The 72,089-nt window shown below is 40.2% G+C and overlaps 3 protein-coding genes across 3 annotated transcripts in view; 1 reads left to right on the top strand and 2 right to left on the bottom strand.

Annotated features, from left to right (window-relative positions):
- onecutl (one cut domain, family member, like) overlaps nt 1–7,054 on the top strand; it is a 14,021-nt gene extending 6,967 nt beyond the window's left edge. Inside the window, exon 2 of the mRNA XM_088328154.1 lies at nt 6,504–7,054. Within this exon, the coding sequence (XP_088184280.1) occupies nt 6,504–6,814 (311 nt within the window). The 3' untranslated portion in view covers nt 6,815–7,054. The remainder of the gene's footprint in view (nt 1–6,503) is intronic.
- Nucleotides 7,055–19,830: 12,776 nt separating this feature from the next.
- LOC148373088 (cathepsin S-like) lies at nt 19,831–34,810 on the bottom strand. Its single transcript, XM_088327590.1, has 8 exons — nt 34,612–34,810; nt 31,056–31,177; nt 30,862–30,984; nt 28,133–28,285; nt 26,956–27,180; nt 22,256–22,421; nt 22,085–22,187; nt 19,831–20,144 (listed from the first exon to the last, which is right to left on the bottom strand). Exons 1-8 carry the CDS (start codon nt 34,622–34,624, stop codon nt 20,048–20,050), a joined length of 1,002 nt encoding a protein of 333 aa, XP_088183716.1. The 5' UTR covers nt 34,625–34,810; the 3' UTR covers nt 19,831–20,047.
- A 109-nt stretch (nt 34,811–34,919) lies between these two features.
- On the bottom strand, nt 34,920–64,420 carry ctsk (cathepsin K). The gene is made up of 8 exons (XM_088327591.1): nt 64,287–64,420; nt 61,924–62,050; nt 53,132–53,254; nt 52,914–53,066; nt 45,162–45,380; nt 42,075–42,240; nt 36,193–36,301; nt 34,920–36,112 (listed from the first exon to the last, which is right to left on the bottom strand). The coding sequence occupies exons 2-8, from the start codon at nt 62,047–62,049 to the stop codon at nt 36,013–36,015; spliced, it is 996 nt and encodes a 331-aa protein (XP_088183717.1). The 5' UTR covers nt 62,050; nt 64,287–64,420; the 3' UTR covers nt 34,920–36,012.
- Nucleotides 64,421–72,089: the final 7,669 nt, after the last annotated feature.

The raw sequence follows: 72,089 nt of genomic DNA, 5'->3' as shown, positions 1-72,089 counted from the left end.
GACAGAAAGAAAGAAAGAGATAGAGAAAGAAAGACAGAAGTAAAGAGAGAGAGTAAGGGAGAAAGAAAGAAAGAGAGTAAGGGAGAAAGAAAGAAAGAAAGAAAGAAAGAAAGAAAGAAAGAAAAAAGAGAGAAAGAAAGAAAGAAAGAAAGAAAAAAGAAAGAAAGAAACAAAGAAAAAAGAAAGAAAGAAAGAAAGAAAGAAAAAAGAAAGAAAAAGAAAGAAAATAGTAAGGCAGAAAGAAAGACAGAAAGAAATAAAGAAAAAAAGACAGAAAGAAAGAAAGACAGAAAGAAAAAGTAAGAAAGAAAAAGAAAGAAAAAAAAGAAAGAAAAAGAAAGAAAGAAAAAGAAAGAAAGAATGGAAGAAAAAGAGAATAAAGAACACAAGAAAGAGAGAAGGAAAAGAGCAATTAAGAAAGAAAAACAGAGAGAAAAGTAGGAAGTATAGTTTATTAACTTAGTTGACCACACACAAAAAAATCCTTTTACTAGGAAATCACAATGACCCAACTCTGGTCAGCTATTTTCCAAACAGGTCAGCGGGCACGCTCCCTGGCATTCATCATTTCATTTCATGTTATTTCATTTGATCCAACTCTTTTGGAGTCAGGCACCTTGGACAGCTCAGCAATTGGCGGAGGGTCCTGAGTGTGCTGCGTGTGTGTGAAATGAATGATCCTGCTGAGAGAGAGAGGGGCCAGTTCTCTTTTTTCTGTAACTAACGGAAAACCATTACATTTCATTCGTATCCTGATTTGTCACGGTTGGCGCCCAATTGGCCCCGCCCTTTTGGCGTCAGCTGCGGCTCGTTGACGGATTGGCTTCCCTCCTATTTAAGCTCAGTGCTCTCACTCACCCTTTGTCAGTCCATCAAGGAACCTCTGCACCCAAAAGACGTGGGTATTGACTCGGTCTTGTTTCCTGTTGATATTTCCTATAAGGTGTTGTTCCCGTTTATTTTGTCCTGTTTAATATCGGTTTCCAGTTTCGTTCCATCTAGTTTGTCTTGTTTAATTTCGATATCCCGTTTTGATATCAATCCTGTCTCGTCGTCTTCCTGCTTGTGTTTCCTGGCCGGTATCGTTCCCGTCTATTTTGTCCTGTTTGATATCGATCTCCAGTGTCTGGTATCGTTCCCGTCTATGTTGTCCTGTTTGATATCGATCTCCAGTGTCTGGTATCGTTCCCGTCTATGTTGTCCTGTTTGATATCGATCTCCAGTGTCTGGTAGCGTTCCTGTCTAGTTTGTCTTGTTTAATTTCGATATCCTGTTTTGATATCAATCCCGTCTCGTCGGTTTCCTGCTTGTGTTTAATGGCCGGTATCGTTCCCGTCTATGTTGTCCTGTTTGATATCGATCTTCAGTGTCTGGTAGCGTTCCTGTCTAGTTTGTCTTGTTTAATTTCGATATCCTGTTTTGATATCAATCCCGTCTCGTCGGTTTCCTGCTTGTGTTTAATGGCCGGTATCGTTCCCGTCTATGTTGTCCTGTTTGATATCGATCTTCAGTGTCTGGTAGCGTTCCTGTCTAGTTTGTCTTGTTTAATTTCGATATCCTGTTTTGATATCAATCCTGTCTCGTCGGTTTCCTGCTTGTGTTCCCTGGCCGGTATCGTTCCCGTCTATTTTGTCCTGTTTGATATCGATCTTCAGTGTCTGGTAGCGTTCCTGTCTAGTTTGTCTTGTTTAATTTCGATATCCTGTTTTGATATCAATCCTGTCTCGTCGGTTTCCTGCTTGTGTTTCCTGCTTGTGTTTCCTGGCTGGTATCGTTCCCGTCTATTTTGTCCTGTTTGATATCGATCTCCAGTGTCTGGTATCGTTTCCGTCTATTCTTGGCTATGTTGCTACTTTTAAAGAAAGTGTCAAGTGGTTCTTTGAGGAAGGTCTTTGATGGTTCTTGGATTATCTTCTGTTTGGGACTTTCTCTATTTTTGAGTGTTGGACATTTCAAGACGTTCTTGGAGTTGTGAGTGGTTCTGTGAAGAAGTTGTTCTATAATTCTTCCAATTTTTGGAGAGAACCTTCAAGTAGGTCTTTGTGGTTTGAGAGGTTCGTTGAGGAAATGTTTCTGTCCGTCTTTGAGGAATACTTCAGGTTTGTCTATTAATAGATCCGCCGTGGTTATTGGAGGAATAGTTTCAGTAGTTGAGAAATGTTTTGAGTGTTTCTTTGTGGTTCTACTATTACTAATTACCCATGTTGGCCATGTAATTATAGTTCTTCACTACTTCTTCGGAATAGTAACCAAGTTAGTAACAGAATTACTCTATAGTCGAAGTAACTAGTTACCAGGGAAAGTAACAATTTCCCAAATAACAATCAGCAGTTACCAAAATAAAGTGAGTCCAATAAACGAAATCCAATCATCACCACCTGTTACAACTGGTCAAATAGACATTGGCAACTGTCTTTGGGATATTTTCTTTATAACAAAAGTTGATTGTAAAACAATATGAAGTAGAATGAATGACAGTCTCAAGTCCATCAGATCATCGAATCATCAAAATGTCAAGACGGGAATGGAAAAACGGGTTGGTAGCCGGGACAGGAGAGCAAAAACGTGGTCAGGGTCGGAAGTGAGTCGTAAGTCAGGAAAGGAGAGGAGACGTGGTCGGGATCAAAAACGGGTCGAAGCCGGGGGAAAGACAGGAGCAAAAACAGGTGGGAGTCAGGGTCAGAAAAAGGCTTGCTTAGTGTTAACTGAGGTTCGCAGACAGACTGACAAAAGGGGACAGACAGGAGTGGGTATAAATAGGGACCCTCACCACCTGTTACAACTGGTCAAATAGACATTGGCAACTGTCTTTGGAATATTTTCTTTATGACAAAAGTTGATCGTAAAACAATATGAAGAAGAATGAATCACAGTCTCAAGTGCATCAGATCATCGAATCATCAAAATGTCAAGACCGGATCAGAGACAGGACCCACTTGCGCTAAGTTTCTCACAAGTTTTATTGGAAAAAAGAGAAAGGGTTGCGCCCACGATCCAGGGATTGCTGGACGCGGGAAGCAGATTGCTCTGAACGTGGGAGTCGATCTTCCGTGGCGAGCAATGGCGGTGTCGGGAACGGAAAAACGGGTTGGTAGCCGGGACTGGAGAGCAAAAACGTGGTCGGGGTCAGAAGCGAGTCGTGAGCCAGGAAAGGAGAGGAGACGTGGTCGGGGATCAAAAACAGGTTGAAGCCAGGGGACAGGCAGGAGCAAAAACAGGTGGGAGTCAGTGTTTCACGATACAGAACTGTATTTAATCACATTTTCTTAGTGGAAGTACAATGTTGGCAACAAGATTCACTAGATATAATTGGAAATGATTTGAATGCAACACAAACTTTTTCTTCTTTTTCCCTGTTTATTTTCTATTTTTTCTTGATTCCTTTAAAAAAATCTCATTGTGTTTATTTTTACCAAGCTGTTACTTTTTTCTTTTTGTTCTCCGTTTACTTTTTTCCTTTGTTTCTTTCTTTTCTTTTTTTTCTGGCTTTTTTTCTGAATTTCTCCTTTTTTCTCTTCCTTTTGTTTATTTTTTCTCAGCTATTCACTACTTTTTCATTTTGGTATTTTTTTCTTTTTTTGTTCTACTCCCCCTTCTTTAAAGTCATTTTATGCACAATTTTACATCATATTTGGTCTTGTAGGGATGAAAGAAGCAAAAACAACCTGAAGAGCCGTTTAGGACCCAAAAGAGCCGGTTACTTTTAGTGAGCCGAGCCGAAGAAGCCGGTTCTCGAAAAACTCTACTGACTTGACTCAACTTGGTTCTACTTTGACCTTGACATCCAAATACCGCATTTAGGACACAGCGTCAGGGGAACCCTTGTATTTTGACCTTCATGCACTGTAACTTTGACTTCTTAATATGATTTTTGTGAGCTGGCTAGATTTTTTTGTGCATTGAGAATCTTAGCTAAGAGGGAACATTGGATACATTCTCTAATTCCCCTTCTTTTATATTTAAAAAGATTTACCCTGGTAATAGCATCATTATAACACTTTGCTCACTATGTTATTGACGTGATTCGGCAATTTAAAATCTCAGAGGAAAAAGACAAAGAAGGAGGAGTATTCGGGGTCACGCTAGATTTTCGGGGTTGAGGGAATAGAAGCCGATCGATCGGGAGCGCTTCATTTATGTAACGTGGCGCTTGAAGGTCACATTGGGCCGATATCTGCAACCCAATCGGATGAGGCGTCTACTGACATTCCTTAGAGACTGAAATGAGAATTTTCAAACCCTCAGCCCGGGGCCGATTGTGGCGCCAAGAATAATAGTTTGAGGCTCACACTGTTATGATTTGGTGATGGACCCAAACGCAGGAAGCAGTTGCTCAATAACAGATGGCATTTAATAACACAAGCAAATAAATGGTCAAAAACAACAATGACACAAACAGGTCCAAAAACAAAAAACAAACCTCACAAATCTGTCACGATTACCGACGTGAATCACCTCGGACTCTGATTGGCTCCCTGTCTCTATTTAAACCCACTCCTATCTGTTCCCCTTGGTCAGTCCGTCAGCGAACCTCAGTTAACACCAGGCAAGCTTTCTCGACCCTGACTTCCACCTGTCCCGTTTTTGCTCCCATCTGTCTCCGGCTACGACCTGTTTTGCTCCCGACCACGTCTGCTTTCCTGTCCCGACTTACGACCCATTTCTGACCCGACCACGTTTTTGCTCTCCTGTCTCGGCTACGACCTGTTTTGCTCCCGACCACATCTGCTTTCCCGTCACGACTTACGACCCGTTTTTGATCCCGACCACGTCTGCTCTCCCGCCCCAGAAACAAAAAACAAACCTCATAAATCAGATTGACGCAGTGAAAGACATTCCCTAGAGACTGAAGTTAAAATCTTTTAAACTATTTACCAGGGCTCCCTGTCCCTATTTAAACCCACTCCTATCTGTTCCCCTTTGTCAGTCCGTCAGCGAACCTCAGTTAACATTAGGCAAGCTTTCTTGACCCTGACTTCCACCTGTCCCGTTTTTGCTCCCATCTGTCTCCAGCTACGACCTGTTTCGCTCCCGACAACATCTGCTTTCCCGCCCCGACTTACGTCCCGTTTTTGATCCCGACCACGTCTGCTCTCCCGCCCCAGCTTACGACCCATTTCTGACCCGACCACGTTTTTGCTCTCCTGTCTCCGGCTATGACCTGTTTTGCTCCCGACAACGTCTGCTTTCCCGTCCCGACTTACAATCGTTTTTGATCCCGACCACGTCTGCTCTCCTGCGCCAGCTTACGACCCATTTCTGACCCGACCACATTTTTGCTCTCCTGTCTCTGGCTACGACCTGTTTTGCTCCCGACCACGCCTCCCGTCCCGACTTACGACCCGTTTCTGACCCGACCACGTTTTTGCTCTCCTGTCTCGGCTACGGAAGATCCACTTCCGTGTTCGGATCACAAACATGACTACAAGAGCGACTTGCTTCCTGCGCCTAGCAAATGCTGTACAAACAATGGTCAAAAACAACAATAAAGCAGTCAGAAACCAAAAAAAAACAAACCTCATAAATCAGGACGGCACTGGATAAGATATTCCTTAGAGACTGAAATTAAAATACTTTAAACTTTCTACCCGGAGCCGATTGTGGCCCCTAGAATAATAGGTTGAGGTCGACACAGATGTTGATCCCGTCCGTCCCGTCCTGTCTTGCTCGTGTGTCCTGTATCGGGTAAAATTAAGCATGTGTGAAAACGTCACGCGTTTGGGTCCTCCGCTGTTCGGGTTCTGACAGAAGGTCTCATTTTATCTCAGATGTACTCATGTAATAAACCACATCTGGCTCCCGAGTCGTAGTACTTGACCACTGATCTACATTAATAAAGTAGCAGAGTAATGTAATCACCAAGTGGCACGGTTGCCATGGCGCCCAATTGGCCCCGCCCATGGACACCAGCTGAAATTCGATGACAGATTGCTCCCTGTCACTACTTAAACGCTGTCTTGTGAGTCACCTTTTGTCAGGGCGTCTGCGAAACTCTGTTGTGATACGTCAAGCCCTGTGAATCCCCGTTTTTGCCCGTGTTTTGCTCCTGTTTTGTTCTCGCCTCGATCCGTCTGATTTTGACCACTTCCTCGTTCCGATCAATCTACTTCCCCGGATCGAGTGTAAGCTCATTCCTCTTCTCCCCCATAAACTGTGAGTAACGTTACGCGATTGGGTTCTGCTTCCTGTTTTCTGCTGCCTGTATTCTGTTCTGGTGGAACAAAAGTAGCGATACAAAATGTTATAAATGATGCGTTACCGTATTCAAGGAACGCGTTCCTTTAGCCAGAAACGATCATACAGACATATTAAGGACGGACACACCGATATCTATTATTGCTATTCCCAACACAACTCGCTGATGTGGCACTCTGGGGCCGCCCGTTTGTGCAGAGATCAGCGTTTCCTCTCCGGGCAAATCCACTTTTCCCGGCACTTAATCCATTTGTCCTCGTTATCCCGTCTGGCTTTTTCTTTGAATTTGTCTCCTTTCCTCCCGGCAGCCTGCAAGAGGAAGGAGCAGGAGCAGAGCAAGCTAGAGCGTAACCAAGGACCCAAGCGCACCCGGCTGGTCTTCACCGACCTGCAACGGCGCACCCTGGTGGCCATCTTCCGCGAGAACCACAGGCCCACCAAAGATCTGCAGGTGACCATCTCGCAGCAGTTGGGCTTGGAGCTCTCCACCGTCAGCAACTTCTTCATGAACGCTCGACGCCGAAACCTCAACAAGTGGAGCGACGAGGGACGCCCGTCCTCCACAGGGTCCTCGGGGTCCAGCGTTTCGTCCTCGGCCGTGTCCTGCGGCACGGCGTGAGGGACGCCGCGGGACGCCGCGAGCCCACTTTTAAAACCAAAGCGTAGGGGAGGGGGGGCAGGTGGTTCAGTTTCGAACAGTGGTACCTCGATATGCAATTTCAAAAGACGTGCTTCTGAAATTTGTTCTGAAACGGTGACGAGCAGTCAGGGGAGGCAGGGAAATCTGTGCCTCACCTGTCAAAATAAAGCAAAATCAGGGGACTCCAACGTCTTACTTGGTAGCCCCCTTGGGAGAGCTGAGAAGCCCATGGACAGGGTCCCAAACTAGCACACCAGGTTATTGTGATTTTCTGGGAAATTGGACTTGATCAGTTTCTTTAAATACACAATCAATTTTTCCAAAATCAAAACAAAATTTGCTTCTAATTGACATTAAATATGAAAATCACTCGTGAACTTACTTTTGATAATTACAACCTGGTAACACCATAATAGTAACGTATTAATGACATACATGGAACCCAGGTTGCGGCCCAGAGATTGCCAACACTTAACCACTAGACCACTCGTGATACAGATGACATCTGAAAAGGCATTGCATTTTATCTCATGATCACACTATTTTTACAGTGCTGGTTACTCATGTCAGAGAATGACGAAAACTGAAAATGATCGTGAAAGTGTCAAGAACCAGAAAAGTATTAGGACCCAAATGCGTGACATTCTCAGATTCAGGTTCAGATTCGGATATATTTTATTGTCATTCTTGTACACATGTATACAGAACGAAATGTCAAAACATCGCACCCGCAGTTTCCTTAAATATACAGATATAAATATGTAGTATTGAGTTGGAGTATTGAAGAGGGATTTTATGTTCAACAGTGCAAAAAAAATCAAAAAATGGAAGAGTGAAACACGCAAGTGGGGGGTCATATAATGTACAAAAACAAAATATGGATGTGCAATGGTAGGTAAACAATTATAGCAATGAGTACTGTACAGTAGTGCAAAGAGTGCAAGAGGAGCAGCTGAACAAGCCTTTTATTTTACGGGAAATGGGGAGTCATGCACGATAGGAAGACAAAAGCCGACGAGATCGATAACAATTGCCCGAGTTGATATCGGACAGATGGAGTCGATACCGGACAGGACCGGACGACAGGATAGATAATGAAACAGGATAGCGAAAATAAACAAGACAAACTAGACGGGAACGAAAACTAGAGAGAATAATAAACAGGACAGAAATAGAGGGGAACACAAATTGAAACCTCTATTGAACAGGACAAAAATAAACGGGAACTATATCGGACAGGGAATACCAACAGGAAAACAGGACCGAGTCAAAACCCACGGGGCAGAGGTTTGTTGACAGACTGACAAAGGAAAAATGAGCGCACTGAGCTTAAATAGACAGCTGCAGATGGGGCCAGACGGGTGGGGCCAATTGGGCGCCATGGCAACCGTGACAGAAAGATATAAAAGCACAACGAGGGAAACAACTCAGATGATGAACTGGACTTTGCGTTTATTTATATCTTTCAGGATGAAATTTCGTTTTTTCTCAAATTTCTAACATTCAATTCTGGCACCATAATGATAATAAGATAATTCCTTTTCATAAGCCATCTGTTTCACTGTTCCAGCGCTCTCACTGCCGCAACCTGGGTTCTATTCCCATTGCATGCCATGTTTTGTGATATATTTTAGTGAGTTTTTTCAAATGATCACAACACAAATGCAGTACTTCTCTAAAATCTGAAGTAGTAACACACGACATATTTAAATACTGTGTGCATTTGCGATATAATCATTTTGCGGTATATAAGTACGAAAAATATGGGAAATTGAGCAAGGTTCAGAGTCGAGGTACCACTGCACTCTGGTTTCCGTCTTTCCCTCTATTCCCTGCCCCCGACCGCCATTTTTTTTCTTCATTTTCTCCCACCTTTCCTCGAGAATCATGGGAGCGAGGAAGACAGGGAGTTATTTTTGTTTGTTGTTGCTTTTTCGAAGCCTGCGTTTCCATGGCGACGGCTCCTAGGACCGGCTAGCCCGGAATCACCGGGAGGCCACGGTAGCGTCTTCGATTCGCAGCTGTCAATCATTTCCGTAACAGGGGACCCCCCCGTGCCCCCCCTTCATAAAATCCTTGGCTTTGACTCAATCACGAAGATTGCAAACAAAGGGCGTTCAAGGTTTTTCTTTCGGGGTCCTGACACTTCTTCTCACGAGGTTCTTCTCTTTTACCGTATTTACCGCACTATAAGGCCCACCGGACTACAAGGTGCAATGAATTTCAACTGCGGAAGGTTCTCAAAATAAAAAAGTACTATCATGGTGCATTGATTGCTCGGTCCAAATTAGACGCAACAGTAATTAAACCTGGGCTGCGGCAAGGCAAGGAGCAGATCCGATCCACTAGACAACCGGTCTGACTTCAGGAACCATCCTCTCACCCTAATGTCAAGCTGCGACTCCAGTGTATTCAGTGAAAGGATTATCCAGTTGAAAGCAAATATAGTAGACTAGATTCACATTTTTGAAAAAAAAACAAAAAACGAAATGCCCAGAAGAACTAAAATGGCTTCAAAAATCGTAAATACTCGCACGGAAGCCTACATTGCGTATCAGAAACTCTATCAAACTGCGACAAAATAAACTCGAAAATAAACAGGACAAACTAGACGGGAACGAAAACTGGAGAGAATAATAAACAGGACACCATAATAATAAGGTGTTTGTCGATGGACTGACAAAGGAAGAATGAGAGCACTGAGCTTAAGTAGACAAAAAGCCAATCTGTTAATGAGCCGCATCTAGCGCCACACGGGCGGGGCCAATCGGGCACCATGGCAACCGTGACACACACGGGCGGGGCCAAATGGGCACCACGGCAACCGTGACACGCACGGGCGCAGCCAATTGGGCGCCATTGCCACCATGATATTATGAGGCATAAAATATTACACACTGTTCCTTTAAAGCTGTCCGTGGTGCAGGATGCAATATTCTGAACCGAATGAAGAAAAAGGCGTTGTGGGAAGTAATTCCGTCGTCCTTGAAAAACATCAAATCATGGCGTTTTCAACGTTTGTCACGTACGACGCTTAGTTTTATTTAAGAAAACAAGAAATCAGATTTTAGACCAATATTCAATCACTTTCTGTTTTCTCGATTATTTAAGAATTTTTACTGGTACTGTGACTAAAAATAGTGTGATAATGAGACAAGACATCAATGGCCCGAATGACCTAATGGTTAGGAGTCACAAGTAAACAATGCTTTCCATTTTTTCAGAAGGTGAATTTCTGGGCAATTTGGGGTTTGCGGGTGCGCCTCTGTGCGGGAAATACGGTATTTTTATTTCTTCTTTACCGAAAGAATGTGATTCTTTCCGATGTTTTTTGGTTTTTGTACAGATGTCAAGCACACGTCGGCGGTTTTTATCCGCCAGGTCTTTGACCCCGCCCCCTTTTGGGCCAACCGCTCCCCTATTTATCTTTGTCTATTTATTGTTTTTGTTTTTTTTAATTTATTGGCTCATTTATTGAAGCCGACCCCGACGTACGTGTTTATTTATGATGTCCGTGTTTTTTCTCTGATGGGCACTTTTAGCTGTAGACTCCCATCGTGATACCAAAGATGAACTTTGCTTCCCTGAATGTACGGCCGGAGACCCCCGTCCCCGTTCCGAGCCGCCGTTTCTGAAAACCCCGCCCCTTCCTGTGTGTGCTCAGCTCTTATAGGCCAAAGCTTTTTGAATGTCGTGATATGAAAAATGAATATTGAGAATATTGATGATGACAATAATAGTGAGATGGGGGGGAGGGGGAGCACGGCTGTCCCGGGACCCTCCCCTTCACCTTCGATGTGTAACTCGGGGGGGGGTCCTGCATGCTTGGGATACCCCCCGGGCTCCGTCCCTTGCCCACTTTTCACCTCACTCGTGTCCCAACCTGGTCGGTTTTCATCCCGTTTGCTGCCCTCTGGAGTCTCAGTTCCAAAGATAGTTCTAGGGGTTTTTTGGGGTTACTTTTGTTGTTTTTGATGTTTCAAAAACTAATTTCAGATTGATACAACAAAAAACCTTTTACAAAGGCAAAAACAGCCAAAAGGTTTATAAAACCCGACTTTTCTCTGGATGAAGCTCCTCAAGATTGTTGGACTTAGGTTCCTTGTCACCAAATTTCTACAAGATGGAGTCAAACCGTCAATTTTATTGATCGGACAAACAATCAATAGGTGAATAGAAGAAGAGTAGAATAATAACAATAAGCTCAATTTTATGGTCTAAATTGTAATATCTACATTTTCTTTCCAATTTCCCGGATCTGGAGGAACAACTTTATCATTTAAGTAATAGAATTTAGGGAATGCGATCACAATTTTAAAGTTCCTGGAAAGGTTGTCGTACTTAACACTGTTTTTGTTCTTTAGTCTTCAACGTAAGTTATTTTATTTTGAAAACAGATATTCTAAAAGCTATTGATTTTTGGGACAGAATGAACTAATCGTTTCACTAATTCGAGCCAGTGATGCGATGTAATTTCTGCCCAGTGCTCTGAATATCAATTTGGGGCTAAAACTGACTTTCCCCAAAAATATATATATATATTTTTCTGATTTAATTGAAATCTAATTTGAGCATTTATTTGACATCCATATACTAGTATTTTCAACTATTAGTTATTCATACAGCACAGTAGTTTACCTTTAATTGGGGAAAAACATATTGATACAAACATGGGCCCTAAGTGTTCTTTCAATACTAGTTCCACTCACTAGTAACTCAAAGTAACCTGTAATTGGTCACTTCTACCAAAAACACACATGTATAGTTTAGTGCACATTCATCTTTAGGAGAGAAGACATCAATAGATTTTGAACTGTCAAGGAGAACAGGGAAAGAGCCCGAATTTCAAATAAGAAATTCCGACCTGTTCTAAGAGCTCTCCCATGAGCTCTCTCATTATAATAAATCGCATAGGTTTTGTGTGGACACCAAAGAACAGCAACATGATTTCCCAACAGTGCATAATAGTCAAAACTACAAAAACCGGTGAGCAATAATGGTCGAAATAACAAACCGGCATCCTAGGAAATCTCGTTTGCAGGTGTTCATCATTAAAACCAGAATAAACTCACCAAAACCAAACTTCATGAGTGTGTACAGTACTTCGACCTTACCAGGAGCTTTAAAATTCAACTCCAGAGTTTTAAATGAGAGGAACTATGTACCGTATTTTCCGCACTATAAGGCGCACCGGGTTATAGGGCGCACCCCAAAAAAATAGTTTTTGGTCCTATTTTTGACATACATAAGACGCACCGGATTATAAGGCGCTACAATGGGAACGTGGACAAAACAGTCAGATGGTTCAGTCCAACTTCTTACCCCCTTAAAATTCCCAAAGCTCGCAAAGACGCAAATACGTGTCGAGAACACGTGCGGATGCGGTGTCCGTACGATGTCACTCAAATGCATCGTTCCATCATTCGGAAGGTTAAAGTCTTGGGATTCAAGAAATGCCAACCATTCGTCATTCCTTAGTTTCTATTTACTTTTTCGCTCGCAACATTACCGTATATATGACAATAAACACTTGGAATTGAGTTGAATTTAAAAATAGACACTCCATTCCATCCATTATCTGCACAGAAACATCGAGTTCAGTCTGAAACAAGATACAGGGATACTATATATAGCCAGAGTAGCTCACCGAAGTCGTTGTGTTCATAATAATGTGCAGCCGTGGTCCTCTTGTATCCGTGAGTTTAGTGAATCCAGGAGAATAAAATACTTACAAATACAAAATGGTAAAAAAATGCTTTCTGTATGCCGTCAACCACGTGCTATACACATTCATCTTTTTCGGCCAATTGCAGGCTTTGTTATGCCGTCCAAGCCAATGCCAGCCTGTAAATGCTAAAAAGGATCCGCCCCCTTGACCTCCGAATAACTTTAGCCAATAGTGATCGATTCAAATGATGATTGACACGTTGGTTAGCCAATGAAACGCCGGTAAATAAATCCCAGCATACACCGCAGACTATTTGGCATTCGGGGGAAAATCTAGTCGGCGGCGGCAAGATAGTTGCAAGACTTTGCGAATTAATTTTGTTCCATAGATAAGGCGCACTGTATTATAAGGCGCATGGTCAGCTTTTGAAAAAAAATAAAGGCTTTTAGGTGCGCCTTATAGTGCGGAAAATACGGTAAACGGGGTCGGGGTCACACAAAAAGAAGTCAACAAATAGCACTGGAAAACGTTGGTTAGTAAGGCAACAGGAACAGATCGGACTAACAGTTAGGGAGTCTTTCCGATTTCCTCAATCGTCACGGAATAAAAGCTCAGAAGGTTGCGATAGCTTTGCCAGAATACCAAAGATTGCGTCCATTTCCTAGCCCGAGGGCCTTTGTCGGTGGGGGGGGGGGGGGGGGGGGGGGCGAAATGGGTGATATTGGGGGAGGGAGGTCTTGTAGGTGGTCATTGGAGCAGTTATTTTAAACCTTTTTGGGGCCGATCACATTTATTTTCCCGTGGGACGCCACCAGTCGGCGCTGTTGCATCACTGCTAAAGGATAATCCAAATGAAGGATAGCTGCTGCTAGACCGCACAGGCACATCAATTGGATAATACCCCCCGGCACAGTCCGACAATTATTAACTGTGCCTCGGCACTGGTTTAAGGTTTAAGTCTCATCGAGACCCACCTGACTCCCCCTGGTGGCTGGAGGATGCAAGATAAATTCAGGGTCATAAAGCAAAAAAAACAAAAAAAAAATGAAGCAAACAACCAAAGATTGAAGACGTCGGCTGCTGCTAATGCATGAAGTATTGACAGAGTAGCAAGAGTATGGGTGAATGAATGCTGAAGAGCAGATGATGCGACAAAGATTTCCAAGATTTCTTATTACTATTTCAGTTTTTCGGGATGTCCTCAATTGAACTCATTCACTAATTGGAGCCAGTGATGCGATGTAATTTCTGCCCAGTGCTCTGAATATCAAGTGAAGAAATTCAATAAAGGCTCAATTTTATTGTCTAAATTGTAATATCTACATTTTCTTTCCAATTTCCCAGATCTGGAGGAACAATTTTATCATTTAATTAATAGAATTTAGGGAATCACAATTTAAAGTTCCTGGAAAGGTTGTCGTACTTAACACTGTTTTTGTTCTTTAGTCTTCAACGTGAGTTATTTTATTTTGAAAACAGATATTCTAAAAGCTATTAATTTTTGGGACAGAATGAACTAATCATTTCACTAATTCAAGCCAGTGATGCCATGTAATTTCTGCCCAGTGCTCTGAATATCAAGTGAAGAAATTCAATAAAGGGATGGTAAATTGCGTGAGTAACTATAACCAAAAGCCTCTTCATCTAATTTGTGAATGGATGAACGAGATTCCCACAATCCCTTCGGGGAAGATGGAGATCTTGGTAGAATCAGCGGGGAAATGTCCAGTACAGAAAAGTAACACATTGTTCTGTGATTAGGACACTCAATTGTGGACTGTTTCTGATTTTTACATCCAGTAGTAGGAATACGTGGTCTCTTTTCTATCCCTTTGTCATGTGTGCAAGGAATGGAAAAGCTTAAAGACCCAGTGTGTAATATTTGACAACTACATGGCACTTTTGCGAGGAAAAACCTGTCAGGAACCGGAACAGGATCAGGACCCAAATGCGTGACATTTCTCACACAAGCCTTATATATTACAGGAAATGGGGAGTCATGCACGTTAGACAGCAGTCTGGGGTGGAATGATAGGAAGCCAGAGGCTGACTAGATCGTTACCAATTTCCCGAGTAGATATCGGACAGATGGCGTCGATACTGGACAGGACGGGACAGACAGGATTGATATCGAAATTAAACAGGGGATGGTGTAATAATAGTCTCTCTTTGTGATTAAGGGTGTCACAAATAAAAATGAAATGAACTTGACTTGACAAACTAGACAGGAAACTGGAAACCAATATTAAACGATAAGAAAGACAGAATTGATATCAAAAGAGGGTATCGAAATTAAACAGGACAAACTAGACGGGAACAAAACTGGAAACCGATATGAAACAACGGGACAGACAGGATTGATATCAAAACAGGATATCGAAATTAAACAGGACAAACTAGACGGGAACGAAACTGGAAACAGATATTAAACAGGACAAAATAAACAGCACCCTACCGGACAGGAAACACCAACAGGAAAACAGGACCGAGTCAAAACCCACATCACAGAGGTTCATTGACGGACTGACCAAAGGAGATTGAGAGCACTGAGCTTAAGTAGAAGGAAAACCAATCTGTCAACAAGCCGCAGCTGGCACCACACGGGCGGGGCCAATTGGGCACCAAGGCAACTGTGACAAAACCAGTGCTAAATGAGCACAGCGAAGCAGCTAGATCCCAGACAAACATAGCATTCCACTATGTAAAAAAAATTCCCGCCTTCAATGTTTTTTACTAAAATAAACATTAGTAAGATAGTTAATGTAGTTTTGCCTCATATTCAAATCAAGATTTTTTGTACCATTCGGAGGCACTAAATATTAGACACTGTCCCTTTAAGATCAGGCGACTTATAAAACAATCAAATCCGGCTTGTGAGTCTTGTTTAAATTCATATTCAGTGCCGCGCTAAGTGATTGAGATTTCCAAGTGTCTTAAATTCAAGTCAAAATGTGTTACTTTTCTGTAATAGACATTTCCCCGCTGATTTAAAATACGAAATGGACGTGAAGGAGTTAATTTTTATCGCTGTAAAGCCGATACGGCTTGAACAAAAACAAAGTTGAATTTCTTCCTTAAATTTCCGCAAAAGGTTTTTATTCTGGTGTGCTGTTGTCCAGAATTTGTAGCTTTAATAATCCCTTTAGCACAGATTTTTTATTTGTTATAAGCAATGGATAATTAACAACTTTGTGTTGTGCATTATCTCTTCAGCATTCAAATTGTAATCTGCAAAAATTGCAGCAGTACTAACTTTAATAATCCCTTTAGCACAGATTTTTTATTTGTTATAAGCAATGGATAATTAACAACTTTGTGTTGTGCATTATCTCTTCAGCATTCAAATTGTAATCTGCAAAAATTGCAGCAGTACTAACTTTAATAATCCCTTTAGCACAGATTTTTTATTTGTTATAAGCAATGGATAATTAACAACTTTGTGTTGTGCATTATCTCTTCAGCATTCAAATCTTAATCTGCAAAAATAGCAGCAGTATTAACTTTAATAATCATTTTAGCACAGATTTTTTATTTGTTATAGGCAATGGATAATTTACAACTTTGTGTTGTGCATTATCTCTTCAGCATTCAAATTGTAATCTGCAAAAATTGCAGCAGTATTAACTTTAATAATCCCTTTAGCACATATTTTTTATTTGTTATAGGCAATGGATAATGAACAACTTTGTGTTGTGCATTATCTCTTCAGCATTCAAATTGTAATCTGCAAAAATTGCAGCAGTATTAACTTTAATAATCCCTTTAGCACAGATTTTTTATTTGTTATAGGCAATGGATAATTACCGACTTTGTGTTGTGCATTATCTCTTCAGCATTCAAATTGTAATCTGCAAAAATTGCAGCAGTATTAACGGTAGTTTCAACCAGAAAGTATTATTGGACACACCCGTGCTCAGTTCAAGCCCCCTATTGGGGCTCTCTGGTGGTAGGAGGTACGTCAGACCCTGGAACTGAGACTTTTTCTTTTGACTGTGTCCGTCAAACATGTCCCGAACCTTCCACTTCCTTTCGTGTACATGAAAACTCGACCATCTACCTCAAATGTGTGAGATGATATCCCGTAACCAAAGAATTCCATTTTGTCAGGGTGTCCGTTTGTCCGTCTCATCTGTCTCTTCCATGTCGAGCCTTTACGCCCCAAAATAATAGCTGGAATCAATCTATTAGCAGGCGTCCGGGCGGGCCTGCGTCCAGCCCAAGCTTCCGTCCCTTTCATATGTATCCTGCGTGTAAATAAATCCCTCGTTCAGACCAAAAATCAAAAAGGAAGGAGGTGACAATCCAAGCAAGGAGGTTCTTGCTGTAATCAACGTCGCCTGCTTCTCGTCCCCCTCCCCGAAAAAGGACAAAATCCCGGGACTTTCCCCTTCCCCAGTCATCCCGGAACCAAAGTAGGAGACAGAAGCTATTTTTCCACGTTTGTAAGAAGAAGCCAACCTCGCTCCCTCGTTCCCGGCCCGAAGGAGAAGCTTCGACGGGGGATAATGGCGCCGCCGGGAAGAAAAAAATAAATAAAAAATACGCGAATATTTGACTGAGCGCGTTTACCGGGCGAGCGAGGCGGGGATTTTTTTTGATTTTCCCGTTTTTGTTTTTTCTTTTCTAACAGCAACTCAAGAGAATCCCTTTGAATACCTCATGTGAAACTTGTTTGTTGTGATGTTGCACTCAAAAAAGTAGAAAAAATAAAAACACTCATTTGTAACCCAACACACGTTTTCTTTCAGTTCTTTCACAAGTGGAAAACTCGCGGCCCGGAGGCCGATTGCGGCCCGCCTCGTGATTTCATGCGGCCTTCTGGAGCTTAAAATGTCTGAGCTTGGACTAAAAACTACATTTCCCAAAATGCATTTGGGCTACGATATCTAGGAAGTCACCACGCACCCCTTATATCCATATCAATGAGTGGGATTGAAAAATAAACGATCCGAGAACATACATCATTGATCCATTCCTGGATAGTGCTCTTTCTAGACTTGTTCATATCTTGAGCTAACTTTCCCAATAGGAAATAACTGAAAAGCAATTAATTCGTTCCTTGTCGCCACCACACGCCACTATATCATCATCAATGAGTAGAATTGAAAAATAAACGATCCGAGAACATACATCATTGATCCATTCCTGGATAGTGCTCTTTCTAGACTTGTTCATATCTTGAGCTAATTTTCCCAATAGGAATTAACTGAAAACCATTTAATTCGTTCCTCAGCGTCAATGAAATAAAACAATTTCCTCCATTCGGAACCGAGTGTAGCTGAAATTAGAAACGACCGTTTCTGAGCTACAGTGATTTTGCCAAAGAACAGAAATATTTTTTTATTTGCAATGAGCAGATGCTTAATTTCAAAATATTATTCGAAACCCTAACTTTAGCTATGAATCCTTATTTGAAAAGCTTCCTTTAAAATCTTTGCTTTTGTTACAAACCTAAATCTTGATTTGAAACCCTTATCAGAACCTAGTTTGGAAGCCATGTCTAGAATTCTTCTCACAAATCCGAACACTTTTTTGAAGCCATACAAAAGAAGTTCGGGAGCCTTATTTCAAACCCTAACATTGGTTTGAAACCCTCAGAAACTTAACATTTCAAACCCCTTTCATTACTGTAAAATCCAAATTATAAACCAAAACTTTGGTTTGAAACCCTAATCAAAACACCTAAACCGGCTTCAGAACCTGTGTTTAGGGGCCCAAATTCAAACCCCAACTGAATTTTGAAACCCAAACTTTTATTTGAAACCCCAATTAAAAAACTCCAGTTCAAGTTTGAGCTTTTATTAAAAACCCAAACCTTTGTTTGAAACCCTGATAAAGAAAAACAACTATTTTAGAATACATGTTTGGAATTCTGATTACAAACCCTAACCCTACTTTGAAGCCATACAAAGAACAATAAAAACCTTATTTGCGATCCTCATTTCAAACCCTAACTTTAATTTGAAACCCTAGGAAACTTTAGACCTACTTTATCTGCTTAACTTCAAACTCCGTACATTGCTGCAAACTCCAAATTTGAAACCAAAACCTTTATTTTAAAAAGAAACTTTGTTTGAAGCCCAATTTCAAACCCAAACCTTTTTGTGAAACCCAAACTGAAATCACGGAGTTTGAATTCAAAACCTAAATTGTCCGAGTCTAGGGCTATTGTTTTGGACCCGAACCTTAAATTGAAGCCTTGTTTAGAACTCTTACCAGGTTTAAAACCCTAATAAGAGGCCTTGAATCTAATTAAGAAGCCTTATTTTAAACCCTAACTTTATTTTGAAACTAAAACATTAGTTTGAAACCTAAATAAGAAACTTTAACCCTATATATATCCTTATATTAGAGACGGAAACATTGGTTTAAAACCCAAACTTTATTGTGAAATACAAACTTTAATCACAAAGTTTACTTTGAAACCTTAATCAGAAACTTTTGTCTGGTGTTTTTGTTTTGGACCCAAACCTTAGTCTAAACCCTCATCCGAACCCATTTTGAAGCTGTGTTTGAACCCAAAATCTAGATTAAAACCGTAGTAAGAAACCTTAATTGTAAATTGGAAGCCTGATTTTAAACCCCGACTTTTTGTTAAAAATCAAAATTCAGTTGAAACCTATATTAGAAACTCTTGTCAGAGTCTAGGGCTTTTGTTTTGGACCTGAACCTTAATTTGAAGCTTTGGAACTCTTACCTAGTTTAAAACCCTAATAAGAGGCCTTGAAGCTAAATTGGAAGCCTTATTTCAAACCCCGACTTTTTGTTAAAAAATCAAACTTCAGTTGAAACCTAAAGTAGAAACTCTAATCCTAGTTACCATTGGTAACACAACATTTGTTAGAAACCCCAATAAAAAAAGCTAAACCAGGAAAGATTGTTTTGAAACTCGTATTAGAAACCCTAAAATTTAGTTTGAAGCCTTAAAAGAAACCTTAAACTTACATTGGCAGCCTTATTTCAAACCATAATTTTATTGTCAAAGCCAAACTCGAAACTCAAATTATAGCTTAAAACCTTAACCTTAGTTAGAAACCTTAATAAAAAAAAATAAACCGCGTTTTGAAACTATGTTTGGGACTCTTATTACAGACCTTTAAAACCCTAATGGAAAAACTTTAAAAATATTTGAGAGCCTTATTTCAAACCCCAACCTTATTGTGAAATTCAAACTTTGAAACTCAAACTTTTGTTTGAAACCCAAAAGTCACTTAGAAATCATATTAGAAACCCTAAACCAAGTTTGAAACCCTAATCAGTCAAAGTTCCGAACTTTTAGTCAAATCAGTCTTGGGTTCTGAGCCCTGGGTACAAACATGTACACTAGTTTTAGAGATCAACTCTATTTTGAAACCTTAATTATAACCTAATACTGAGAACAAACCTTCATCTAAATTTGAAACCCCACTCCCGTCTGACGCCCTTGATTTAAAGTGCATATTTCGAAACCGTAATGTCACTTAAAACCTTAATCCTGATTTGAGATCATAATTTTGTAAAAAAACAATAAATCTCAAATAAAAATTCTAATTTGTTCTGCTGGCCTACATGACAGGATAGCAAGCGAACTTGGCGATGCCACACTGGTTTTTGCCGCGTGCCATCCGGATGTAGCCATTCTCCCCGAACGAAGCACCCCAGCTGCAAGAGACAGAAAAGCAGTTACCAAGACTGGCCACACGAGGACGCCATGACACCCAATTTATCAGCAACTTGTACTTTGTTTTCTGTTCTACTTCGTTGCTTTAGTGCATCAAGAGTTGAAATAAGATTCTGCGATCCGTTATCCCTGATCACATATTGTTAGGAGTGGGCACTGAAAATTAACTGCGTTCGTGTGGCTGTGATCCGTTACCCCCATCCCATATTGCTGAGAGCTGGTAATGGACAAAGGCACTTTTGTCGTAAGGTGTGCTGTTCCGGCCCGCATAAAATGACATGCGCAATTGTGGGCACACTCCATTATCCCCAGTTGACTATTGCCGAGAGCAGGAGCCACCAGAGAACAATTTTTGTCAAGCGTGTCGGCCCTTTTTTCCATTACTGTATTTCTGTCTAGAATTAACTGCACCAATCCTTTATCCCAAATCCCATATTGCTGCAAACTGGGACCAGAATAAGGCAGTTTTGTCAGGAAGCGTAGATTCTGGCCTACCTAAAATGAAATGCACCGTTGCCTCTAGATCCATTACGCCCTGTTGGCTTTTGCTGAGAGGAGGGACTGGGAGAGCGCACATCTTTTTGGTTTGGACTGCTGAAACGGGCCATTGTGGCCCGCCTACAAAAAAACTGAGCTGTGATGACTGCAATCCATTATCATTAGTTGACTAGTTCTGAAAGCGGGGCAGAGAGAGCACATTTTTTTTCATGTGTGGTGGCTCTTTTTTCATTCTTCCAGCCTAAAATTAATAGCACTTGAGCAGCAGTGTTCCGTTATCCCTGGTCAACGATTGCTGTGAGCAGGGGCCAGATGAGGAAATTTTTCAGGAGGTGGTCCGCTGAAGCGTGCCATTGTGGCCTGGATAAAATGAAGCTAACTGTTTTGGCTGTGATCCATTATCGCCTGTTGACAAGTCCCGTGAGAGCCAATTTGTGTCATGCGTTGTGGCTCTTTTTTTTCATTCTTCCAGACAAAAGATGAACAGAACTTGAGCAGCCATGATCCATTATCCCTGGTAAAGGATTGCTGCGAGCAGGGGCCATCACAGGACATTTTTTTAGGGGGTTGGTCCGCTGAGCGTGCCATTGTGGCCTGGATTTAATGAAGCTAACTGTTTTGGCTGTGATCCATTATCGCCTGTTGACAAGTCCCGTGAGAGCCAATTTGTGTCATGCGTAGTGGCTCATTTTTTCATTCTTCCAGACAAAAAATGAACAGCACTTGAGCAGTCGTGATCCATTATCCCTGGTCAATGAGTGCTGCGAGCAGAGGCTGGAAGAGGCAAATTTTTGGGGGGTTCGTCTGCTGATGCATGACTTGTGGCCTCCCTATAATGAAGGTAACTGTTTTGGCTGTGATCCATCATCCACTGTTGACTAGTGCAGTCGGAGCAAATTTTTGTCATGCGTAGAGGCTCTTTTTTATTCCTTCACACAAAAATGAACAGCACTTGATCAGCCGCGATCCATTATCCCTGGTCAACGATTACAGCGAGCAGGGGCCAGCAGAGCACATATTTTAAGGGTGTGGTCCGCTGAAGCTCGTCATTGTGGCCTGCCTGGAATGAAGCTAACTGTTTTGGCTGCGATCCATTATTCCCCGTTGACTGATGCAAAAGAGCACTTCTTTGCCATGTGTAGTGCCTTTTTTTCATTTTCCCAGACAAAGATGAAGAGCACTTACGCAGCTGTGATCCATTATCCCCAGTCGACTATAGATATGAGTGGGGGCCTTCACTATGCAGATTTTTGTATAATGCAAGGACTTCTGGTCCCCAGTAAACAATGGATTTTGGTATTACAATTATTATTGTATTACAAAGCTGTAAAATGTTGACATCATAAAAAAATATATTTTTAATGTATATTATGGGATAGAGCACACACCTATTAAGATCATCTAGGCAAAATGAAGCTCTTACCTGTTCTTGACCATCCAGAATGGTTTTCCATCCAGAGTCCCGTAGCCCACCGCCAAAACTGCATGATTCACTTTCTGAGAGCACTTTGGGTCATCGTAAACTCCTGGAAATAGCCATTGAAGTATTCAGACTGAAACGACTTTTTACAATAAGTTGTAGTTTTTTCCCCACCGCTGCTGTAAAAGGCAAAGTCAGGCCTGGAAGCGTCGACGGCGACCGACACGGGTCCGATGGTGGCGAGCGCTCGCCGCAGAGCGCCCTCGTCGTCTCTGGGCAGGACCGTGTAGCTGGAGCAGTTAGCGGCCCGTAGGGCGGCGCTGTAGCGGCACTCGCCCCACTGACAACAACAAAGAAGTCGTATGATGAGAAACTATATGCAACGTTTTCTTTTCATTTATTGTATTTTTGAACTATAACTCTTTTTCATAGTTTGGTTGGCGGTGAGGCTTATATGTAAAATGATTAACACATTATTATATCATTGAGTTTTGCATTTTTATTACTAGTACTGTATATCACTTCTCGTGTTATTTCCAGATTAAACCACAAGAGGGAGCTCTAGGCCTGTGTTGATCATTTCAACCTTGTGTCTTGATTACCGATGTGATGCACCTGTACCCGTTCCTTTGGCGCCAACTGCCTCGGACTCTGATTGGCTCCCTGTCAATATTTGAACCCACATCTATCTGTCACCTGTTGTCAGTCTGTCTGCGAACCTCAGTGTACCCTAGGTAAGGTTTTCTGCCCCTGACTCCCACCTGTTTTTGCTGTTTGTTTCTCGGCTTCCACCCGTTTTTTGATCCTGACCACGTCGACTCTCCTCTCTCCTGAATTCCGATCCCGACCACGTTTTTTGCTCTCCTGTCCCGGCTACTGATCCGTTTTTATGTTCCCGACACCGCCATCGCTCGCCAAATACTACTACAATACCACCAAAATCCAACTACAAAAATACTACAAAATTAAACAGTAATACTACAGCATTACTTCATAATTATAACTACAAAAATGTCACAATTGCCATGGCGCCCAATTGGCCCAGCCCATGTGGCGCCAGCATTAGCTTGTTGACGGATTGGCTCCCTGTCAGTATTTAAACTCAGTCCCGTTAGTCCCCTTTGTTTGTCTGTCTACGAATCTCTGTTTTTACACGGCAAGCTCTTTTTTGCCTGTCCCGGTTTTTGCTCCTGTTTGTCTCCCGGTAAGATCTGTTTTGATCTCAACCACGTCTGCTCTCCCATCACGAATTACGACCTTTTTTGATCTCGACCACGTCTGTTCTCCCGTCCCCAAATAACGATCGTTCTTTTATCTCGACCACGTCTTCTCTCCTCTCCTGGCTTCCGACTCGTTTCCGATCCTGGCCACGTTTTTGCTCTCCTGTCCCGGCTACTGACCCGTTTTTCTGTTCCCGACACCGCCAACGCTCAACAAATACTACCAAAATACCACCAAAATACAACTACAAAAATAAACAGTAATACTACAGCATTACTTCATAATTATAACTACAGAAAGACTACAAAAATGTCACGGTTGCCATTGCGCCCAATTGGCCCTGCCCATGTGAAGCCAGCAGCAGCTTGTTGACGGATTGGTTCCCTGTCAGTATTTTAACTCACTCCTGTTAGTACCCTTTTGTCGGTCCGTCTACGAATCTGTTTTTACACCGCAAGCTCTTTTTCACCTGTCCCGTTTTTTGCTCCTGTTTGTCTCCGGCTACGATCTGTTTTGATCACAACCACGTCTGCTCTCCCGTCCCCGAATAACGATTGTTTTTGATCTTGACCACGTCGACTCTCCTCTCCTGGCTTTCGACTCGTTTCCGATCCTGACCGCGTTTTTTGCTCTCCTGTCCTGGCCGGCTACTGACCCGTTTTTCTGTTCCTGACACCGCCATCGCTCGCCACAGAAGTCCCACTTGCGCGTTTAGGGCGACCTGCTTCCTGCGACCAGCGATCACCGGACCGTGGTTGCAACTGTTTATTATTCTCCCCAGTTTTCGTTCCTGTCTAGTTTGTCCTGTTTGTTTTCGATATTCTGGTTCATTATCTATCCTATCTGTCCTGTCCTGTCCGGTATAGACCCCATCTGTCCGATATCAACTCGGGCAATTGGAATCGATCTCGTCGGTCTCTGACTTCCTGTCTTTCCACGCCACGCCGACGTATTTGACTCCCCATTTCCCGTAAGATAAAAGGCTTGTGTGAGAACGTCACGCGTTTGGGTCCTGATCCTGTTCTGGTTAATGACAGTTTTATCCAGAGGTGGGTAGAGTAGCCAAAATTTTACTCAGATAAGAGTACTTTTACTTCAGAATAACATGACTCAAATAGAAATAAAAGTAGTCATCCAAATTCTTACTTGAGTAAACGTAAAAAACTGCTTGGTGTAACTTTACTGAGTAACTGTAGTCGTAGTTATTGATTTTTTTTTTAAACAAACAATCAGATCATCAAATTATCAAACTCCATCCAATCAACAAAAAATCATTGTAAATGCAAGGGCTTTAATAAAAAATAAAATAAAAATATTATAAATAAATAAATTATTGCCCTGCGATTTTCTGGCAAGCAGTTGAGGGTGTCCCCTGCCCATTGCCTGAAGATAGCTGGGATGGGCTCCAGCACCCCCGTGACCCTACTGAGAATAAGCGGTGCAGATAATGGATGGATGGATGGATGTATAAATGATGCACATATAGCACCAAGTAGTAGCATATATATATATATATATATATGTATAGACGCTCCCCTACTTACGATCATTCGATTCACGACAAACGGTAGATACGAAAAAATTTTTGGGGGATGTCGAAAAATATCCGGACATTGCTGTAAGTCAGATTTTGTATTGTGTGCACCTTTTTCCGAGTACAGGACATTACTGTAGTGCTTCTTTCCGCCACTACCGGCGTGTGGCGCTGTGAGAGGTCCCCCAGCCTCCACACCAAAGAAGAAATCCTCTTTGTACTTCCTAGTTTGTGTGTAGACATACTACAGTATGCTTACTGTATCGTTGACGTTTTTATTGTTTAATATCTCGTGTATCCATTCATTATGGTTGGTGTAAAGTGTAAAGAAGAGGTGAGCCGTTACTTTTTAAATACAAGTGGAATAAGAAAAATCGATGCGGTTGAGAAAATGTTCAGATCGCTTTTTTTGGGCCACTTTTTACCACGAAGGAGGACCTCTTGAAACGCATCTTCCAAAAGTAAGTTAAACTCAACTTTATTCTTTAATTCATTTATTTATTTCGTACAAAACGTCACACGGGGGCAGATTTATTTTCCCTAATAATTTAACTAAGTGTACTCCATCGAAAACAGCCGTATTCTTGTCATTGGAGTCTCTGGGAAGCCCTCTCCTGAAGGCCTTTAGCTCTCTCATCTTATTTGCCATCTCCTCCTTGCACAATGGCGTGCCGACTCCTCCCATGGGCGCGCCAACGAAGCCCCCTGGGCTCCACCATCTCGGAAAAAAGTCGGGGTTTGAAATAAGACAGATTACTAATACAAGCCTTAAACATACTTATACATATTGAAAGATTTTATACATTGGACTATAAAGGATTTTATACAATTGAATACAAATTTCATTTAATATTAATATTCACTGACTGGGCTGTGATGCGAGGTCAGGGCACCCTGGTGGAAAATGTTGTTTACAGGAACGGTGGGAACGGGACGTACGGTTGATAAAATAATCAGCACATCAAGACGCTGGTGACGCAGAAAGGCCCTGATGACATAGGAACGCTCGGTGTTGTTTTGAGTAACCCAGACATCGGGACTCTTCTACGAGTTGGTGAAGCCCAGGGGGCTTCCTTGGCGCGCCCATGGGAGGAGTCGACACGCCATGCGGGGAGAAGATGGCCAAATAATAACATTTTTCTAACGGTAAGATTTAGACCGGTGGAATGAGTGCGCCGAGGTAGACTGCATTCTCTTAGTTTACGTTCGAATTGTACATATGACAAAGGTTTTTTTCCTATAATGAGGAAGACGCCCTTGATGGCGACAGTTATAAGCAGAAAGATGAAGCCGGTTTACCGTGAATTTCTCAATTGCGGTACGGCTTTTTTTAACAGCTACGCTTCATGCGTAACGAGCGTGTTACGAGTAGCGTGGTGGTACCTTTCACAGGCATGGTTTGGGATGAAAGTTATTTTATTATTATTAAAACTTTGAAAACTCTCTCGGTGTACCGTCTTTCTTTGTAAATATGTGTAACCGTGTATAATATGTATTTGCAACTGTATATTTTTGTCATGTATTTATTTTAGAGACTTATTGTGATATGTTTTCTACCGTCGAATCAAAAAGAAGGGGCGGAGCAAACGCGGGCTGACGGGAAGTGGGGTGAAGCTGAGTTAAATCTGTTTGTTGTTGCAGCGGACAATAGTGGATATTTATTTTTCCCACCCTTAACTTTGGAAATATACATTTTTTTCATTGGATTACTTTTAACGGGACCCGGACTCTGCAGGTCTGCATCAAACCTTAAGTACCGGTATCATTTTCCGCTCATGTTCCCGACAGCATTGATTGCATTGTGTACTATATTTGTAATCATGATCACGGCACCTAAAGTCAGAGTCGGGATAAAATTGTGACTGTGTTACATGTTTCAAAATGGGCTCATGCGGCCTATATAGAGGTGCGGCTTGTGTAAGGACAAAACCAGTAAAGCCCGTTAAATGTGGTGCGTGCGGCTTATAATCAGGTGCGCTCGATAGTCCGTATTTTACGGTGGTCGCAGCAACCTAACGGGTCAGCTCAAGTCTAATATTCAATATCTGAGAGGCCTAAAAACGATTTCTAATGAGCTAAAGCATCTCGCTAAAAGCTAACGGTTTCAAAACGGACTTACCTTTCCGGTGTACGGGTACGATTCCTCGGAGTCGATGCCGCCGTTATCGATGACGTATCTGAAGGCGCTGTGGATGAAACCCCCGTTGCAGCCGCGGTTGCCGTACTTGAGCGAGCAGTCCATCAGATTTTGCGGGCTCAGGTCCACCAAGCGGCCCGTGGTCCTGGCCAGCTGGCCCTCCAGGGCCCCTGCCGCGCTGAACGCCCAGCAGGAACCACAGGACCCCTGCAAATACCCCAAAGACACACTTAGCACCAATGTTCCCTCTAAGCTGCGCGCGTGCGCAATCGCGCACTGCCCAGAGCTTTTCCACGCACAAGAAAATCTAGCCAGCTCACAAAAATCAGGGCTCAAAATTGCTAATTAAGAAGCCAAAGTTTGCATGAAGGTAAAAACACACGGGTTCCCCTGACGCTGTGTTCTAAATGCAGTATTTTGAAGTCAATGTCGAAGTAGAACGAAGTTGAGCAAAGTCAATAGAGTTTTTCGAGAACCGGCTTTTTCGGCTCGGCTCACTAAAAAGAACCGACTCTTTTGGGTCCCCAACGGCTCTTCAGGTTGTTTTTGCTGCTTTAATCCCTACACGAGCAAATATGATGTCAAATTATGCACAAAATGACATCAAGGAAGGGGGAATAGAACAAAAAAGAAAAAAATACCAAAATGAAAAAGTAGTGTAAAGCTGAGAAAAAAGAAACAAAAGGAAGAGAAAAGAGAAAGAAAAATTCAGAAAAAAGCCAGAAAAAAAGAAAGAAACGAAGGAAAAAAGTAAATAGAGAACAAAAAGAAAAAAATAACAGCTCGGAAAAAATAAACACAATAAGATTTTTTAAAGGAATAAAAAATTATATAAAAAGTTTGTCTCATCTCATCTCTCATCTCATTAGCTGCACCGCTTATCCTCAGTAGGGTCGCGGGGGTGCTGGAGCCCATCCCAGCAATCATCGGGCAGTGGGCAGGGGACACCCTGAACCGGTTGCCAACCAATCGCAGGGCACACAGGGACAGACAACTCCCCTCGCTCATTCACACCTAGTGACAATTTGGACCGGCCAATCCACCTGAAATGCATGTTTTTGAAATGTGGGAGGAAACCGGAGTGCCCGGAGGAAACCCACGCAAGCACGGGGAGAACATGCAAATTTGTCATAGAATATTTCTGGCGCCGCTTTTTCACCTGCATTTTGACGCTAGTGACGTAACCGCGCTCCCGCCAGTCCACCGACTCGGGAAGGTCAGCAATTTGGCCGCGTGGCGAATCTGAGGGCGTGTCCTGCAGCTCGGTGGGAGGAGTCAAGTTGGCAAAAGACTGGCGGATCTCCTCCGTTGTCTACAAAAAACAGAAATACTGTGTAGAGATATTCTCTAACTGAAAAAAAACCCTCCTTGCAACAGAAACTTCGCCCCCATTTGAATAGAATAGAATAAAATATACCTTTATTGTCATTGTTACAACATGGGATATATTGAGACAACGAAATTGGACGTGGCACTCCAGTTCCACATTTTACTGTGAGCATAAGGAGAACAAAGATAAAGGAACAAAGGAGATGTTTGTGCTGTCCTTGTTGCATAGGCTTTGTTTTCCTCCAGAGGGGGGGGTGTATGAGGGGGTGAGGGACAGACAGAGATGGCCGGATCCAACTAGATGTTTGGTTTTACTGTACACCCGGTCCAATGTTTCCCCCTGGTTGCTAAGTCCATGTATTGAATGAATTTGGGAAGTACAGTTCTTAAGCATGCCCGATTAAAGTCGCCGGCGACGATAAAAGCTCCGTCGGGGTGTGCAAGATGCTTTTTATTGATAGCAGCGGGCAGGAGATTTAGCGCTATGCTAACGTTAGCATCCGGTGGAACGTAAACAGCAACCGCAATGACCACAGTTAGCTCTTTCGGTAGATTGAAGGGTCTACGCGATACTGCTAGAAACTCTATATCAGGTGAGCGGTGTGTGTGAGAGCAAAAAACGTGGTCGGGGTTCGAAACGAGTCGAAAGCCAGGATTGGAGAGTAGACGTGGTCAGGATCAAAACACTGGTCGAAGGCGGGAAACAGACGGTAGCAAAAGCAGGTGGGAGCCAGGGTCGAGAAAGCTTGCCTAAAGTACACTGAGGTTCACAGACGGACTGACAACAGGGGACAGATAGACGTGGGTTTAAATAGTGACAGGGAGACAATCAGAGTCCGAGGTAGTTGGTGCCAAAATTCAAATTTTTGATCGATTTTCCTATTCCTAATATAATTGTACTTTTACAACATTTTTGTATAGAAATTTATTTTGAAAAGATTTGAGAATATTGATATGAATGCGGCCCGACCTCATTGAGACCCTAGCTCTAGTGGCCCCCAAAATTCCCAAATTTTTGATTGACCAACTTTGAGACACAATTCTTTCAGCATATTTTTTAGTTTCCTCCCACTTCCAGTACATTTAGTGCTGCTTAGTATTGAAGGATTTTATACATTTGATTATAAAGGATTTTATACGATTGAATACAAGTTACATTTATTGAGTTTAATGCAAGATATTCACTGACTGGGCTTTAGTTCAATGGCAGGTCACGCTGTTCCAAATGCAGAATATTTTGACTAGGGAATTTTGATAACAGGATTCTGACGGAGGACAGCAGGCGTTGTTTTGAGAACAAGGCCCTGATGACGTAGAAATGCTCGGTGTTGTTTTTGAGTTTTCACGACATCGCGGCACTCTTTTCCGAGATGGTGGAGCCCAGGGGGCTTCGTTGGCGGGCCCATGGGAGGAGTCGGCACGCCATTGTGCAAGGAGAAGATGGCCAATAAGAAGAGAGAGCTAAAGGACTTCAGGAGAGAGCTTCCCAGAGACTCCAACGACACTAATTCGGCCGTTTTTAGTTAAATTGATAATGAAAAAAATTGAAAAAAAAAAAGTACAATTTGAAATGATCAAAAAACGTATAAAATATGAGGAAACCGTACATGGAAACAGACAGTTGCGAAACAAAACAACAAAAACTAGATAGGAATCCATTAAATAATTTTATGATTTACAGGGGCTTGAATACAAATTTCACCACAATTGGTAAAAATGTTGTCGTACTTTTTTAAAAATGGCAGGAAAAAATAAGAAATTTGAGCTATTATTTCCTATGGTTGTGTAAATAGCTGCCTGCTTTTGAAAATAGAACCCATGCTAACCATCTGAACCATATGTGTTAAACTTAAGGCCCCGTGGGGCAGATGTGGCCCGCCACATCATCTTGTGTGGCCTGTGTTACAGCTCTGAGAGAAGCACAAGACACAAAATAAGCTGCATATAGTCAAACGATGACTGGCTGTTTTAGATATGTCCACAGGATGTCGCCAAAGCCAGGTGCCACTTGCAAAGCACCCACCCTAGCTGTATTTTCTGACTGGCATTAATCAACCAGAGACCATTGAGGAAACCCACCCCGGTGTTATTTGTGTCAGGACCAGAACGGAAACAGGACCCAATTGCGTTACGTTTCTCACAAGTATTATTAAAGGAAAGAGGAAGGGCTGCGCCCACGATCTGGAGTTCCCTAGGCGATCCGAACACGGAAGTAGATCTTCGATGGAGGTGTCAAGGACCGAAAAACAGGTCAATAGCCGGTCAGGGGATCAAAAACGTGGTCGGGGTCAGAAACCGGTCGTAATTCAAGACGAGAGAGCAGATGTGGTCAGGATGAAAAACGGGTCGTAAATCGGGACAGGAGAGCAGACATGGTCGAGATCAAAAACGGGTCGTAGCTGGAGACAGACGGGAGCAAAAACGGGACAGGTGGGAGTCAGCGACTTCAAATAAAAAAAATACAAATAAAAAACAGATAGACCTTCAAGTCGTTAAATCAATCCTTAGTCTTATTCTCAATTTTCAGTCTGCATGAGCGGGAAAACCCAAGATCCTGACCAGATCTCCAAGGACGTTCATGCTGAGCTGGTAACTGTGGAGCCCCATGGAGGCTTCCAAGTTGTGCAGCGCGATGAGCATCAGGTTCTTCTCCCACAATCCCCGGCGATGAACATCTTCCAGCTGATTGGCCGAAAATAAGAATTGTGGATTAAAAGTCCCATTGTCATAAAACCATAAAACCATATCCTAACCTGGCTGTGGTACGTCTTTCCGTGCGTCTTCTTCCACAGCGTCCAGTGCGGATCCAGGTTGACCTCCAACATGGCCGCCGCCGGCAACACGAGCAGCATGACCAGCAGGAGACTCAAATTTGCTGAAATTCGGGGTTCGTACACAATTTCACCGCCAAATTTAAGCACCTTTCAAGCACTTTCAAGGCCATTTTTTTATTTTCAAAGGGAACCTATCAGGTTTTTATTTTCCGTTGACTTTCATAACTGAAATTAAGTCGCTATCTGGCTGTTAACACTGTCAAGAACCAGAATAGGAAGAGGACCCAGATGCGTAACGTTTCTCACACAAGCTTTATTTTTCGGGAAATGGGGTAGTCATGTACGCTAAAACAAACGCCAGTGATTCGGCGATTGCTGGGCGGGAGAGGTAAGGCAGCAGTCTGGCGTGGAACGTCAGGAAGCCAGAAGCCGACGAAATCAATACCAGTTACACGGACGGATTGGGTCGATACCGGACAGGACGGGACAGACAGGATTGATATCAGACACTGGAGACTGGAGTTTGGTAGCAAGAAGGAAGAGATAGACGGGAACGATACGAGACACTGGAGATCAATATCAAACAGGACAAAAAAGACGGGAACGATACCAGACACTGGATATTGATATCAAACAAACTGGAGATCGATATTAAAAAATCGCCGGGCAAAAAAGACGGGAACGACAGGAAACACAAGCAGGAAACCAGACATAGTCAAAACACACGTCTTGCGAGTGCAGAGGTTTGTAGACGGACTGACAAAGGGTGAGTGAGAGCACTGAGCTTAAATAGGAGGGAAGCCAATGAGTCAACGAGCCGCAGCTGGCGCCAAATGAGCAGGGCCAATTGGCAACCGTGACAAACACATACTTTGTGCTATTCTGAGCTATATCTATTGTTGATCAACGATCTTTTTGTGTCAATGGGCTGCTATAAACTGACATGAATTCTGCCATTCTGCTTTAACAATGCAGCTTGGCTACAGCACAGGGAAAGGGATCCATAGCAAGGTTTTTGCCTTTTGGGGTACCCGTAGCAGCATATGGCGGACAATTATATAAGCTCCCTCCAGGTGGGGCTCAAGTTACGTAAAATAAAAGCAAATGTCTTCACCTTCAAGAAAATCCACGTATATGTGAAAGTTCATGTATTTCTGCTTATGATTCAAATCAATATTGTTTTTCTATTTTATGAATATTTTTTTATTTTAAAATAGGAGATGCTAAATAATACACACTGTGCTTTTAAATACCGTCTTTTCACCAGAATTGGATCACAATAATCCTCATTCAGTAGCGGCTTTAAAGTGTTTTTAATTTAATATTTGTTGTGTATTTGTTTTTTGGGGTCCTTGGACCTTCAGTTCTAAATATTATGAACGTAACATTTTAAGTCCGCTGTTATCAAACCTACACTGAAACGACCCAACCTTGATCCAGAAAGCTTATGTAATTATAGACCTGTGTCAAACCAACCGGTTCTTTCTGAAGTACTTGAAAAATTGGTGGCACAGCAGCTGAATGATTTTATATCCGAAAACAATCTTTTTGAATCCATGCAATCAGGATTCAGGGCTAACCACTCTACTGAGACAGCTCTGATTAAGGTAACCAACTGGTAATGGACTCTGGCACTTCATCACTTTTGCTGCTGCTGGACCTTAGTGCTGCTTTTGACACAGTGGACCATGATATCTTACTAGAACGGTTGGAAAAATGGATTGGTCTCTCAGGAACCGTCCTCTCATGGTTCCGATCCTACCTTTCAGATAGGGCGCACTGTGTTAAATATGGCGTAATGACATCTGAGCCCTTGAGTGTTAACTGTGGTGTTCCACAGGGTTCAGTACTTGGCCCCCTTCTTTTAAGCATTTACATGCTTCCATGAGGTGATATCAATCGCAAGTATAATATCAGTTTTCATTGCTACGCAGATGACACTCAACTCTATCTTCCGTTGGAGGGATCTGCCACAATAAATTGTGGAAATTTGGAGGCCTGCCTCACTCAGATAAAAGAGTGGACGTCACTAAATTTCTTGCGTCTTAACTCTGAAAAGACTGAAATGTTAGTTATTGGTCCACCTAAATGCCGTGACTAATTCTCAAAAATTGCTGTGAACATTGACAAATGTCACATCACACAGAGTAACTCAGTTAAAAATTTAGGTGTCCTATTTGACCCCGATCTGTCCTTTCAAACACACGTGAAGAAAATTCCTAGAACCGCTTTCTTCCATCTTCGCAACATTGCTAAAATTCGTTCTATACTGTCTCAGTCGGATGCGTATATTATAATTCACACTTTGTTACCTCCCGTCTCGATCACTGTAATGCACTACTCTCCGGTCTCCCGAAGTCCAGAATCAAGAGTCTTCAGCTGGTACAAAAAGCTGCAGCGAGGCTTTTAACTAGGACAAGAAAGTCCGATCACATTACGCCGATTTTGGCTAACCTGCATTGGCTCCCTGTTAGCCTAAGATGTGATTTCAAGGTTCTCTTGGTATTATACAAAATCATACATGGACTTACTCCCTCGTATCTTTCAGATTTAATTTCCCCCTATGTTCCGGTCCCGAGCCTTCGCTCTGAAAATGCTGGTCTACTCGTGATCCCAAGAGCCAAGAAGAAATCAGGATGTTCGAAAGCGTTCTCCATTCGGGCCCCGGTGCTGTGGAATGCTCTTCCCCCTGAGATCTGACCTGCAACCTCAGTGGAAATGTTTAAATCTAAGCTTAAAACACACTTCTACTCTATAGCATATGAATAACCTATACTTTTTGTTGACAATATTGCAGTATTATTTGTTATTGCAACATTCATTTTAGCCTGGTCATCCTGAAAGGGGGATTACCACATGTGCGGTCCCTTCTCAAGGTTTCTTCAATTTCCTCATGTTCAGGTTTTAGAGTTTTTCCTTGCCCTCATGTTGGTTTCAGATCAGGGGATGGTGTCATAATAGTCATAAATAATAGTCTATGCAATAACCTGAGCAGCCCTTTGAGACTCTTTGTGATTAAGGGCTATACAAATAAAAATGACTTGACTTTTAGTTTCGTTATGTACACTGCAGCATTAAATGTCATTTAAATATCAACAGGATGCTTAGTTCTGAATACTGAAGAAGGCAGGATTTCAAAATAGTAGTTCCTTGGAAGGTTTTATTACAGAATCTATTCTGTCTATAAATAAATGAATGGACAATAACTGTGGCAATTCACTTATGCAAATGCTGATGTGCTTTACCATAATTCGTCTAGAAAAAGGGCAGTCTATAAGTTGATTCAAATGGAGATTGTTTATCATAGAGTTTTAAAAATGCTCGGGTTGAATAGAGGGGTGTTGAGCACCCCTCCAAAACGAGATGGTTACGCCCATGATCGAATCACTTAAAAACTCTTACAAAAACTTTACAAATTGTTTAAATTTTATGTGACCTAAATCCATAAAAAACACATTTTAAAGTGACGCGCTATGCCATTTAGAGCAAAATGATGAAAAATAACGAATACTTTGTGAAAGTTGGTGCGACTTGCCTGAATGAAGCATCTCAAAGGCCGAAGAGGAAGCTAAGATTTCTCGAAGTTCCTCTTCGACTAACTGAATATATTCAGCTTCCAATAAAAAAGGTTTTCAGGTATTTCAGCAAAGAATAATGCGTCAAAAAGAGGAAGAAGAAGAGAAAAAAACCGTTTTGTGGGTTATTTCCTCTTTTACTAGAGTTAAAAAGAAGTCAACAGCGATGGCTAGCGGCTCATATATTCACTGCACTTCTCTTCCGGTCTATGACGTCACGAAAACCACTTTTCACACTTTATTAATTTCATATTGTACAAAACATCACTTTCTCAACACCTTCATAACAATAGTGATCACAAGAATAATGTCCACAATGACAAGGGAAGAAATGTTATTGATTTTTAAATCAAAACAGATCCGTAACATGTACTGTATGTGCCGGTAAACACAATAAACAGATTTGCTTAAAGAGACAGTGTGTGTGTTATCTAGACTTCATTAAAATCATAGTGATTCGAATAATAGGCAAAAATAAACAAACCATCAAATAATTGAAATGATATTTGCATTTATTTTACATAACAGGAGTCTCACATAAAGGAACTGGCGTCATTATCCGCCATTTTGCTGCTACGGGTACCCACAAACCTCAAAAAGGCTGAGGCGAAAAATGAAAAGTAATATGTTGGTTGCTTGGAATGTCTGTAGTTTGTATTCTCCCTTGTGTTTTTGTTTTTGTTTTTGGTTGCACTACACAATACAGCGACCTCTAGTGGGCCAGTAAGACACACAGTCCCTTTAAACAACAATATTGTGGGTATCATTATTTATGTGATTGTTTATGTGACAACTTTCAGCGTTTTTTTTCTTTAATTTTAAAACAAATTGTGATTTTTGACAAATTATAGGTCAAAGTAGAGACTAAAATATGATACATTTGAGTTTTCTCATTTTTAAATACGAATTACTGTTTTTTTTTTTTTTTAACAATACAATCTTTTCTGCTTTTATTTTGTTATCCAATGTTTTCATTTATAAATAAAATGATAAATAAAATGCTATGTTTTGGTCACTTTGAGTCTCCGTAGTTTGTATTCTTCGTTGTGGTTTTTAACACTCGTTTTTGGTTGAGGTAATCAAGTGAAACACACTGTTCCTTTAAAATAATCAAAATGAGCTGAACTTAATGCTTGTTCATTTAAGAATTTCTCTCTTCTATCATAAAACACCATACAGTGACATCTCGTGGTCAAATAATACACACTGTCCCTTTACCCGTTACGCCAGGAACCATATCACCGACACTTGCATAAATATAATTTAGTCCCTTCTTGATTTCCGTAGGTCTGCGTCGCCCAGCGACACCGTAAAGATTTCAGAGATGCGAGAGACTGGTTGCCGTGGAGACGGCCGGGCGCTCACGCCATCGGGTAGCTAGCCAAGTTAGCGATGCCGCACAGGTTTCCACGGTTACGCGCCAGCTTGATGTAGCCTCTGTTGCCCCAGCTCTCGCCCCAGCTGTTCAGAAAAAACAGATTTTTTTTTTAATAATTCTTCATGGAATACAGTTCTATGGCGATATGGTGATGAGATCGGACCTGTTCTTGATGAGCCAGTACTTTTTGCCCCTAGCCGTCACGCCGTAGCCCACCGCTAGCACAGCGTGGTTGACATCGTCCGGGTTGCAGTTGGGGTCGTAGTAAATACCTGGGAAGGACATGAGATACCGTGTTTGGGAGGCAGGGTCAATGCTCCCTCTAAGCTGCACATTCTCAGCCCTCAAGAAAATTGAGCCAGCTCACAAAAATCAGGGCTCGAAATTGCTAATTAAGAAGCCAATTAAGTCAAAGTTACAGTGCATGAAGATAAAAATACACGGGTTCCCCTGACGTTGTGTTCTAAATGCGGTATTTTGAAGTCAATGTCGAAGTAGAACGAAGTTGAGTAAAGTCAATAGAGTTTTTCGAGAACCGGCTTCTTCGGCTCGGCTCACTAAAGAGAACCGGCTCTTTCGAGTCCCAAACGGCTCTTTGGGTTGTTTTTGCTTCTTTCATCCCTACACGACCAAATATTATGTAAAATTGTGCACAAAATGACTTAAAGGAAGGGGGAATAGAACAAAAAGAAAAAAATAGCAAAATGAAAAAGTAGTGAAAAGCTGAGAAAAAATAAACAAAAGGAAGAGAAAAAAGAAGGAGAAATTCAGAAAAAAAGCCAGAAAAAAAGAAAAGAAAGAAAAAAGGAAAAAAGTGAATAGAGAACAAAACGAAATAAAGTAACAGCTAGGAAAAAATAAACACAATGAGATTTTTTTAAAGTAATCAAAAAAATATAGAAAAAAAACAGGGAAAAAGAAGAAAAAGTTTGTGTTGCATTCAAATCATTTCCAATGATACCAAGTCAATCTTGTTGCCAACATTGTACTTCCAGTAAAAAAATGTGATTAAATACAGTTGTGTATCGTGCAACCGACTCAATAAGCCCCCAAAAATGTTAGTATCATGCAACAAAAGATACCAGGAAAAAAAAGAAATGGAAATGAATGAATGAATGAATGAAAATTTTTATTTCGAACATAAAAATAAAAACAGGACAAAAACAATGAGTCAACAACGAAATAATGTCCCACAAAATGTTCGAAAAGGGGTAGTCAGAAGCAGATGCTTATTTTTCCTACCCCTTTATCTTCCCTATTAAATACATTTTATAGATAGCTCCCTCTTGTGTACAATACAACAAAATCTCATGGATATACTTATTACATAGGTCAGATATCAATAATTATAAGTTACAATAATCACATATTTTATACACTAATCTTCGCAATACCCATCCCTCAACGTCATAATGCGCATAATGTCACTGCGGCACCAGTGATAATATCAATAAAAATAAACACAATATTTATAACAGTTCTGATGTGATAATAGCACAATAACAACAAGTTAGCCATGGTTTGAAGTGCAGTATTTCCAGTCTCCCTCATATCCCATTTTCTTCATCTCTGTATTTCGCCAGTAATGTTTTTTTGAACACATGGATATTTGGACATTGTTTGATTTCATTTTGCAAATTATTCCAAAGTCTGACTCCACACACAGACACACACATACTTCTCCTGGTGGTTCTCACCTTTGGGATTTTGAATTCACCACAGCCCCTCAAGTTATAATTTCCCTCTTTCCGAGTGAATAATCTTTGTATGTTTTCTGGCACTATGTTTTTGTTGACCTTAAATAACAGTTGTGAAGTGAAAAATTTTATTAAATCATCCAATTTCAATAAATTGGACTGCATGAATAAAATATTGGTATGATCCCGATATCCTACCCTGTGTATGGTTCTTATTGCACGTTTTTGAAGGATAAAAAGGGGCTGTAGTGAACTTTTGTAATTATTGCCCCAGACTTCTGCACCATAGGTTAAATATGGCAGAACTAGAGAACAATATAATAAATACAATGCATTATAATGTAAAAGAACTTTGGTTTTATTAATTATTGAAATGCTTTTAGATACCTTTGTTTGTATGTGTCTGATGTGTGTTTTCCAACTTAATTTATTGTCTATTATGACCCCTAAAAACTTAATTTCTGATACAATGTCTATCGTGACACCATCCATTTTTACTTCTAAATCTTGATTTGCCTTACGATTACCAAAGAATATTACTTTGGTTTTATTTAAATTTAAAGATAATTTATTTATATCCATCCATACTTTTAGGTTAATTAGTTCACGATTAATACAGGTTACCAAATCCATATAGTTATCATTTGAATAGAAAATGTTAGTGTCATCTGCAAATACTCAAAAATCTTGCGAAAGAATTGTAAAAACAAATGACGTTTGAAGGCCGTACAACCTTTGCAATAGTATACGAGTCAATTCATTCAAAAGAGAAAAATAATTTTGCATTGCCGGAAACTCGGCAAAATGTAACTTGATGTCGAGATTTGGACATGTTTGATAATGATTTAGTTGCCACACTTGGGATTGCCATGGCTCACTGTTGTTTCAAGCGCTGCTCACCGACTTTGTGTGAACACTCAGACCCGCGGAAAATTACAGGGAACATTGCCGAGGTAAGGTCTTTAGCCCAAGCCTGTGTTAACCCGACCTGGATTGGGGCCTAAAATGTCAATCATAACGTAGGGGACAGGCTTCTCTCTCGCTGACTTTTATATAAAAAAACATGATTGTAAATGTCTGTTCTTCACGTCTGGTTCAAAAATGTTGACCCGAGGAAATACCTGAACCAAGCGTAGAACAGTTTTTAATTTAGAACTCATTGATAAAACTGCAAAAGGTTTGGAGGAAAGACCTCCAGAGGAAAGACCAGTACCAAGCGTAGAACAGTTTTAATCTAGAACTCATTTGTAAAACCACATAAGGTTTAGAGGAAAGACCTCCAGAGGAAAGACCTGAACTAACTGTAGAACAGTTGTTTATTTAGAACTCATTGATAAAACTACATAGGGTTTAGAGGAAAGACCTCCAGGGGAATGACCTGAACCAAGCGTAGAACAGTAGCTAATCTAGGCCTCATCGATAAAACTGCATAAGGTTTGGAGGAAAGACCTCCAGGGGAAAGACCTGAACCATACGTAGAACAGTTAATCTAGAACTCATTGATTAAAACGACATAAGGTTTAGAGAAAAGACCTCAAGAGGAATGACCTGGACCAAGCGTAGAACAGCTGTTTGTCTAGACTCATCAATAAAGTTGAATAAGGTCTGGAGGAAAGACCTCGAGAGGAATGACTTGAACAATGCATAGGACAGTTGTTATCCTAGAACAGGGGTGGCCAACCCGGTCCTCAAAAGCCGCATGTCCTGCATGTTTTGGAGGTTTCTCAGGTGATGCAAATTTTAAGATTGTTTGCAAGCTGTGCGGGAGCTTGATAATGACCCAGGTGATTGGGATCACCTGTATTTGAACAGAGAAACTCCATAAACATGCAGGACATGCGGCTCTTGAGGACCGGGTTGGCCACCCCTGTCCTAGAACTCATCGATAAAACTGCATAAAGTTTGGAGGAAAGACTTGAGAGGAAAGACCATAACCAAGCGTAGAACAGTAGCTAATCTAGAACGCTTTAATTAGAATACATAAGGTTTGGGGGAAAGACCTCGAGAGGAATGACCTGAACCATGCGTAGAACAGTTGTTTATCCAAAACTCATTGATAAAACCATATAAGGTTTGGAGGAAAGACTTGAGAGGAAAGACCAGAACCAAGCGTAGAACCAGCTCGGTAGCCTAGATGGTAGGGCGCCCGCTCCAGGACTGGGAGGTCGCTGGTTCAAGCCTCGGCCGAGTCATACCCAAGACTTACAACATTGGTACATGCGTAGAATAGCTATTTATTTAGAACTCATCAATAAAACTGCAAAAGGTTTGGAGGAAAACCTCCAGAAGAAAGACCAGAACCAAGCGTAGACAGTTGTTTATCTAGAACTCATCAATAAAATTGCAAAATGTTTAGATGAAAGACCTCCAGAGGAATGATCAGAACCAAGCATAAGAACAGTTGTTTATCTAGAACTCATTGATTAAACCACATAAGGTTTGGAGGAAATACCTCCAGAAGAAGGGCCAGAACCAAGCGTAGAACAGTTGTTTATCTAGAACTCATCAATACAAAACTCAATTCCAATGAAGTTGGGAAAGTGTGTTAATTGCAAATAAAAATTGATCCAAGTAAATTGCAAATTCTTTTCAACCCATATTTAAATGAATGCACAGCAAAGACAACATATTTATTGTCTTCACTCATAAACTTTATTGTTTTGGGAGAAAATCATCAACTCTGTAATTTGATGACAGCAACACGTGCCAAAATAGTTGGGACAGGTGTCAATAACTACTCAGAAAGTGGATGAATGGAAATCAACCAACTATTTGCAGGTGAACAGATGAATTAGCAACAGGTGAGAGTTGTTACTGGGTATAAAAAAGGGAGACCCGAACAAGCTAAGTCATTCACATGCAAGGATGGGGCGAGGTTCACCTCTTTGTGAACAACTGCGTGAGCAAATTGTTGAACAGTTTAAAAACAACATTCCTCAAAGTACAATTGCAAGGAATTTAGGGATATCATCATCTACAGTCCATAATATTGTGAAAAGGTTCAGGGAATCTGGAGAAATCACTGTGCGTAAACGGCATGGCCGTAAACCATTATTGAATGCCCGTGACCTCCGAGCCCTCAAGCGGTACTGCATTAAGAACCGACATCAATGTGTAAAGGACATCACCACATGGGCTCAGGAACACTTTGGAAAACCACTGTCAGTCAATACAGTTCGACGCTATATCCGTAAGTGTGGGTTAAAACTTTATGTTGCAAAGCGTAAGCCATTCATCAACAACATCCAGAAACGCCGCAGGGTTCTCTGGGCCCGAGCCCATCTAAAATGGACTGATACAAAGTGGAAAAGTGTTCTGTGGTCTGATGAGTCAGTTTTCCAAATTGTGTTTGGAAATTGTGGACGTCGTGTCCTCCGGTCCAAAGAAGAACAGAACCACCCAGACTGTTATGCACGCAAAGTGCAAAAGCCAGCATCTGTGATGGTATGGGGGTGCATGAGTGGCCAAGGAATGGGTAACCTGCACATCTGTGAAGGCACCATTAATGCAGAAAAGTACATTCAGGTTTTGGAACAAAGTATGTTGCCATCCAAACAGAATCTTTACCATGGGCGCCCTTGCTTCTTCCAGCAGGATAATGCCAAGCCACACACTGCACGTCTCACGACAGCGTGGCTTCGTAGTAAGAGGGTGCGGGTGCTTGACTGGCCTGCCTGCAGTCCTGACCTGTCTCCCATTGAAAATGTGTGGCGCATTATAAAGCGCAGAATAAGACAAAGGAGACCCCGGACTGTTGAACAGCTGAAGCTGTACATAAAGCAAGAATGGGAAAGGATTCCACTATCAACGATTCAACAACTAGTCTCCTCACTTCCTAAACGTTTATTGAGTGTTATTAAAAGGAAAGGTGATGTAACACAATGGTGAAGAAGCCCCTTTCCCAACTACTTTGGCACTTGTTGCAATTATAAAATTCTAAGTTTATCATTATTTGCTTATGGAAATAAAGTTTATGAGTTTGAACATGGATAATCTTGTCTTTGTGGTGTATTCATTTAAATATGGGTTAGAAAAGGTTTGCAAGTCATTCTATTCTAATTTTACTGACATTTTAAACTTTTTCCCAACTTCAATGGAATTGACTTTTGTAAAACTGCAAAAGGTTTGGAGGAAAGACCATGAGAGGAAAGACCAGTACCAAGCATAGAACAGTTGTTTATCTAGAACACATCATAAAACTGCAAAAGGTTTGGAGGAAAGACCTCCAGAGGAATGACCAGAACCAAGCATAGTACAGTTGTTTATCTAGAACTCATTGATAAAACCACATAAGGTTTGGAGGAAATACCTCCAGAAGACCTGAACCAAGCATTTTTTTTTCACTAACCTCTCATGTAGAACTGAAAAGTCCCCAGGGAGGCGTCAATGCCCACCGAGACGGGTCCCACTTTGTAGAGCGCCACCGCCAGGGCTTGTTCGTCACCTTCAGGGATCTCCTTGAAACTGCGACATTGGGCGGCTGTTCCGGAGGAGTTGAAGCGGCACATTTGCGCCTGCGGGGGGCGCCAGAGAGAAACAGATCATTTCAAACTAGGGTCACCAACAGCGTGCTGGTGGACCAGTTCTGAAAACAATTAACCAGTTGTGAGTCATTGTAATTTCCCAGGAAACGTATGTTATAGTCATGACTAAGCCTATTTCAACCTTATTTAAAATACTTTACATGGTCAGAACATAGTAATTACCACATGGAGATATTCTCCCTACGCATATACGAAATAGGATAAAATACTCAAATCAGGTGGTCAGTTTGAATGTGCATATTTGGTTGTGTGTCACCTGTAGCGGATGGTAGGCAACATATAGGGAAAGGGGTGTGACTTACACAGGAATAACACGGCAATGGAAAATTGGTCATGCTAATGCACAGAAATTTAAAATATAAGTGTGATGAAGTTTATTATTTTTATTTATAAGAAAAAGAGAAAAAGAGGAAACGTTTTGGACAGTACCCAGAGTAGATCTTTGAGTGGTTTGAAGACAAAATGGATATGGGGTTTCTCGGCTAAGTGTTCGTATGCAAACTTGCAATATTGCACCAGAAAATATGAACATTTTAGGGGGTCTTTTACTATGCAAGTATATAGCGTAATTTGTAATTAGTCACTTTTGTAGTAAAACTCTACTTTTGGACCTTAGTAATATGGAGGGGAACTGAGTTACTTTTTAAAAAAATGAAGTTACTAGTAACTGTAGCTAATTGCTATTTTTTGGTAACATGCCCAACATAGTAATTATAAGTTGTTAATTTAATCAGATAGATAGATAGATAGATAGATAGATAGATAGATAGATAGATAGATAGATAGATAGATAGATTATGGCGGCAGTGGCTCAGGAGGTAGAGCGCTCGTCTTGGGATCAAAAGATCTCCGTTCGAATTTCGGCTCCTCCGTGTTTCATATCGAAGTGTCCTTGGGTAAGACACTGAACCCCTAATACCCCCAATAAGCAGGTTAGCGCCTTACATGGCTGCACGGCTGCTATTGGGAAATGTGAAGCACAATGTAAAGCGCTTTGGGAAGTCTTGACTTGAAAAGCGCTATATAAATGCAGATCATTTCATTTTGGGGCGGCAGTAGCTCAGGAGGTAGAGCGCTCGTCTTGGGATCAAGGGATCCCAGTTCGAATCCCGGCTCGTCCGTGTTACATGTGGAAGTGTCCTTGGGTAAGACACTGAACCCCTAATACCCCCAATAAGCAGGTTAGCGCCTTACATGGCTGCAAGGCCGCTATTGGGAAATGTGGAGCACATTGCAAAGCGCTTTGGGAAGATAGATAGATAGATAGATAGATAGATAGATAGATAGATAGATAGATAGATAGATAGATAGATAGATAGATAGATAGATAGATAGATAGATAGATAGATAGATAGATAGATAGATAGATAGATAGATAGATAGATAGATAGATAGATAGATAGATAGATAGATAGATAGATAGATAGATAGATAGATAGATAGATAGACAGACAGACTGATAGATGTTTAGGTAGATAGATGTTTAGGTAGATAGATAAATAGATAAATGGATAGATGTCTAGATGTCTAGATAGATAGATGTCTAGATAGATGTCTAGATAGATGTCTAGGTAGATAGATTAATGGATAGATGTCTAGATGTCTAGATAGATGTCTGGATAGATAGATAGATGTCTAGGTAGATGGATAGATGTCTAGATAGATGTCTAGATAGATGTCTAGATAGATGTCTAGATAGATGTCTAGATAGATAGATAGATGTCTAGATAGATGTCTAGATAGATAGATAGATAGATAGATAGATAGATAGATAGATAGATAGATAGATAGATAGATAGATAGATAGATAGATAGATAGATAGATAGATAGATAGATAGATAGATAGATAGATAGATAGATAGATAGACAGATAGATGTTTAGGTAGATAGATGTTTAGGTAGATAGATAAATGGATAGATGTCTAGATGTCTAGATAGATGTCTGGATAGATAGATAGATAGATGTCTAGGTAGATGGATAGATGTCTAGATAGATGTCTAGATAGATGTCTAGATAGATGTCTAGATAGATGTCTAGATAGATGTCTAGATAGATAGATAGATAGATGTCTAGATAGATAGATGTCTAGATAGATAGATAGATAGATAGATAGATAGATAGATAGATAGATAGATAGATAGATAGATAGATAGATAGATAGATAGATAGATAGAGGGGCACGGGCGTGTTGGACTTTGGGGAACTTTTTTTCTGTAACTTTCCTAGAGTAGAGTGCAATTGCACCTCCACTACACTAGGGGGCAGTGGCGTTCTCTGTGGCAGAGTGTTTAGTTTACATTTAGCCTCCACGCAGTTCATTAAGCCCAGAGTATAAGCATTGCGTATCGAGAGTAGACACAAAGTGAAGTAGACCCTCAAGTGACTGCATTGAAAAAATAATTAACACGGATACGGAGGCAGACAAAAGGTGACTGGGTAAAGAGTCAAACAAAAGTCTCCCCCTGAAAGCGAAGACGAGGAAGTTTGACGAACCTTGTGTAGCACTTCACTGCACCCTTGGAGGGAGACGAGCAAAGACTGGTGTGCTTGCTAGGTTATTGGCAGCGGACAGGGCATAGCCAAATCAACGAAGCTGCCTATTAAACACTTTACAGTGATTTAACCAGCGAAAATGGGCCGAAAGGTGTAAATTTGGAAACATTTTGTCTCCTATAACCACCAATATTGTTGTTTTGTCCCCACCAATATTATGTGATAATTTGAAAGAAGAAGCGAGAGGATTTCTTCTTCAGAGAGGGGGACTGACAAAAAATAATTGATTTAGAGAAACCAAAAAGTCGCTCTCAGCTAAAGAGACTACACTTAGCGGAGACACCCCATATCCATATTGTCTCCGAACCACTCAAAGATCCTCATCCCTAAGCTTACCTCTCCCACATAGGGGTACGCCTCCTCCGAGTCGATGCCTCCATTATCCCTGACGTATTTGAAGGCGTTGGTCATGTATCCTCCGCCGCAGCCTTTGTTTGCGGCCACACAGTCCACCAGGTTCTGAGGACTTAAGTCTCGGAGGACGCCGGTGGTCTTGGCCAGTTGACCCTCAAGAGCCCCCGCTGAACTGAAGGCCCAGCAGGAGCCACAAGTACCCTGAGCAGGGCAAATAAACCTAGTCAGCATTTTCTTTTTCTTGCTACTACACTTACTTCTCTGTTTATGTATCATATTATTCTATTTTACAGTTGTTTTGTGCAAATTTATATTAAAGTCACAGACGAAGAACATAGGTGTTGGTTTGTTAGGGTGAATTTGCATTGTTCGTTATGGCCGCTAGATGCCAGCATTTCACACATTTTAATACAGTGATACTCTGTGGCAACATTTCATGTCTGCTTTTTTTCTCTAAAATCTACAAAATACATTAAATGATTTACTTTGAGTGTTTTCAAACATTTAACCCTAAATAAAATGCAGTTTAAATATTGTTTTTGTATTTTGGATCATTTTTTGGTCCGCAGTGCAATGTCATCAACTTCCTCAAACAATTATAAAATAATTTGATTAACTTCACTAAAATCAATGTCATTTGGCAATAAAATGCAATTAAATAATATTGCAATATTTTATTTGCTATTTTGTTCAAACTCTAATTAACCACCCTGTTAGAATGTGATCAAATCCCCCCACCCAAAAAGACTACAATTCCATAAAAGCCATTTACCGGAAGTGACATCATTTGATTTTGTTCAACTGTGATAAACGCGGTAAGCATCAACTTTTATTCAACACATGTTTTATTTTATTTTAATACCTGTAAAAGACACTTTTAAAGGTCTACCATGTTGTTGCATATTATGTAAAATGTTTATGGAGTACATTCAGAAAAAACATAAACGATTTAGTTATTAAACTTGTGTTATTTTGTTGAAAGTTAGCTAGCTAAAAGTTTACCGGCTAAAGAGCTACACCGAGATTAACGAAACAAATTCCACTCTTTTTGGTCTATGAACAGGTTGAAGAGGTGCCCTAACGGAGAGAATTGGGTCAGGGAGTGATAATGATAATATCTATTATCTGCACTGCTTATCCACAGTAGGGTCGCAGGGGTGCTGGAGCCCATCCCAGGCATCCTCGGGCAGTGGGCGGGGCACACAGAGACCAACAACTCACTCTCTCATTCACGCCTGATATGCATGTTTTTGGAATGTGGGAGGGAACCAGAGTGCCCGAGGAAACCCATGGGGAGAACATGCAAACTCTGCTCAGGAAGGCTGGTGGCTGGATTTGATCCCATGACCTCAGAACTGTTGTGCCACTGTACCACTCAGCTGTCGTGACGCATAATGATAATAATAATAATTCTCTATTAATATTATTAAAATTATAATATGTGTTAATGGACATTTTTTTTAAAAAATAAATATTGTAAATATCTTTATACTTGTATCAATCCCTGAGCTTAATCACTATGTATCTCTTAGGTTTAAACACATTACTGTTTTAATCGTAAAATATATGAAAATACATATTTTTTTTCTGTTTTTTTTTCTTTTTATTACATGACTGCAAAATTTTGCTGCAAAAAAATCCAATAGTGTTCTTAAATTGGTGTTTTTGAATGTTGGCTTTTCGGAAAAGTTCAGAAAAATACATTCGGAAGGGTGAAAAAGGTCCTGAAATATGATATAAATAACAATTTTTCAGAGAAAAGTAAATAAAACCGCAAAAAGCAGCCAAAATGTATCCATGATTAACCCTTAGACGGGTGCAATCTTCTAATTTTACACTAGATGTCAGACTTTCGCGTTTTTGAACTTTCCTCTTTAGTCTAAAACGGGTTTGATTTGATTAAAATGTGATTTTAGATCCGTTAACTGAATTTTACACAGTATCCAGTCACCACTTACGTTTTATATTTAATATAAATATATTTTGATATGATAATTTAAGCCGGGGACACAACTGCTACATGTTTTTTTTATTAAGTTAAACAGCAACAACAAAAACGCATTGAGAAAATGACTTAAATGACGTAAAATGCATATTTCTAAAATAAACCAAATGAAAAATAGAAGTAAATTGTATATAGGTAAGGACTGTTTTAATTGCAGCTCCTGTCTCCAATGCAAAACCCCCCAAAATATCCTTCTCGTGGTAAATGGTAAATGGTCTGCATTTCTATAGCGCTTTTTAAGTCAATGAAGACCTCCCAAAGCGCTTTACAATGTGCTTTACACTTACCCATTCACACACACACTCGCACATCAATAGGGAGTCAGACTCCAAACATTTTGAGGATAAGCAAGATGCTAAATGGTCTGCATTTCTATAGCGCTTTTCAAGTCAATGAAGAGCTCCCAAAGCGCTTTACAATGTGCTTCACACTTACCCATTCACACACACACTCGCACACCAATAGGGAGTCTGCCTCCAAATGTTTTGAGGATAATCAAGATGTTAAATGGTAAATGGTCTGCATTTCTATAGCGCTTTTCAAGTCAATGAAGAGCTCCCAAAGCGCTTGACAATGTGCTTCACACTTACCCATTCGCACACACACTCGCACACCAATAGGGAGTCAGCCTCCAAACGTTTTGAGGATAATCAAGATGCTAAATGGTAAATGGTCTGCATTTCCATAGCGCTTTTCAAGTCAATGAAGACCTCCCAAAGCGCTTTACAACGTGCTTCACTCTTACTCATTCACACACACACACCAATAGGGAGTCTTCCTCCAAACATTTTGAGGATAATCAAGATGCTAAATGGTAAATGGTCTGCATCGTAGGAGATCAATTCTTAATTTGGAACCATTATTTATCTTATCTTAGTGTATTTTTACTTGCATACATCAGGTGTCAGCAACCTTTTCGGTGTGGAGTTCCACTTTCAAATTTCCTCGTAAATCAGTGTGTTTTTTCAGTGTGTTTTATATTTTAAGGAGCTGTCATTTTACACCAGTCCGAATAGACAACATGGATAGACATTTTAATCGTATAACTGACCAATTCATCGTCCACTATTCTTGTTCATCAATCAACTAAAAAAAAGAATGTGAAAAACAAGTGGAAAGGCCTGTAGCCATCCATGACTTGAACTTTTTACCACAAGAATTACCGTATTTTCCGCACTATAAGGCGCACCGGGTTATAGGGCGCACCCCGAAAAAAAAGTTTTTGGTCCTATTTTTGACATACATAAGGCGCACCGGATTATAAGGCGCTACAATGGGAACGTGAACAAAACAGTCAGATCGTTCAGTCCAACTTCTTACCCCCTTAACATTCCCAAAGCTTGCAAAGACGCAAATACGTGTCGAGAACACGTGCGGATGCGGTGTCCGTACGATGTCACTCAAATGCATCGTTCCATCATTCGGAAGGTTAAAGTCTTGGGATTCAAGAAATGCCAACCATTCCTTAGTTTCTATTTTCGCTCGCAACTTTACTGTGCATATGACAAAAAACACTTAAAATTGAGTTTAATTTAAAAATAGACACTCCATTCCATCCATTATCTGCACCGCTTATCACAGAAACATCGAGTTCAGTCTGAAACAAGATACAGGGATAATATATAGCCGGAGTAGCTCACCGAAGTCGTTTTGTTCATAATAATGTGCAGCCAATGTCCTCTTATATCCGTGAGTGTAGTAAATCCAGGAGAATAAAATATTTACAAATACAGTATAGTAAAAAATGCTTTCTGTATGCCGTCAACCACGTGCTATACACATTCATCTTTTTCGGCCAATCGCAGGCTTTGTTTTGCCGTTTAGGCCAATGCTAGCCTGTAAATGATAAAAAGGATCCGCCCTTTGACCTCCGAATAACTTTAGCCAATAGCGATCGATTCAAATGATGATTGACACATTGGTTAGCCAATGAAACGCCGGTAAATAAATCCCAGCATACACCGCGGACTACTCCACGTTCGGGGGAAAATCGAGTCGGCGGCTGCAAGTTAGTTGCAAGACTTTGCGAATTAATTTTGTTCCATAGATAAGGCGCACTGTATTATAAGGCGCATGGTCAGCTTTTGAAAAAAATTAAGGCTTTTAGGTGCGCCTTATAGTGCGAAAAATACGGTAACCCGAATCAAGCATTCTTCATCAACAATGATCTACAATCAGAAAACAAGCAATATGGACTGCTACCATAACATTCATCAATGAAATCTTATTGCAGAAAATATAAAAACTTGAAATCACAGCAGCAAACCAGAAGGGGCACACGCGCATATACGCACACACACGCTTCTTTAAAATATTCGCCATCAGTAAATCGTTTTCTGTGCTTTGTTATGCAGTGAGCCATGTGATAGCTTGCTTCAGTGGTGGTGTTTTGAGTAGTGACAAAGGTTTTCAGGGTCTGTGTTTGTAGCCATCTAGCTAGCATTTTGTTTCTTTTGAATGCTATCCAGCTTTATATTTTTTGCGAGTTATCAAGCTAAATATTGGCCTCGTTTTTAGCTAGCATTTTAGCCTTTATTTTAGCTTTTATTCTGGCTTTTTAGTTGTTTTTTTACTCTTCTAAATGGCTATTTAGTTCATTTATAGTTTTTTTAACCTTTTAAACTTTCTAGATAACTATTAAGCTACCCTTTTAGCTATTTAGTGAGCCATCTAGCTAGCATTCTATATCATTTGAATGCTATCCAGCTTTCCTTTTATTTGCTATATTAAGCTAAGTCTTAGTTAACAATTTAGCCTTTGTTTTAGCTTTGTTTCTGCCTTTTTTTGTTGGTTTTTACTCTTTTAACTAGCTCTTTAACTCCTTTATAGTTTATTTACCTGTTAAACTTTCTAGCTAACTATCAAGCTACCTTTTTAGCTATTTATCTAGCCATCTAGTTAGTATTTTATATCTTTTAAATGCTATCCAGCTTTATATTTTTTGCTAGTTATCAAGCTAAATCTTGGCCTCGTTTTTAGCTAGCAATTTAGCCTTTATTTTAGCTTTGTTTCTGGCTTTTTTTTAGTTGGGTTTTACTCTTTTAACTAGCTATTTAACTCCTTTATAGTTTTTTTTACCTGTTAACCATTCTAGATAACAATCAATCTACCTTTTTAGCTATTTAGCTAGCCATCTAGTTAGTATTTTATATATTTTAAATGCTATCCAGCTTTACATTTTTTGCTAGTTATCAAGCTAAATCTTGGCCTCGTTTTTAGCTAGCAATTTAGCCTTTGTTTTAGCTTTTTCCGGCTTTTTAGTTGTTTTTTACTTTTTTTTTTTACTAGATATTTAGCTCCTTTATAGTTTTTTACCTGTTAACATTTCTAGCTAACCGTCAAGCTACCTTTTAGGTATTTAGCTAGCCATCTAGCTAGCATTTTATATCTTTTGAATGCTATCCAGCTTTACTTTTTTCTCTAGTTATCAAGCTAAATCTTGGCCTTGTTTTAGCTAGCATTTTATATCGTTTGAAAGGTATCCAGCTTTACATTTTTTGCTAGTTATCAAGCTAAATCTTGGCCTCGTTTTTAGCTAGCAATTTAGCCTTTATTTTAGCTTTTTCCGGCTTTTTAGTTGTTCTTTACTATTTTTTTTTTACTAGATATTTAGCTCCTTTATAGTTTTTTACCTGTTACCATTTCTAGCTAACTGTCAAGCTACCTTTTAGGTATTTAGCTAGCCATCTAGCTAGCATTTTATATCTTTTGAATGCTATCCAGCTTTACTTTTTTCTCTAGTTATCAAGCTAAATCTTGGCCTCGTTTTAGCTAGCATTTTATATCTTTTGAATGGTATCCAGCTTTACATTATTTTGCTATATTAAGCTAAATCTTGGCCTCGTTTTTAGCTAGCAATTTAGCCTTTATTTTAGCTTTGTTTCTGGCTTTTTTTAGTTGGGTTTTACTCTTTTAACTAGCTATTTAACTCCTTTATTGTTTTTTTTACCTGTTAACCATTCTAGATAACCACCAAGCTACCTTTTTAGCTATTTAGCTAACCACCTAGCTAGCATTCTATATCTTTTGCATTCTATCCAGATTTACATTTTTTTGCTAGTTATCAAGCTAAATTTTGGCCTCGTTTTTAGCTAGCAATTTAGCTTTTGTTTTAGCTTTTTTCTGGCTTTTTAGTTTTTTTTTTACTTTTTTTTTTACTAGATATTTAGCTCCTTTATAGATTTTTACCTGTTAACATTTCTAGCTAACTGTCAAGCTACCTTTTAGGTATTTAGCTAGCCATCTAGCTAGCATTTTATATCTTTTGAATGCTATCTAGCTTTACTTTTTTCTTTAGTTATCAAGCTAAATCTTGCCCTCGTTTTAGCTAGCATTTTATATCTTTTGAATGGTATACAGCTTTACATATTTTTGCTAGTTATCAAGCTAAATCTTGGCCTCGTTTTTAGCAAGCAATTTAGCCTGTATTTTAGCTTTGTTTCTGGCTTTTTTTTTAGTTGGGTTTTACTCTTTTAACTAGCTATTTAACTCCTTTATAGTTTTTTTTTTACCTGTTAACCTTTCTAGATAATTATCAAGCTACCCTTTTAGCTATTTAGCTAGGCATCTAGCTAGTATTTTATATATTTTGAATGCTATCCAGCTCTACATTTTTTGCTTGTTATCAAGCTAAATCTTGGCCTCGTTTTTAGCTAGCAATTTAGCCTTTATTCTAGCTTTTTTCAGGGTTTTTAGTTGGTTTTTGCTCTTTTTACTAGCTATTTAGCTCCTTTATGTTTTTTTTTACCTAACCTTTATAGCTAACTATCAACCTACCTTTTCAGCTATTTAGCTAGCCATCTAGCTAGCATTTTATATCTTTTGAATGCTATCTAGCTTTACTTTTTTCTCTAGTTATCAAGCTAAATCTTGGCCTCGTTTTAGCTAGCATTTTATATCTTTTGAATGGTATCCAGCTTTACATTTTTTTGCTAGTTATCAAGCTAAATCTGGGCCTCGTTTTTAGCTAGCAATTTAGCCTTTACTTTAGTTTTTTCTGGCTTTTTAATTTTTTTTTACTCCTTTAACCAGCTATTTATCTCCTTATAGTTTTTTTTTTTACCTGTTAACCTTTCTAGCCAACTATCAAGCTACCTTTTCAGCTATTTAGCAAGCCATCTAGCTTAGTCGCTATTGTAGTAATGCATAATTAGTAGCACACATTAGCTCAGCGCTTGAAAAATGCTGGAGACCCCGGCTTTAGATTTACTTTTCCCAATACTGTTTCCCGTTTCAAAGTAATATCGGTGAGAAAACATGGACGTTTAAAGTTTTTGGAGTAATCAAAAATACTTTCTTACTTTAATGTTTTCTTACACTATTATTAATGTACGACATTTACATTTCTATCTGACTAGTTACATTTTCACATTCTAACATTTCCTACAATTATCATTTGAAGAGATGGATAAATGAACTGCATAATGTTTTTTGGGGTTCATAATGAAGAATCTGATGGATTATGTCCGATAGGTCGCAGGTTCGATTCCCGGCTCCTCCGGGTTAAATTTTGAAGTGTCCTCGGGCAAGCAGGTAGGCGCCTTGCATGGCTTTCACTGCTATCGGTGTGTGAGTGCGTGTGTGAATGGGTAAGTGTGAAGCACATTGTAAAGCCCTTCCGGAGATCTTTAGTAACTTGAAAAGCGCTATAGAACTAAAGACCATTTATCATTATTGTGGGTAATATCCATATTGAATTGAGATTTTCTAAACAGGCTTGGAAAAGATACCTGGTTTTTGACTGAAGTCACCATGCCTTTTTTGCGGTAGTCCACAGACTTGGGCAGAGGGTAGACCTTCTCCTCAGGACTCAAGGTGAAGCCCGGTTCTCGCATCATCGGCACCTCCAGGCCCATCAGCTTCTCCATCACTTCTTCAGACGTCTGGCACACAAAACCATGGTTACCGTTTATGGTGACCACACTTTTTAGCCGTCGTGCTGCTATACCATGTCCCCCAGGTGATTCATGCCCAGCTCGTATGAATGCATGCCCAGCGCCGCTTCCTGGTTGTGGGCCTCGATCATCAGCATGTTCTTCTCCCACACGGCCCGACGGATAGCCTCCTCATCCTGTTTCGGAATGAAGAGTTTTTATCCTTTTTTATAATCTGGAGGACAAGCGCAATGGTGCCAGTCTTGGTGTTGCCGGGCATTCTACCTGAGAAAAAGCACCAGGGAACCACTAGGCAGTGTACACGAACTGCAGATGTTTTATACATTTATTGGGGGTCCTTGACACGGACCATAGCTAAAGACACTCCCAGAGGCCTAAAGTACTACAGTGAAACCTCGGTTTTCGAACGCCGCTCAGTTCGAACAAACCGGAGTCCGACCAAAAATGTCGAGAAATTTTTGCTTCGCTGTTCGGTCAAAAAATCAGAGTTCGAACGCCGATAATGCGTGAGTGCGTACGCTAGGGTGCCATGCTGAGCAGCACACGGGTGTAGATGGCTCTTTTCCTGACCGACTGCTATCGCGTGCGGACGTGCTTTGTTTTGCTTTCGCTTTTATTATAGGTGTACCAAGTCTTTTAGCCCCTAATTATGCCTCCGAAGAAAGTTGCTGCGGGTGAAAAAAGAAAAGTAGTGCGTACAACTATTGCATTTAAGAAAGAAATAATAGCAAAATATGAAGGAGGTGGAGTGTCTGATCTTGCCTGCACCTTCTGCTGACCACCACAAAGGTAAGAAATCCTATTCATAATTCTTTTCTTTATCCTTTTTTTTATTTTTACACGTTCATGTTAGCGTCATCTTACGTACGGAAGATGACGATAACGCGAACGTACGATTAGCCTGGGTTAGCTTTATGTTTACGTTGAACATTCAGGTAAACATTCAGGGTGTTGGAACGGAGCCCAACATTGAGGGTGTTGGAACGGAGCCCCCTTTCCAATGAACCGCTCCCCACTTGTTGAGGAGACCCGGGTGCTAAATGACTTGTAACCGACCTGATTTTTTTATTTTTACACGTTCATGTTAGCGTCATCTTTCGTACGGAAGATTACGAAAACGCGAACGTACGATAAGCCTGGGTTAGCTTTACGTTAAACATTCAAGGTAAACATTCATGGTGTTGGAACGGATTAAAACGATTTACATTATTTTTAATGGGAAAAATGATTTCGGTGATCGAACAAATCGGTTTTCGATCAGGGTTTCGGAACGGATTATGGTCGAGAACCGAGGTTCCACTGTACTGTGTAAATTTTCATGGAAATCTGGTTAGCTGTGTGAGAGCCTATAGGCCATATACGAATACACATATAGATAGATAGATAGATACTTTATTCATCCCCTAAGGGAAAATTCACACTCGCATCGGGATTTAGAAAGTAGTATTGCACATTCGTCCAACATGCAGAGACTGGGTGTAAGTACATGTTTGACTGGAAGAAGATGGGCACCGCCAGGCTGTACTTGCCCAAGACACACCACAGGAAATGGTGCCCCAACAACTCTAGATTAATTAGTTTAGACTTAATTAACATCAAATAGGTTAAATTAGATATATTTTGGAGCGATTTTGTTTAGATAGATTACAATTATGTTAGTTGATAGATTTAGATTAGATTTATAAGTTTGGATTAGACTTAAATTCTATTTAGAACAGATATATTTAATAGGCAGATTTAGATGAGATAGTTTTAGATTTTAATGCAAGAAAAAACAGCAAAAAAGTAGTATTTTCTGGACTATAAGGCACAACAAAAACTTCAAATTGGTCAGAAATTTTAGGAGTGCACCTTATAACCTGATGCCCTTTACACAGGAAAGTACAGTAAATAAAATTTCGAAACGCATAATTACAATTAAATGATACTGCAGACGGTAACTGTTCTGCCTTTGAGAAACATAAGTGGTTTCGAGTGCCCTTTCGTGGTTATCATGTGAATTAATTGTTTGTTGCCAAAAGGAAACTAAAGAGAAGCGCAATACAAATACTCTTTTGTTGCTTTGGATAAAAATGTTCGTAAGTATGAAAATCGTAGTATTTTTGTGGTATTTTTACAGTAGCATTTTTGTAATATGTCTCTAGTATTACTGTAGTTGTATTTCTGTGGTCATAATTTTGTAGTGTTGCTCTAGTAATTAGTTTTATTTTTGTAGTATTTTGGTAGTGTTTTTGCAGTATTTTTGTGGTATTTCCAATGTACAATCTTTGTAATATGTCTGTAGTCTTGTAGTATTACTGAGTTGTATATTTGAGTAATTCTGCAGTCAGATTTTTGTTGTATTTCTTTAGTAAATTTATGCTATTATTCTACTTTTATTAATATTTTTTCTGTATGTTTAGTACACCTTTTGAAGTATATCTAGTATTTTTATAGTATATAGTTTTATTTTTGTTGTATTTTTGCATTTGTATATTTTGGGTTTTTCCATCGTAAAATCTTTGCAGTATATCTTTACTATTTTAGTATTCTATTAGTTGTATTTTTGTAGTATTTAGCAGTCAATTTTTGTAGTATTTCTGTAGTATTTTTATGCTACTTCTGTATTTTTATTTTAAGGTATTTTGTAGTATCTAAACAGTAGTATTTTTTATAGTATTACTGTAGTTTTATTTTTGTAGTACCGTATTTTCCGCACTATAAGGCGCACCGGGTTATAGGGCGCACCCCCAAAAAATAATTTTTGGTCCTCTATTTTCCATACATAAGGCGCACCGGATTATAAGGCGCTACAATGGGACCGTGGACAAAACAGTCAGATATTTGAGTCCAACTTCTTACCCCCTTAACATTCCCAAAGCTTGCAAAGACGCAAATACGTGTCGAGAACACGTGCGGATGCGGTGTCCGTACGATGTCCCTCAAATGCATCGTTCCATCATTCAGGCCAAGGTTAAAGTCTTGGGATTCAAGAAATGCCGACCATTACTTAGTTTCTATTTTCTTTTTCGCTCGCAACTTTACTGTGCATATGACAATAAATACTTGGAATTGAGTTTCATTTAAAAATAGACACTCCATTCCATCCATTATCTGCACCGCTTATCACAGAAACATCGAGTTCAGTCTGAAACAAGATACAGGGATAATATATAGCTCACCGAAGTCGTTGTGTTCATAATAATGTGCAGCCATGGTCCTCTTATATCTGTCAGTGTAGTATATCCAGGGGAATAAAATATTTACAAACACAGAATAGTAAAAAATGCTTTCTGTATGCCGTCAACCACGTGCTGTACACATTCATCTTTTTCGGCCAATTGCAGGCTTTGTTTTGCCGTTTAAGCCAATGCCAGCCTGTAAATGATAAAAAGGATCCGCCCCTTGACCTCCGAATAACTTTAGCCAAAAGTGATCGATTCAAATGATGATTGACACATTGGTTAGCCAATGAAAGGCCGGTAAAAAATCCCAGCATACACCGCGGACTACTTGGCGTTCGGGGGAAAATCGAGTCGGCGGCTGCAAGTTAGTTGGAAAACTTAATGTTGAACCATAAATAAGGCGCACTGTATTATAAGGCGCATGGTCAGCTTTTGAAAAAAATAAAGGCTTTTAGGTGCGCCTTATAGTGCGGAAAATACGGTATTTCTGTCATACTATTTATGTGCCAGTATTTTTTAATTAGGGGGTGACTGTAGTGGCATTTTTGTTGAATTACTGTAGTTGTATTTATGTGGTATCTGTTGTAATATTTCTGTAATCATATTTTTGTATGGTAGTACAACTGTAGTTGTAGTTATAGATAGATAGATAGATAGATAGATACTTTGTTCATCCCCGAAGGGAAATTCACATTTCCAGCAGCATCCCTGAGCTGAGAACAATAGAGAACAATCGAAAATAACACGGGAGCTGCTGGAGTGGCTGCCATTCGTGACGGCGCCGGAAGAAAAGATTCAATTTGAATCATGTACAAACAAACAAACAATTGAATCATGTACAAACAAACAAACAAAATATTCATGTTTCAATAAGTGGAGTGTTAATGAAATTGGGGGAAAATAATTTCTGATACTGATATAACCAGATAAAACTAATTATGTAGTATTCCTATAATACTTTTGACAAAATAATATGTGAGGTCCCTGGTTTTAAGTATTAAATTTGATATTTACTTTTGTAGCATTTTTGCTGCAGTCATACAAAAGGACAATGGGGAAGTTTTTATTTGTATTACTAGTACTATATTTACGATTATATATGTATAAATATATCTTCAGGGCAGCACGGCGGCGCAGTGGTTAGCGCATGTGCGGCACACTTCATGTCTTGGGAACCTCCTGCGTGGGTTCAAATCCAGCTCCAGACTTCCTGTGCGGAGTTTGTATGTTCTCCCCATGCTTGCGTGGGTTTCCTCCGGGCACTCCGGTTTCCTCCCACGTTCCAAAGACATGCATTTCAGGTGAATTGGCCGGTCCAAATTGTCCCTAGGTGTGAATGAGCGAGTGAGTTGTCTGTCCCCGTGTGCCCTGCGATTGGCTGGCAACCAGTTCAGGGTGTCCCCTGCCCACTGCCCGGAGATGGCTGGGATGGGCTCCAGCACCCCCGCGACCCTACTGAGGATAAGCGGTGTAGCTGATGAGATGAGATGAGATGTTTTGACAATTTTTGTTCGACGAGTTGGATAAACACGCCTGGCCCACGGGCCGTCGTTTGCCCACCCTTACTTTATGTGCCCGGCACCCCAAAATCGGGCCTGCATGAACTTAACAAGTTAACCTGCAGGGGGCCTCAAATCGAAAAAGGCGGCCGACTTTCCGAAAGTCCACAAATGGGTCAAACGGAGGTTTTAATTAGCCGCCAACGTCTGCTTGATGCGGCAGCCTGGATCTTTTTTTTTTTTTTATAATCAGGACGATTAAAAGCGGAACGCACGACAGTCTCGGGCCGGGTTCCCGCTTTAGGGCCACAAAACAGAACTGCACCTGCGTCACCGAGTGCACTGCTTCCATACGAGCGTAGGAAAGCTTTGCCCGATAGAGAGTGGAACAACTTCAGTGTTCATTTGAGCTGTAAAAAGTGATGGGTCCCGGGGACTGGCATGCTCAAAAATCTATTAAGTCCCAACAGAGATCTATGGCTCCCCAAAATTTAGTCTTATCCAGCTTGAAATTGTAAATCGGCGACAAATATATCATATAAATCTATATATTCATTCAGTTTTATTCATCACGGTTTATTGGTAATACAAATCAGTTATCACTTCAGATTTTTCAGTTCACAATATTGTACATTATACAAAATAATATTGCTGAAATAATTATATTAATCTATATTTTCCTTCAGTTTTAATCATCACAGTTAATTGGTAATACAAAGCAGTTATCGCTTCAGATTTTTCAGTTCATATATTCTTCGTGGTTTGCTGTCCCGCCATAGTTGTAATGCCTTCTCAAAGTCCAATCCTTTATCATCCTCCTCATAGCGTCACCAGGAAAATAATTGAGTCCATTTTGGCAGAAAAGTCCTTTTCTTGCTAGTATTCTTTTGTTTATTTTCTTTCGTCGAATCGTTGGCTTCAACACACGTGTTTTCCTTGCCTTCGCGGTCTTCTGAAGAATTTCTCCGCCGTTTTTTCGTGCCGTAATGATTGCCGTTGTTACCACTTTCTGTGTTATGTTTCGACTTATTACCGACACTGAAGAAATGACCAATTTTTTGTTGATTTTCACCTAATACCAACCGTATTTCGGAGGCATATTTCACTTTCACTCGACAACCGCCACAACAATGACGTCATCTCGAAGCAACGAGATCTCGTTGGCCGAGATCGGCGCGAGACCAAAACAACAATGGCGGATCTGCCTGACGGAAAGTTTGGAGTGCGGTAAATCTTTGTTAAAAAAAAAGTAATCGGGTAATAATGACAATTTAGTGTCAAAAACGTTGCGTCCCGGGGACGCACGTTGATTTGAGACAATGCGTCCCCAGCAAAAACGATGCGTCTAGGATGCAGGGACGCGGGCAAACCAGAACACTGCAACTTGCAGCAAAAATGATTGTTTTTGCTCATATAATTGTATTTGGGTTCTTTTCCGAATGCCCTACTCCTTTACTTACCCATTCGCTCCAGCTACCTCCCAATTTGAAACAAGGAAATAAGTTTAAAGCCTTATGATCCTTTAAAATCACTACACTGAAAAACCCGATTTCAAATCCAAATTTCAAAACCAACCCAAGTTTAAACCCTTATGTGAAGCCCTTCTTCCATTTCAAATACCTAACCTAAATAATTTACGGTCGATAAGTACTTAGGTGCTTTAAAACCAACATTAATTTTAGAGTTAGGGTTAGAAACTTTACCCCAAGTACAAAACCCAAATTTGAAGCCCTACTCCTATTTCATATACCTAACCTAAATCATTTACGGTAAGTAAGAACTTAGGTGCTTTAAAACCAACATTAATTTTTGGCTCGGATTAGAAACTTTAGCCCAGGTTTAAAACTGAAATTTGAAGCCCTACTCCTATTTCAAGTACCTAACCTAAATCACTTAAATAAGTACTCATGTGCTTTAAAATCAACACTAATTTTATGCTCAGATTAGAAACTCTAGCCCAAGTTCAAAACCCAAATTTGAAGCCTTACTCCTTTTTCAATTACCTAGCCTAAATCATGCACAGTAAATAAGTACTTATGTGCTTTAAAACTAACACTAATTTTAGGCTCAGATTAAAAACTCTAGCCCAGGATTAAAACCAAAATTTGAAGCCTTACTCCTATTTCAAGTACCTAACCCAAATCACTTACAGTAAATAAGTACTCATATGCTTTAAAATCAACACTAATTTCATGATCAGATTAGAAACTCTAGCCCAAGTTTAACACATAAATTTGAAGCCCGACTCCTATTTCAATTACCTAACCTAAATCACTTACAGTAAATAAGTACTCATGTGCTTTAAAACCAACACTAATTTTAGGCTCAGATTAAAAACTAGCCCAGGATTAAAACCAAAATTTGAAGCCTTACTCCTATTTCAAGTACCTAACCCAAATCACTTACAGTAAATAAGTACTCATATGCTTTAAAATCAACACTAATTTCATGATCAGATTAGAAACTCTAGCCCAAGTTTAACACATAAATTTGAAGCCCGACTCCTATTTCAATTACCTAACCTAAATCACTTACAGTAAATAAGTACTCATGTGCTTTAAAACCAACACTAATTTTAGGCTCAGATTAAAAACTAGCCCAGGATTAAAACCAAAATTTGAAGCCTTACTCCTATTTCAAGTACCTAACCCAAATCACTTACAGTAAATAAGTACTCATATGCTTTAAAATCAACACTAATTTCATGATCAGATTAGAAACTCTAGCCCAGGTTTAAAACCGAAATTTGAAGCCCTACTTCTATTTCAATTACCTAACCTAAATCACTTACAGTAAATAATTACTCATATGCTTTAAAACCAACACTAATTTTATGCTTGGATTAAAAACTAGCCCATGTTTAAAACCAAAATTTGAAGCCTTACTCCTATTTTGAATACCTAACCTAAATCAATTACGGTAAATAAGTACTAATGTGCTTTAAAACCAACACTATTTTTATGCTCAGATTAGAAACTCTAGCCCAAGTTTAAAACCCAAATTTGAAGCCTTACTCCTATTTTGAATACCTAACCTAAATCATTTCCAGTAAATAACTACTTAAGTCCTTTAAAACCAACCCTAATTTTAGACTGGGATCAGAAACTTTAGCCCAATTTCAAAATCGAAATTCGAAGCCCTACTCCTATTTCATACACTTAACCTAAATCATTTATGGTAAATAAGTACTTATGTGCTTTAAAACCAACACTAATTTTAGGCTCGGATCAGAAAATTTAGCCCAAGTTCAAAACCCAAATTTGAAACTCTACTCTTATTTCAAGTACCTAAAAACGATCAGACAGGTTCAAAACCCTAATATAAAACCCCACCCCAATTCGACGATAGAATTTGAAACATTTACAGGAACTGAAAACCGTCACAATAACTATAAAACTAAATATATAAGCAATATATAAGAAAGTGCTTAAAAAGAGAGACTTCATATTATTTTGCTTTCATTCTGACAATAAAAAATAGTACTGAATGATGCGGCAGGGGTAAACCAGTGAAACCAGTGAATGAAAATACTACTGGAGTAATACTTTATTACACATTGCGACAACAGAATTATTTACTCCAAAGACAGCTACAGTGATATTACAAAAAATACTACACTGGAAATACTACAAAAAATAAGTAAAATACTACTAAAATACTACTTTGGCAATACATCAATTATACTTATGCTGAAATATGAAGAAAATACCAATACATACAACTATAATATAAAAAAACTACGAGAGAAATATTACTCCAAAAAGACTACTACAAGAGGATTACAACAGAAATGCTGCATATTATACTTAAAGTGATACTACAAAAAGCATCCTATGGGAATAATACAAAAATACCACAAAAATAAGACTATAATACAAAAAAATACTACAGAAATACTGGAGCTATACTGTGCAACAAACATTATTATATGGAAATACTATAAGATACAACAGAGATAGTATGAAAATACTAAACAAAAAAGTACCACAGTAAAACTACCGTATTAATACAGAAATACAATGAAACTATTTCGAAACCCTAACTGTACTTTGAAGCCCTACTTCAAAACTTCAAGCCAATATTTTAAATAAAATATGTTACTATACTCTTAATTGACAGACGTCGACTATAATTGAACACCGTACTCTGAAATCCAAATTTTCACACAAATCGAATACTGACCAATCCGTTGTATTCCCGCTCGTGCGTGATCTTCCACTGCTCCCATTGGCTGTCGAGAGTCACCTGATCCAGGTGTGCCACGGCCGCCACCGCCAGCAGCAACACACTCGCGAGACGCCGCAACATCCTACGCAATCATAAACCGTAAACGCATCGTCACCATAGGGTTAGGCTCGGGGTTATAAACTTCCTGTTTCCCCGCCTTTTTGTTTCGAACAGCGCGGTGTAGGCCCCGCCCCCTTCTGTTATTACCCTTCTATTTCACATTGTCTTCCTCTTAATGTATTTTTTTTGCACTCCTCATTTTGGTTTTCACCGTCCCTCGGTGATATTAAAGACAACCTGGAAAATAAAGAATTTATATATAGCCACGCTTTATAGTGACTTGTCACCGCCGGTGTGGAATTTATAGAAGAAGAGAGAATAGAACGCCTTTATTGTCATTGGGTTTCAACCAAATTCAACGCTGCCCCCTATAGTGCAAATAAATCATAGAATTTCAAGTAAACGCTCATGAGCAGCTTTAGCGACAGACTGCTGTCACAGTTGTTCCACGGACAGACTGAGGAGCTCATTTCTTCCTCATGCCATGAGGCTCTTTAACTCCACCCGGGGGAGTAAAAGCCCACATTAAACCCCATCTCCACATTGGCATATTAGCCTATTTTTATGACAGTGTGTATTTTATGTAGCACTGTTTAAATACTCTATATCAACACGTTATATTGGTATTTTTGTATTCCATTTCTTTTATTTTATTATTTTATTTTTCAACACAAGGATACTGCTGGAAGTGTGAATTTCCCTACGGGGATGAATTTGTCTATCTATCTATCTAGACATCTATCTATCTATCTATCTAGACATCTCTATCTATCTATCTAGACATCTATCTATCGATCTAGACATCTATCTAGACATCTATCTATCTAGACATCTATCTATCTAGACATCTATCTAAACATTTAGACATCTATCTATCTAAACATCTAGACATCTATCTAGACATCTATCCAGACATCTATCCATCTATCTATCTAGACATCTATCCATCCATCTATCTATCTAGACATCTATCTATTGAAACATCTATCCATCTATCTATCCATCTAGACATCTATCTATCTAGACATCTAGACATCTATCTAGACATCTATCTATTTATCTATCTAGACATCTATCTATCTATCTATCTAGACATTTATCTATCTATCTAGACATCTATCTAGACATCTATCTATTTATCTAGACATCTATCTATCTATCTAGACATTTATCTATCTATCTAGACATCTATCTAGACATCTATCTAGACATCTATCTATCTAGACATCTATCTATCTAGACATCTATCTATCTAAACATCTAGACATCTATCTATCTAAACATCTAGACATCTATCCAAACATCTAGACATCTATCTAGACATCTATCTATTTATCTATCTAGACATCTATCTATCTATCTATCTAGACATTTATCTATCTATCTAGACATCTATCTAGACATCTATCTATTTATCTAGACATCTATCTATCTATCTAGACATTTATCTATCTATCTAGACATCTATCTAGACATCTATCTATCTAGACATCTATCTATCTAGACATCTATCTATCTAAACATCTAGACATCTATCTATCTAAACATCTAGACATCTATCCAAACATCTAGACATCTATCTAGACATCTATCTATCTATCTAGACATCTATCTATCTAGACATCTATCCATCTATCTATCTAGACATCTATCTATCTAGACATCTATCTAGACATCTATGTATCTAGACATCTATCCATCCATCTAGACATCTATCTATCTATCTATCTGTCTGTCTGTCTGTCTGTCTGTCTGTCTGTCTGTCTGTCTGTCTGTCTGTCTGTCTGTCTAGACATCTATCTATCTAGACATCTGGAGATTTATCTATCTTTGTGGACATCTATCTAGACATCTATCTATGTAGACATCTACTTATCTATCTCCTATCTATCTATCTAATTTATTTTCCTCAGTATTCAATGCTATGTGCATGTTTTCATTAGCTAGCTTAGCATTTCCCTTCAGCAATATTTGGCTATTTGTTAGTCTAAAAAACATGTGATGGGTAACATGTTTTGTTATTTTTCGTACACCCGCAAAATTAATAATAAGCGAACATTTCTTATCCGTGTAAACATATTTTATCTCTTAAAAGTTTTTTTTTTTTAGTTGAAGGCAGATGCTACAGTAACCAGCGTCTGTTTCCTCAAGTAACAAAATCTACTAGTTCTGCGATGTTAATTTGAGAAAAATACCTGGGGAATAACTCTTAAACCGACAGATGTTAGAATTAAACATACAGTATAAACTTGACGTACCTTCAAAGTTTCTAAGTCGGCCGGATTCTGTAGGGGTTGTTCGGATTGGGCACCGTGCGGGTCCAGTACGCAAGTAGGTCAGTGTCTGGTTTTTATGCCTTGGAATTTTGAGGAAGCACAAAAGAAGGTTGGAGTCCGGACCGGGGAGGGGGGGAACGCCGACATCTGGTTTCACTCGGGCGAGCGCCGCTGATGTCACTTCATCAAAGTCTGCTGACTTTGCTGGAAAAACTTGAAATTAGAGAACAAACATAATTATTCTTCCTCCTCGTGGAGGTATTTTGCTCTTTGAGGATGTTTGGGAGTCGGTGGCCATTTTTTTCCCTGGCCGTTGAAAGGGGATTCAGTGACATATTTAGAAACCAAAACCAAACGTTAGACCTTAACTTGGGCGGCAGTGGCTCAGGAGGTAGAGCGCTCGTCTTGGAATCGAGCGATCCGAGTTCGAATCCTGGCTCGTCCGTGTTACATGTGGAAGTGTCCTTGGGTAAGACACTGAACCCCTAATACCCCCAATAAGCAGGTTAGCGCTTTACATGGCTGCACGGCCGCTATTGGGAAATGTGAAGCACATTGTAAAGCGCTTTGGGAGGTCATTGACTTGAAAAGCGCAATAGAAATGCAGATGATTTCATTTCATTTAACTTTAGCTTAGCCCTTTATTTAAGCATTTAGGGAGATTTTGTATCTAAAAACCCCACACAAACAAAAAAACAAAACAGGAAATGACACATCACGCAATGGAAACAAGCACATTTATAGAAAGGGGACATAACGGAGGCTGCGCGCTATCGGTGCCGCTTCCTCGCAGTGTTAGTCACACACACCTGATTAGCACGAGAGGGTTTTTAAATACATTGAAATGCAGACCAGCTAGGTCATGTGTGCGCTGACACATCGAATGCAACTTGGGCAGCGGGACACCTTTTTAAGGTACACCTGCTAATTCAGACATGTCATTTTATGTTAAATGGTAAATAGACCTCCCATAGCACTTTACAATGTACTTCACACTTGCCCATTTACGCAGATGATGAAATGAAATGAACTGATCTGCATTTCTATAGCGCTTTTCAAGTCAAGACTTCCCAAAGCGCTTTACAGTGTGATTCACATTTCCCAATAGCGGCCGTGCAGCCATGTAAGGCGCTAACCTGCTTATTGGGGATATTAGGGGTTCAGTGTCTTACCCAAGGACACTTCCACATGTAACACGGAGGAGCCGGGATTCGAACGGAGATCCCTTGATCCCAAGACGAGCGCTCTACCTCCTGAGCCACTGCCGCCAAGATAGCAGCGTCAGCCATTCAAGACACCTATCTGCTTATTAGGGGCATTAGGGCTTCAGTTTCTTGCCCAATGACACTTTGACAGTTATCTTTGAGGAGCCGGGAATCGAACCTGTGAGCTCTTGGTCTCAAGACGAGCAATCTACCTCCTTATTGATCCGTTGCTGTAGCTTTACTTCATTTGAAACTTCATTTTTTTCCCTTTACATGTATATTTATATCCATCCATCCATCATCTACACCGCTTATACTCAGTAGGGTCGCGGGGGTGCTGGAGCCCATCCCAGCTATCTCCGGGCAGTAGGCAGGGTACACCTTGAGCTGGTTGCCAGCCAGTCATTCACACCTAGAGACAATTTGGACCGGCCAATTAACCTGACATGCATGTGGGAGGGAACCAGAGTGCCCGGAGGAAACCCACGCTGGCACGGGGAGAACATGCAAACTCCACACGGGGAGGTTGCGGTAGCTGGACTTGAACCCTGAACCTCTGCACCGTGGGGCTGCCCGCTAAACAACTAGTCAGTGTTCTACATATGATATTTAATTATATGCACATATGTTCTACATAGGGCAGCACGGCGGCGCGGTGGTTAGCACGTGTGCAGCACAGTACTGAGGTCATGGGTTCAAATCCAGCTACCAACCTTCCTGTGCGGAGTTTGCATGATCTCTCTTTGCTTGCGTGTGTTTCCTCCCACATTCCAAAAACATGCATGTCAGGTTAATTGGCCGGTCAATGGATGGATGGATGTTCTACATAAGTAGTACTTACTATATACCAGGGGCCTTACCAGAGAGGGGCAGGAGTGGGCAGTGCCAACCCACAGTTATGCTCTGCCCACCCAAGTAAATGCAGGAAAATAGGGGGAAAAAGGAAAAGTAAAGACTAAAAGAAGAAAAAAGCAGGAAGAAAATGGAAAAAAGATTTTTTGGTGGTCCCTTGATCAGTACTTATACTAATTATAACGTACCGTATTTTCCGCACTATAAGGCGCACCTAAAAGCCTTTATTTTTTTCAAAAGCTGACCATGCACCTTATTTATGGATAAATATTAAGACGCAAAGTTTTGCAACTAACTTGCAGCCGCCGACTCGATTTTCCCCCGAACGCCAAGTAGTCCGCGGTGTATGCTGGGATTTATTTACCGGCGTTTCATTGGCTAACCAATGTGTCAATCATCATTTGAATCCATCACTATTGGCTAAAGTTATTCGGAGGTCAAGGGGCGGATCCTTTTTATCATTTACAGGCTGGCATTGGCTTGAACGGCAAAACAAAGCCTGCAATTGGCCGAAAAAGATGAATGCGTATAGCACGTGGCTGACGGCATAGAGAAAGCATTTTTTTCTATTCTGTATTTATAAATATTTTATTCTCCTGGATTTACTGCACTCACAGATATAAGAGGACCACGGCTGCACATTATTATGAACACAACGACTTCGGTGAGCTACTCCGGCTATATATTTTCCCTGTATTTTGTTTCAGACTGAACTCGATGTTTCTGTGATAAGCGGTGCAGATCATGGATGGAATGGAGTGTCTATTTTTAAATTAAACTCAATTCCAAGTGTTTATTGTCATATGCACAGTAAAGTTGCGAGCGAAAAAGAAAATAGAAACTAAGTAATGGTTGGCATTTCTTGAATCTTAATACTTTAACCTTCCGAATGATGGAACGATGCATTTGAGTGACAACGTACGGACACCGCATCTGCACGTGTTCTCGACACGTATTTGCATCTTTGCAAGCTTTGGGAATGTTAAGGGGGTAATCGGTTGGACTGAACTATCTGACTGTTTTGTCCACGTTCCCATTGTAGCGCCTTATAATCCGGTGCGCCGTATGTATGTCAAAAATAGGACCAAAAACTATTTTTTGGGGGTGCGCCCTATAACCCGGTGCGCCATAGTGCGGAAAATACGGTACCTTTATGCGCACAATGAATCATTTTTTAAAAATCTATTATTCCGCAAAATTATAAAATTATGGATTTTTGTTTTCAATTTCCAGTGAACTTTTAACTCATTTAAACGTCTAAACCTTTAAATACTAATCAATTTTCAAGTGGAAATTTAGTATATTTCTGAAGTATTGTTGGTAGTATTTCCGTAGTAGTATTTTTTTTAGTATTTCTGTAGTACTTTTGTTGTATTTTGAAAGGTGATTTTTTTTGTTGTTGAATATCTGTAATATTCTCATGGTATTTCTGTATTAATACAGTAGTTTTACTGTGGTACTTTTTTGTTTAGTATTTTCATACTATCTCTGTTGTATTTTATAATATTTCCATATAATAATGTTTGTTGTACAGTATATCTCCAGTGTTTCTGTAGCATTTTTGTAGTATAGTGTTTCTATAGTTTTATTTTAGTGGTATATTTGTAATATTTCCATAGGATGCTTTTTGTAGTATCACTTTAAGTGTAATATACAGCATTTCTGTTGTAATCCACTTGTCGTATTCTTTTTGGAGTAATATTTCTCGAGTAGTTTTTTGGATTATAGTTGTATGTATTGGTATTTCCTTCATATTTCAGTATAAGTATAATTGATGTATTGCCAAAGTAGTATTTTAGTAGTATTTTAATTTTTGTAGTATTTCCATTGTAGTACTTTTGTAATATCACTGTAGCTGTCTTTGTAGTAAATAATTCTGTTGTAGCAATGTGTAATATAGTATTACTCCAGTATTATTTTCATTCACTGGTTTCACTGGTTTACCCCTGCCGCATCATTCGATACTATTTTTTTATTTTCAGAATGAAAGCAAATTAATATGAAGTGTGTCTTTTTAAGCACTTTCTTATATATTGCTTATATATTTACCGTAAATTCCGGACTATAAGCCGCTACTTTTTTTGACCGTATTGCGAGCGTCTGGTTAGTAGCGTTTTGCTACCCTTCACAAGCACGGTTTGGGATAAAATTATAATATTATTATTAAAGCTTTGAAAACTCCCTCGGTGTACCGCCTTTCTTTGTAAATATGTGTAACCATGTATAATATGTATTTTCAACTGTATATTTTTGTCATGTATTTGTATTTATTTTGGACACTTATTCTGATAAGTCATGCACTGACAAATTAAAAAGAATAGATGGAATAGAATAGAATATACCTTTATTGTCATTGTTACAAATGGGCTAACATATTGTGACAACGAAATTGGGCATGACACTCCAGTTTTACACATTCATAGTGAGGTATGAGCAAGAAGATAAAGGAACAGAGAAGATAATGTTATAAGACAAGGGGGATAAGGCTATAGTTATAATTTACATGGTATTTACACAAGAAATGTCGGCATGTGGGATGTTACATACAGGGTTGTCGTGATAACGTCGGTATCGTAACGGTTGTGCAATATTGCATTTGGTGCAAAGTCATCATAGTGCAAAAATAGTCAGCATGAAACAGGAAATGGTCAGACATTGTGCAATTTGAGCATTAAACGTAGTGCAGTCGACATGTGAATTTAGACACGTCATTTTATGTTAAATGGTAAATAGACCTCCCATAGCGCTTTACAATGTACTTCACACTTACCCATTTACGCAGATGATGAAATGAACTGATCTGCATTTCTATAGCGCTTTTCAAGTCAAGACTTCCCAAAGCGCTTTACTTTGTGCTTCACATTTCAACTGTATATTTTTGTCATGTATTTGTATTTATTTTGGACACTTATTCTGATAAGTCATGCACTGACAAATTAAAAAGAATAGATAGAATAGAATAAACAGACGCGGGGGATGACGGGAAGTGGGGACCGGTAAAGGTGAGTGTTTGTGGACACGGCAGACAAAGGTGGATATATATTTTTTCCACCCTTACCTTTGGAAATATACACTTTTTTTCTTTGGATTACTTTTAACGGGACCGGGACTGTGTAGGTCTGCATCAAATCGTAACTACCCGTATCATTTTCCGTTCATTTTGCCGGCTGTGGTTTTTAAACTGTGTACTTTATGTTCAGTTAAAATCGCGGGACTCAAAGTAATTTTGTGATTGTGTCACATGTTTTAAGGTGGGCGCATGCGGCTTATATACAGGTGCGGCTTGTGTAAATACAAAAGCGGTTATCCTCTTAAAATGCGGCGGGTGCGGCTTATAATCAGGTGCGCTCTATAGTCCGGATTTTAGGGTAGCTTTATAGTTGTATTTCTGTAGAAGTATTTTGGAGTGGACACACGATGGTAAGGCGCCCGCTTTGAGACTGGGAGGTCGGTGGTTCGCGCCCCGGCCGAGTCATTCCTAAGACTTAAAAAGTGGTCGGCGGCGCCCTCTGTTGGCTGCGGCTGCATCGGCTCGCTACAACGGGTCAGGTGCAATCGACATTTCGTTCTGTGTACATTGTTACACAAAATGACAATACAAGGAAATTATTATTATTATTATTATACAAAGTGACAATGTTGACACCAAAATAGTTAAGCACTCTTTGGGACCCCCTAGTGGTTGCAGGGCCCTATGCAGCCGCTTAGCTCTTTATGACTTGGGCCAGCTCTGCTTCCATCTCTCGCTATATGGCAATTTTACTTTGTCGACCCCCCCCCCCATCTCAGAAGGGATTCATTTCGAGGGTCTACTATGGTATAAATATAAAGTACGATATATTTCATGGCTAAAAAGCGGCGTCAAAGCTTTGAAGGTGGCACAAGACCTCAGAGTGGTTATGGTGACCGAAGAGCTGGCCATTGATGGATGACGCCCGCTAAAGTGTTGAGAGCACTTAAGATGATGAGATGACGGCCGTCCCCGCTGATGGACTCTCTGAGGGGACGGGGTGGCGCCCCCTGCTGCCAACGTGCATGCCTTTAATGAGGGGGGGGGCGCGGCTACTCTGATGATCTATTGCCTGATTGGTCTCGGGAGTCTATTTCTGCTGGGTTTGCTATTCATATACGCTAACATGATTAGAAAAATGTTGAGACTTTTTTTGAAAATGTGACTACTCTAAAAACCTAATCAAATTCCATTATCCATCCATTATCTGCACCGCTTATCCTCAGTAGGGTCGCGGGGGGTGCTGGAGCCCATCCCAGCTATCTTTGGGCAGTGGGCAGGGGACACCCTGAACTGGTTGCCAGCCAACCGCAGGGCACACAGGGACAGACAACTCGCTCGCTCATTCACACTTAAGGACAATTTGGCCAATCCACCTGAAATGCATGTCTTTGGAATGTGGGAGGAAACCGGAGTGCCCGGAGGAAACCCACGCAAGCACGGGGAGAACATACAAACTCCGCACAGGAAGTACGGTAGCTGGATTTGAACTCACGCAGGAGGTTCCCAAGACCTTAGAACTGTGCTGCACACAATATATGCTTTTATGGCTCTTTAGGTCATAACGGTCCCCAACCCATGGTCTAAAACAGGGGTGTCAAACTCATTTTAACTTGGGGGCCACACGATAGAACAAACAATCTGTCGGGGGCCGGACTAGTAGATTAAAGAGAAAGAAAAAGAGAAATATGAGGAGAAAAAAAAAGAGAGAGAGAGAGAGAGAGAAAGGGGAGAGAGAGAGAGGGAGAAAAGGGGCGGGAGAGAGAGAGGGAGAAAAGGGGCGGGAGAGAGAGAGAGAGAAAAGTGAGAGAGAGAGAGAGCGAGAGAGAAAAGTGAGAGAGCGAGAGAAAAGAGAGAGAGAGAGCGAGAGAAGAGAGAGAGAGAGAGAGAAAAGTGAGGAGAGAGAAAAGTGAGAGAGAGAGCGAGAGAGAAAAGAGAGAGAGATAAATAAATAATTAAATGTACAGTGTCTTTGTTCAAGGCACCTGGTTTTGGCAACATCAAGTGGACATATTTCACCCTGCAGCTTGTTTTTCTCTTGCGCTTCTCTGAGTGTTGTCTCGCGGGCCGGATTCAATCCCTTAGCGGGCCTGATTTGGCCCGCGGGCTGTGAGTTTGACACCTGTGGTCTAAAAGATCAAACGGTAGCATTTTATTGTTATGGCATAAATGTGAATGTCTTTTTTTCTCAGAAGCAATATGTTATTTTGCTGATTTTGCCACAATTGAGTCGTCCCAAGCACGTTTCCCCTCAGGATGAAAGGCTCTCTTACGTCTTCTGTAGAGCATGGGGCTGATAGGAACAGTCGCTTTACGTAAGCCCAAGTCGATAGCGTCCGAGAAGCTTTCGCGTCGGCACTTTTTTAGCGTCCGTCCGCTCGCCGGATTAACGTCGAGCCGCAGACACCAAAGCGGGTTTAAGGCTTTTCCCGACCTCGGCGGATTACAGACGCTCGCCTTTTTACCTCCTGACCTCTGTCGGTGCGTGACCACCATCGCGGGAATTTCGTTTTTGTCTGGAGCGCCGGCGATCGGGAAAGGCGGATCACGGATTAAGCGGAATCGCTTTTAAAGGAATGGCAGCACGGCGGGGCAGTGGTTAGCTCATGTGCGGCACAGTTCTGAGGTTGTGGGAACCTCCTGTGTGGGTTCAAATCCAGCTACCGGACTTACTGTGCGGAGTTTGTATGTTCTCCCTGTCCTTGCGTGGGTTTCCTC

Source organism: Urocampus carinirostris, chromosome 2 (genome assembly GCF_059441175.1).
Source record: "Urocampus carinirostris isolate Australia breed hairy pipefish chromosome 2, RoL_Ucar_1.0, whole genome shotgun sequence".
Classification (NCBI taxonomy): Eukaryota; Metazoa; Chordata; class Actinopteri; order Syngnathiformes; family Syngnathidae; genus Urocampus; species Urocampus carinirostris.
The sequence above is the reverse complement of the archived record's forward strand: the minus strand, read 5'-3'. Positions and strand labels throughout refer to the sequence as shown.

What these genes read in the sequence shown, in the direction of transcription:
- LOC148373088 (XM_088327590.1), bottom strand. An exon ending in TCACTAGCGTCAAAATGCAG is followed by an intron (nt 27,181 to 28,132) that starts GTGAAAAAGCGG and finishes GGGTATTTGCAG; the next exon opens with GGGTCCTGTGGTTCCTGCTG. An exon ending in TTCTGGATGGTCAAGAACAG is followed by an intron (nt 20,145 to 22,084) that starts GTAAGAGCTTCA and finishes TGTCTCTTGCAG; the next exon opens with CTGGGGTGCTTCGTTCGGGG.
- ctsk (XM_088327591.1), bottom strand. Translation starts at nt 62,049, where the DNA reads ATGTTGCGGCGTCTCGCGAGTGTGTTGCTGCTGGCGGTGGCGGCCGTG. An exon ending in CGTACCCCTATGTGGGAGAG is followed by an intron (nt 42,241 to 45,161) that starts GTAAGCTTAGGG and finishes CGCCCCCCGCAG; the next exon opens with GCGCAAATGTGCCGCTTCAA. An exon ending in TACTGGCTCATCAAGAACAG is followed by an intron (nt 36,113 to 36,192) that starts GTCCGATCTCAT and finishes TTTTCTGAACAG; the next exon opens with CTGGGGCGAGAGCTGGGGCA.